Source organism: Triticum urartu, chromosome 3A (genome assembly GCF_056163025.1).
Source record: "Triticum urartu cultivar PI428250 chromosome 3A, HENAU_Tu73, whole genome shotgun sequence".
Taxonomy (NCBI): Eukaryota; Viridiplantae; Streptophyta; class Magnoliopsida; order Poales; family Poaceae; genus Triticum; species Triticum urartu.
The window spans coordinates 157207126-157279214 of NC_141875.1; positions in this window are offsets into that span (position 1 = coordinate 157207126).

The following is a 72089-nucleotide window of genomic DNA, read 5'->3' on the forward strand; positions in this document are numbered from 1 at the left end:
CTTATACCTACAAAGTCATATAGTTTGTCCATGCTTCATTTTCGTCACACAAAATGCTCTCATCATGCACAACCCCGATGACAAGCAAAGCAATTGTTTCATACTTAGCCTTTTCAAACTCTTTCAACTTTTACGCAATATATGAGCGTGAGCCATGGACATAGCACTATGGCTGGAATAGAATATGATGATTGAGGTTGTGTGAGAAGACAAAAAGGGAGAAATTCTCACATTGACGTGGCTAATCAATGGGCTATGGAGATGCCCACCAATTGATGTCAATGCAAGGAGTAGGGATTGCCATGCAACGGATGCACTAGAGCTATAAATATATGAAAGCTCATCAAAGAAACTAAGTGGGTGTGCATCCAAGTCGCTTGCTCACGAAGACCTAGTGCATTTGAGGAAGCCCATATTTGGAATATAGAAGCCAAGTTCTATAACGAAAAATTCCCACTAGTATATGAAAGTGACAAAATAAGAGACTCTCTATCATGAAGATCATGGTGCTACTTTCAAGCACAAGTGTGGAAAAAGGATAGTAACATTGTCCGTTCTCTCTTTTTCTCTCATTTATTTTTTTCTCCTTTTTTTTATTTGGGCCTTCTTTGTCTTTCTTTCTTTTGGCCTCTTTTCTCTTTTTTTTGTCCGGAGTCTCGTCCCAACTTGTGGGGGAATCATAGTCTCCATCATCCTTTCCTCACTGGGACAATGCTCTAATAATGATGATCATCACACTTTTATTCTCTTACAACTCAAGAATTACAACTCGATACTTAGAACAAAATATGAATCTATGTGAATGCCCCCGGCGGTGTACCGGGATTGCGATGAATCAAGAGTGACATGTATGAAAAATTATGAACGGTAGCTTTGCCACAAATACGATGTCAACTACATGATCATGCAAAGCAGTATGACAATGATGATGCGTGTCATAATAAATGGAACGGTGGAAAGTTGCATGGCAATATATCTCAGAATGGCTATGGAAATGCCATAATATGTAGGTATGTTGGCTGTTTTGAGGAAGATATAAGGAGGCTTATGTGTGATAGAGCGTATCATATCACGGGGGTTGGATGCACTGGCGAAGTTTGCACCAACTATCAAGGTGAGAAAGGGCAATGCACGGTACCGAAGAGGCTAGCAATGATGGAAGGGTGAGAGTGCGTATAATCCATGGACTCAACATTAGTCATAAAGAACTCACATAATTATTGCAAAAATCTACAAGTCATCAAAACCAAGCACTACGCGCATGCTCCTAGGGGGGTAGATTGGTAGGAAAAGACCATCGCTCGTCCCCGATCGCCACTCATAAGGAAAGCAATCAAAGAACACCCCATGCTTAAAATTTGTCACATAACGTTTACCATACATGCATGCTACGGGACTTGCCAACTTCAACACAAGTATTCATCAATTTCACAATTACTCAACTAGCGCACCTCTAATATTACCACCTTTATATCTCAAAACAATCTATCAAGAATCCAACTTCTCTTAGCATTTAAAATTCATAACCAAAGTGAATCACCATGCTGTTCTAAAGGACTCTCAAAAGTATATAAGTGAAGCATGAGAGATCAATTATTTCTATAAAATAGAACCACCGCCGTGCTCTAAAAGATATAAGCGAAGCACTAGAGCAAAAATTATCCAACTCAAAAGATATAAGTGAAGCACATAGAGTATTCTAATAAATTCCAATTCATGTGTGTGTCTCCCAAAAGGTGTGTACAGCAAGGATGATTGTGGTAAACTAAAAATCAAAGACTCAAATTATACAAGATGCTCCAAGCAAAACACATATCATGTGGCGAATAAAAATATAACTCTAAGTAAAGTTACCGATGGACAAAGACGAAAGAGGGGATGCCTTCCGGGGCATCCCCAAGCTTAGGCTTTTGGTTTTCTATGAATTTTACCTTGGGGTGCCTTGGGCATCCCCAAGCTTAGGCTCTTGCCACTCCTTGTTCCATAATCCATCAAATCTTTACCCAAAACTTGAAAACTTCACAACACAAAACTTAAAAGAAAATCTTCGTGAGCTCCGTTAGTAAAAGAAAACAAACCACCACTTCAAGGTACTGTAATGAACTCATTCTTTATTTATATTGGTGTTAAACCTACTGTATTCCAACTTTTCTATGGTTCATAATCTCTATTACTAGCCATAGATTCATCAAAATAAGCAAACAACACACGAAAAACAGAATCTGTTGAAAACAGAATAGTCTGTAGTAATCTGTAGGTTTCATATACTTCTGGAATCCCAAAAATTCTAAAATAAATTTATGTACGTGAGGAATTTATCTATTAATCATCTTCAAAAAAAATTAACTAAATATCACTCTCCAATAAAAAATGGCAGCAATTCTCGTGAGCGCTAAAGTTTCTGTTTTTTTTACAGCAAGCTCAAAAAGACTTTTCCCAAGTCTTCCCAACGGTTCTACTTGGCACAAACACTACTTAAGCACAAAAAACACAACCAAAACAGAGGCTAGATAAATTATTTATTACTAAACAGTAACAAAAAGCAAGGAATAAAAATAAAATTGGGTTGCCTCCCAACAACCGCTATCGTTTAACGCCCCTAGCTAGGCATAAAAGCGAAGATAGATCTATGTATTGCCATATTTGGTGGGCAATCCATAGGTGGATCTCATAATAGATTCATATGGTAATTTAATTTTCTTTCTAGGGAAGTGTTCCATGCCTTTCCTTAACGGAAATTGGAATCTAATATTCCCTTCTTTCATATCAATAATTGCACCAATCGTTCTAAGGAAAGGTCTACCAAGAATAAGAGGACATGAAGGATTGCAATCTATATAAAGAACAATGAAATCTACGGGCACATAATTCCTATTTGCAACAATAAGAAAATCATTAATCTTTCCCATTGGTTTCTTAATAGTGGAATCCGCAAGGTGCAAGTTTAAAGAACAATCATCGAATTCACGGAAACCTAGCAAATCACACAAAGTTTTTGGGATCGTGGAAACACTAGCACCCAAATCACACAAAGCATAGAATTCATGATCTTTAATTTTTATTTTAATAGTAGGTTCCCACTCATCATAAATTTTTCTAGGGATAGAAACTTCCAACTCAAGTTTTTCTTCATAAGATTGCATCAAAGCATCAACGATATGTTTAGTAACAGTTTTATTTTGACTATAAGCATGAGGAGAATTTAGCACGGATTGCAACAAGGAAATACAGTCTATCAAAGAGAAATTATCATAATTAAATTCCTCAAAATTCAAGATAGTGGGTTCATTGCTATCTAAAGTTTTAACCTCTTCAATCCCACTTCTACCAATTTTTGCATCAAGATCTGAAAACTCTGAATTTTTGGGACGCCTTCTAACTAAAGTTGACTCATCTCCAGTCCCATCATTATCAAGATTCATATTGAAAAACAAGGATTTAATAGGGGACACATCAATTACTTTTAGTTCTTCATCTTTATTATCATCAAAACTAGCAGAACACGCCTTCACAAAGCAATATTTCTTAGCACGCATCCTAGCGGTTCTTTCTTCGCACTCATCAATGGAAATTCTCATGGCTTTGAGAGACTCATTGATATCATGCTTAGGTGGAATAGATCTAAGTTTCAAAGAATCAACATCAAGAGAAATTCTATCCACGTTCCTAGCCAACTCAGCAATCTTAAGCAATCTTTCTTTAATCAAAGCATTGAAACTCTTTTGCGAACTAATAAATTCTTTAATACTAGATTCAAAATCAGAGGGCATCTTATTATAATTTCCATCAGAATTGTTGTAGGAATTACCATAATTATTAGAGGAATTACTAGGAAACGGCCTAGAATTAAAATTACCTCCATACGCGTTGTTACCAAAATTGTTCCTACCAACAAAATTCACATCCATAGTTTCATTATTATTATCAATCAAAGTAGACAAAGGCATATAATTAGGATCAGTAGGAGCACTCTTATTAGCAAACAATTTCATAAGTTCATCCATCTTTCCACTCAAAACATTAATCTCTTCAATTGCATGCAACTTTTTACTAGTAGATCTTTCAGTGTGCCATTGAGAATAATTAACCATAATATTATCTAGGATTTTGGTAGCTTCTCCTAAAGTGATTTCCATAAAACTGCCTCCCGCGGCTAAATCTAAAAGATTTCTAGAAGCAAAATTCAATCTGGCATAAAAATTGTATAATCATCCATAAATTCAATCCATGTGTAGGGAAATTACGTATCATTAATTTCATCCTCTCCCAAGATTGTGCAACATGCTCATGGTCAAGTTGCTTAAAATTCATAATATCGTTTCTAAGAGAGATGATCTTAGCGGGCGGAAAATACTTAGAGATAAAAGCATCTTTGCACTTATTCCATGAATCAATACTATTTTTAGGCAAAGACGAAAACCAAGCTTTAGCACGATCTCTAAGAGAAAACGGAAATAGCTTAAGTTTAACAATATCATTATCCACATCTTTCTTCTTTTGCATATCACACAAATCAACAAAGTTGTTTAGATGGGTAGCGGCATCTTCACTAGGAAGGCCAGAAAAGGATCTTTCATGACAAGATTCAGCAAATCAGTATTAATTTCACAAGATTCAGCATCGGTAAGAGGAGCAATCAGAGTGCTAATAAAATCATTATTGTTGCTATTGGCAAAGTCACACAATTTAGTATTATCTTGAGCAATCGTGACAAGCAAGCAATCCAACACACAAGCAAACAAGCGAAGAAAAAGTGAATGGATAGAGAAGGCGAAAGGAAAAGTGGGCAAATAAAAAGGCAAGGGTGAAGTGGAGGAGAGGAAAATGAGAGGCAAATGGCAAATAATGTAATGCGAAGGATAAGAGTTGTGATGGGTACTTGGTATGTCTTGACTTGGCGTAGATCTCCCCGAAAATGGTGCCAGAAATCCTTCTTGCTACCTCTTGAGCACTGCGTTGGTGTTCCCTTGAAGAGGAAAGGGTGATGCAGCAAAGTAGCGTAAGTATTTCCCTTAGTTTTGAGAACCAAGGTATCAATCTAGTAGGAGACCACGCGCGAGTCACCTCGTACCTACACAAACAAATAAGAACCTCGCAACCAACACGATAAAGGGGTTGTCAATCCCTTCATGGCCACTTGCAAGAGTGAGATCTGATAGAGATAATGATAATAAGATAAATATTTTTGGTATTTTTATGATATAGATTGAAAGAAAAGATTGCAAAATAAAATAGATTGGAAACTTGTATGATGGAAAATAGACCCGGGGGCCATAGGTTTCACTAGTGGCTTCTCTCAAGATAGCGTAAGTAATACGGTGTGTGAACAAATTACTGTCGAGCAATTGATAGAAAAGCGGATAATTATGAGAATATCTAGGCATGATCATGTATATAGGCATCACGTCTGTGACAAGTAAACCGACTCCTGCCTGCATCTACTACTATTACTCCATACATCGACCGCTATCCAGCATGCATCTAGAGTATTAAGTTCATAAGAACAGAGTAATGCCTTAAGCAAGATGACATGATGTAGAGGGATAAACTCATGCAATATGATATAAACCCCATATTTTTATCCTTGATGGCAACAATACAATACGTGTCATTTCCCTTTCTGTCACTGGTATCGAGCACCGCAAGATTGAATCCAAAGCTAAGCACTTCTCCTGTTGCAAGAAAGATCAATCTAATAGGCCAAACCAAACTGATAATTCAAAGAGACTTGCAAAGATAACCAATCATACATAAAAGAATTCAGAGAAGATTCAAATATTGTTCATAGATAGACTTGATCATAAACCCACAATTCATCGAATCTCGACAAACACACCACAAAAGAAGATTACATCGAATAGATCTCTAAGAGAATCGAGCAGAAGTTTGTATTGAGATCCAGAAAGAGAGAAGAAGCCATCTAGCTACTAGCTATGGAACCGAAGGTATGAGGTAAACTACTCACACATCATCGGAGGGGCCATGGAGTTGATGTAGAGGCCCTCCGTGATCAGTGCCCCCTCCGACGGAGCTCCGGAAAAGGCCCCAAGATGCGATCTCTTGGGTACAGAAGGTTGTGGCGGTGGAAATAGGGTTTCGTCGTGCTCCTGGATGTTTTCGGGGTATGTGAACATATATAGGAGGAAGAAGTAGGTCGGTTGAGCCACGAGGGGGGATGGCGCGCCCAGGGGGTAGGCGTGCCCCCTGCCTCGTGGCTGCCTCGTTGATTGCTTGACATCTACTCCAAGTCCTCAGGATCACGTTTGTTCCAAAAATCACGCTCCCGAAGATTTCATTCCTTTGGACTCCGTTTGATATTCCTTTTTTGCGAAACACTGATATAGGCAAAAAACAACAATTTGGGCTGGGCCTCTGGTTAATAGGTTAGTCCCAAAAATAATATAAAAGTGTATAAATAATCCCATTAACATCCAAAACAGATAATATAATAGCATGGAACAATCAAAAATTATAGATACGTTGGAGACGTATCACCATTCCACACCCCGCGAAAAATCCTCAGAGCTTGCTAAGAAAAAACCACCCCGACATGGCTAGCGCTCCCAGCTCTTCCTCTTGTCCCCATGGCTCCAAAAGGGTGATTGGGAGAGATGTTCTGTATCCCACAGTCAGCTGGCGAAGCTGCAAACACAGGGCTTTCTTCCCCCTGCGGACTTGGTCCCTGTACGAGTAGGGATGACGTCCTTCAAAGGTGGGGCTCAAATGGAGAACTTCTCCAATCCGTCTAGGGGAGAACGAGTATGCTTCGTCCCCTTATTGTTAAGAGGTATCGGATTTCCGATCCATCCCTTCCTCCGAGGTCTGCTGGAGTATTATGGCCTCCAACTGCACAGTCTCACTCCCGCATCTATCCTTCATATTGCGGGTTATGTCGCTCTATGCGACCTATTCCTGGGCTGCGAGGCCCATTTAGATTATGGAGAAGACTGTTCTGCCTCGTCCCTCGTAATCAAGGTGGGTCAATTTTTGAAGTGGGAGGAGCCGAAGTGTGGCGCATCGCCGGGACCGGATACCTGTCTAGCACGCCGAAGAAAGCTTTTGAAGAGTGGCCTTCCAAATGGTTCTACATCGACGACGTCGCTCTACCCGACCCCATCCGTATGGGCCTCCCCGAGTTTTCAAGTGCTCCATTGAAGAAACGCCATAGCTGGCATCCTCGGAGCCTCGAGGAAGAGGATAGTGAAGAGATCAGCCTGCTGCTGGGCAAGATTAAGATGCTTGCCCGGTCCGGTTTGTCCATAGTCGAGGTAATGGCGATCTCCATAACACGGGGGGTCCAGCCACTCCAATACAGAGGGCTGCCCATGTGGCATTATAACGGGGAAGACGACGCCTCACGCTATGGTCGGAAGGGCCCAAAGACCCCCGCTGCCCTGGCCAAAATACTAGTTGACCTGTATAAAGGGGAGAATGAGGAGTTCACCTGTCTCCAATATCGAGATGGATTTTCCATGTATAATCCTCCCAGCTGGGTAAGATTCAACTCCACTATTTTACTCCCGTCCCTAAATCATTCTTGACAGGCAGTATCTTATCCGCTTATAACAAGAATGGCGAAAGGCTGTCGAGGGGATCTATGACCCTGCTCCTCAGCCGGAGAATCGCAACCGGGATCTTAACCCCGGATATGAAGAAGAGCCAGACATATTTGTGGAGCTCGAGGATGGAATATTCTATCAAATGAGCTATGACGGTACAGATGTACCCATCATTGTCGATTACCCCGGTCTCCTTCCTACTTCACATGTAAGTAATCCGGAGATACCTTGTCCAAGAGAGTTTTCTCATTCCTCCTCACCCACCACACTGTCCTGTGCTCAAAAGGGGAGGCGTTCGACGCGCCATGCTGCCCCGGGGCATCTCCGAAGAGCGTGTCCCCCACACCAAGCAAGCCTTCAAAGGGGAAGGCAAATGAAGATACGATCGAGGCTTCATCAAAGAGGTATGAATTTTGCAAATATGCACCTTGGCAGTCACATCCAACTGTGACCTTTCCGTTTACCCTGTATCAGGAAAAAGGTGTGTCGGACTATATCCGGGGGTCCAGCCGGTCATACTTCCCACAGCCAGGATCCAGATCCTGCCGTGAAGACGGGGGCTGATGCGGGGGTGACACCGGACTGTCCTCCAGCCAAGGATTCAGACGATGTATCCATCACCAACTCGGAAGTGGAGAGCGCCATGAATCATCGGTGCCGCAGGCCGTTTTACAAGACCCTGGTTTTTCAAAAGAGGCATTTAATGCCTTCAGCTCGGCTGATGCATATATCCGAGCTGCTCGAGATGGGCTTAACAGAGCCACAAAGCAGCATTTAAAAGATGTGCAGGTAAGTTTACTTTGTCTGACTATGATAACCATATGCCAGTAGCCCCCGAGACTTGAAGCATTTGGTACAAATGATTTAAGGATCGTTGTGTAACCAGGTTCTTACAGAGAAGAACGACCTACTAGCCCAAGAGCTGGAAAAGTGTCAGACACAGCTATCCGCTGCTACTGCCGAACTGGAACAACTCAAGAAGGCGTCCTCTAGTAATATTTCCCTCCATCGAGAAACAAAAAATGATATGCCAGCTGTGTTGAAACTGCTGCTTTGTCTCATAACAAGGTCGTCAGACCAACTGGAAGAGAAACTGAAGGCCGCTCAAACGAGCGAAGAAGAGGCAAAGAGACAAAATGCTACAGGCGAGCGCGTTCTGACTCGAGTTAGAGAGGGGAAGAACAAACTCCAGCATTCAAACACCAAACTGTGCGAAGAACTGAAAGATGTGCGAGCCCAGCTAGCCGACTCCGTGAAGGAGAACAAAAAGCTGCGAGGCGGCATATTCAGTACATGGTCGAATTTACCTTATAATAGTTTGGAGGTAAAAGTAGCTGATATAGCTATGATTGCAGGTATGTTGACGGGCCGTCCCGAAGAGGAGGTGTCCGGATCATCAAGTGATCTTCTGCAAGGGTTGTCACAATTACACGAGCAAGCTCGGCAGGCAATGCGGAGTGTAGCCAAGGCCCTATGGCCATCCGCCTCCCCTCGAGGGAATATGGAGGAGCTTGTAGAGCTATTCAAGGGAGCGCGGCTGCGTATCCGACTATGGAAGATATTGACCTGCCAAGAGGGTGCGCGAGAGGACTGGGCCATGGTGAAAACACGGTATATGAAGCTGAATCCAAATCACATGGCCCGGGTCGGACCGCTAGGGTCAAATGGGGAAGAAATTCCCGTTAGTTTAGTATATGACCAAGTAGAGGTGGCCGTCAGATATTCCCAGTAGGATTGTAAGTTAGATAGCCTGCTGGAGGGTATAGAGGAGGAAATTTTTGAGTCGAAATGACTGTGTATTTTTCCGTCTAGCTGAATTGTAAAATTATTGTCATGGCAGACCTTTTCGCTTTGCCCTCTGGACCCGAAGGCCCGGAGTGTTTCCGAATACCCGTGCGTCCGAATAGACCAGGGTATGCGTGGAAACCAGGCGTAGGGGTCATAGTTGCTTGAACAGACAAGTTGTATCCGGCTAGTTATGTTATATTACATTATGTAAGAAACATCTTCCAGAGAGAATAGTTCCGTTAAGGGTTCCTTTCCCTGGGTGTGCATGCGTTAGAGCGCATGTCTGAACTGTGATTGAAAAAATCACAGTATATATATATATATATATATCTTCTGGGGGTTCGCAAATGGAGCGAATGCAAAAACATATTTAATTCACCGACCGAATATTCCCTTAAGAACGCTAGCTTTCGGCTTCACCCGGTCTGAGGTACACATCCAGATGACCCGGCAGTAACAATCACAGAGGTGCTCCCTTTATGCCCTAGCTGAACTAACGGGAACATGGGAATAAGCACAAGAGCCAGGCAACCCGGCTTGGCCAAAACTTAAGTCATATCGATGCATATAATGGCGAAGAAAAGGTACATATGGGGGAAAACACATATGCGATGAGCTTGATGCCCGGAGAATAATAGCAAGCTTCTATACAAGAAGCCCCCAAGTATGATAGACGTTCATACTTGAAGATGTATGCGTCGGGTTTGCGCGGTCTAACCGCACGAAAGCCTTTAAGGCTAAAGAGAAAAAACGAAAATAGAGAAAAAATGATTGAAACAATAGGGGGGAGGATACGGACAAAGAGTTCGGCGCTAGGCATAGAATCTTCGGAGTCTGGCCGCGTTCCAGGGGTTCGGCTCTAATCGATTGTCTGACGCATTATGCAAGCGGTACGCCCCTCCGGTGAGAACTTCGTCGATGATGAAGGGACCCTCCCACTTGGGCTTGAGTTTGTCCTTTTTCTTCTCCGGCAGGCGTAGAACGAGTTCGCCGATGTTATAAGTTTTGGCCCGCACTTCTCTGCTTTGATACCTGCGAGCCTTCTATTGATAAAATGCGGAACGAGCTTTTGCTATGTTGCGCTCCTCCTCCAGGGCATCTAAGTTGTCCTGTCGATTGAGCTCGGCCTCTCTCTCTTCGTACATGCGCACTCAACGTGAGTCATGAATAATGTCGCAGGGTTGCACTGCCTCTGTGCCGTAAACCATGAAGAAAGGTGTGTATCCGGTAGTGCGATTGGGCGTGGTCCGCAGACCCCACAGTACAGAGTCGAGCTCCTCAACCCAGTGCTTGTCTGATTCTTTCAAAGACCACACTAGTCTAGGCTTAATGCCGCTCATAATAAGACCATTGGCTCTTTCGACTTGACCATTTGTCTGTGGATGATAGACAGAGGCATAATCGAGCTTGATGCCCAGATTAGCGCACCAGGTTTTCACTTCGCCAATTGTGAAGTTGGAGTCATTATCGGTGATGATGCTGTGTGGGACACCATAACGGTGTACGACGTCGGATATAAAGTCTATTACTGGCCCGGACTCGGCTATTTTAACTAGTCTGGCCTCTATCCACTTAGTGAATTTATCCACCATGACCAGCAGATATTTTGTCTTATGGCTTCCTCCTTTAAGGGGTGCAACCGTATCCAGTCCCCAGACCGCAAAAGTCCAAGTGATGGGGATTGTTTGTAGGATAGTGGGGGCATATGGCTTTGGTTGGCGAAGAGTTGGCATCCGACGCAATCTTGGACAAGTTCATGTGCATCTGCTTGGGCCGGTGGCCAATAGAACCCTGTACGGAAGGCCTTGCTAACAAGGGCCCGAGCTGCGGCGTGGTGCCCGCCGAGACCGACATGAATCTCAGCCAGGAGCTGCCGCCCCTCCTCCTCGGAGATACATCTTTGGAGGACTCCGGTAGCGCTTTTCTTATAGAGCTCTCCATCGTGAACCTTGTAGGCCTTCGAACGCCGAACAATGCGGCGGGCCTCATTCTGATCCTCGGGAAGTTCCTTCCTGTTAAGGTAGGCCAAGAAGGATTCGGTCCATGGGGCAATGACTGCCATAGTGAGATGCGCCAATGGTGTTATTTTGGTGGTTGAGCCTCCGATGATATTGGTGTCTTCGGAATCTGGGGTTGTGTTTGGATCCGGACTAGTGTTGTCGTTTTCCCCCTGCCACACCACGGCTGGCTTAAAAAGCCTTTCCAGAAAGATATTAGGTGGGACGGGGTCGCACTTGGCGTCGATACGAGCAAGAATCTCCGCCACTTGATTACTTTCTCGAGCCACATGATGGAACTCGAGCCCCTCAAACCAAGCCGACATTTTTAGGACGGCATTACGATAAGCTTCCATCTTTGGATCTTTGGCATTGAAGTCTCCATTTATTTGAGATATTGCAAGGTTTGAGTCCCCGCACACTTCCAGGCGCTGTATGCCCATGGAGATAGCCATCCGGAGACTATGCAATAAGGCCTCGTATTCGGCTGCATTATTGGAGTCTGTGTATAGTATTTGGAGTACGCACTGAATGACGTCTCCCGTGGAGGACGTCAAAACGACGCCCGCTCCCAGCCCTGCCAACATTTTGGAGCCATCGAAGTACATAACCCAGTTGGAATATGTGCCGTACTCTTTAGGGAGTTCAACCTCTGTCCATTCGGCGACGAAGTCAGCCAGTACTTGGGATTTAATATCTCGACATGGTTTGTATGTAATATCAAATGGAAGGAGCTCAATGGCCCATTTGGCAATCTGGCCTGTGGCATCGTAGTTGTTTATTATGTCATTGAGTGGTACTTCGGAAGCCACCATGATCGAACACTCCTGGAAGTAGTGTCGTAGCTTTCGGGATGCCATGAAGACCGCATATGCTATCTTTTGATAATGGGGGTACCGGGATTTTCATGGTATAAGGACAGTGGTTACGTAGTATACTGGCTTCTGAAGCGGGAATTTATGTCTGTCATGTTCTCGTTCAACGACGAGCACAGCGCTCACCACTTCATGTGTTGCCGATATGTATAGCAGCATGGGTTCACCGATGTTTGGCGCGGCCAGGATTGGGTTGCTCGCTAGGAGTGTTTTTATTTCTTCTAGTCCAGCTGTTACCGCGTCCGTCCACTCGAAGTGATCGGTTCACCGTAGAAGGCGATAGAGTGGTAGTGCCTTTTCTCCCAATTTGGAGATAAAGCGGCTTAGAGCTGCCACACAACCCGTGAGTTTTTGGACTTGTTTAAGGTCTGTGGGCATAGCCAACTATGACAGAGCTCAGATTTTGGCTTGATTTGCTTCAGTTCCTCTATTGGAGACGATGAAGCCCAGTAGCTTTCTTGCGGGGACACCAAAAACAAATTTTTTTGGATTGAGCTTAATGTCATATGCGCGGAGGTTATCAAATGTGAGGCGTAGGTCATCTATTAGTGTTTTGACGTGCCTTGTCTTGATTACGACATAGTCCACATAGGCTTGAACTGTCCTTCCGATTTGTTTCTCCAGACATGTTTGAATCATGCGTTGGTAGGTGGCGTCGGGGTTCTTGAGCCCGAAGGGCATGGTGTTGAAGCAGAATGGGCCATATGGGGTGATGAATGCTGTTGCAGCTTGGTCGGACTCCTTCATTTTGATTTAATGGTATCCGGAATATGCATCGAGGAAACACAGTGAGTCGTGTCCTGCGGTAGCATCAATGATTTGATCAATGCGGGGGAGGGGGAAGGGATCCTTAGGGCAAGCCTTATTGAGGTCTTTAAAATCGACGCACAGGCACTAGGATTTATCCTTCTTTGGTACCATCACCAGGTTTGCCAGCCAGTCCGGATGTTTTATTTCTCTAATGAATCCGGCCTCGATTAGCTTGGCTAGCTCCTCTCCCATTTCTTGACGTTTGGGTTCAGAAAAGCACCGCAGTGTTTGTTTGACCAGTTTGTATCCCTTTAATGTTGAGGTTGTGCTCGGCCAGTTTGAGTGGGATACCTGGCATGTCAGAAGGGTGCCAGGCGAATATATCCCAGTTTTCACGAAGAAAATCCCTTAGCGTGGCATCGACCGTTGGGTCTAGTTGTGCCCCAATAGATGTTGTCTTTTTGGGGTCCGTTGGATGGACCTAGAATTTGACTATTTATTCCGCTGGCTTGAAGGAAGTGGACTTGGGGCGTTTGTCTAAGATCACATCGTCCCTGTCCACCGTGGAGTGCAGTGCAGTTAATTCTTCGGCCGCGAGGGCTTCAGATAATGCCTCAAGGGCCAGGGATGTGGTTTTATTTTCAGCGCGGAGTGCTATGTCCGGATCACTGGCGAGAGAGATTATGCCTTTGGGCTCGGGCATCTTAAGCTTCATGTACCCATAATGAGGTACAACTTGGAAGCGTGTAAATGCCTCCCGCCCCAAAAGGGCGTGATATCCGTTGTTGAAAGGGGCTAATAACCCACAAATATAGGGGGTCAATTGTAGCCTCTTTCGATAAGTAAGAGTGTCGAACCAAACGAGGAGCTAAAGGTAGAACAAATATTCCCTCAAGTTCTATCGACCGCCGATACAACTCTACGCATGCTTAACGTTCGCTTTACCTAGAACAAGTATGAAACTAGAAGTACTTTGTAGGTGTTTTTGGATAGGTTTGCAAGATAATAAAGAGTGCGTAAATAAAAAGTAGGGGCTTTTTAGATAAAGAAACGATAAAGGTAATATAGCGAGTGTGGAAAAGTGGTGGTAGGAGTTGCAAAATTGTCCCTAAGCAATTGACTACTTTACTAGACCGATGGAAAGTTTTATGTGGGAGAGGCCACTGCTAGCATGCCATCGCTGACTTGGAATTCTATGCACTTATGATTGGAACTACTAGCAAGCATCCGCAACTACTAACGTTCATTAAGGTAAAACCCAACCATAGCATTAAGATATATTGGTCCCCCTTCAATCCCGTATGCATCAATTTCTATGTTAGGTTGAAGCTTTTATCACTCTTGCCCTCCAATACATAGTCCTATCAACATACAACTAACCCTATGGTGTGATCCACGCGCGCGCTCATATGATGGGCACCAAAGGACAGCAACATAACCACAAGCAAATTAAATCAATCATAGTAATTCACCAATCACTGATAGGACAACGAAAGTATACTCAGACATCATAGGATGGCAACACATCATTGGATAATAATATGAATCATAAAGCATCATGTTCAAGTAGAGGGTACAGCGGGTTGAGGGAGAGTGGACTGCTGTAGATAGATGGGGGAAGGTGATGAAGATGTTGGTGAAGATGACGGAGGTGTTGGTGTAGATCGCGGTGATGATGATGGCCTCGATGGCGTTCCAGCATCGTGCATAAAATAAAAATGAAAACTAAATGCAAAAGACGCTCCAAGATTTGCACATATCGCATGAATGAAACGAATCTGAAAACATGCCGATACTTGTTGAAGAAAGATGGGATGCCTTCCGGGGCATCCCCAAGCTTGGACGCTTGAGTCTCCTTGAATATTTACTTGGGGTTCCTTGGGCATCCCCAAGCTTGAGTTCTTGCCTCTCCTTCTTCTCCTCACATCGAGACGTCCTCGATCTTTGAACACTTCATCCACACAAAACTCAACAGAAAACTCGGTAAGATCCATTAGTATAATAAAGCTAATCACTAATATAAGTACTGTTGAAAACCAATTCATATTTTGTTTTTTCATTGTAGCTACTGTAATATAACTTTTCCATGGCTTAATCCACTGATATAAATCGATAGTTTCATCAAAACAAGCAAACTATGCATCAAAAACAGAATCTGTCTAAAACAGAACAGTCTGTAATAATATGAACATTCACCATACCTCTGGTACTCCAAAAATTCTACCAAAATTAGGAAAAATAAAAAAATTGTATAGAAAGACAGTGCAAAAAGTTTCAGAACTTTTTGACATTCCAGTAAAAAACGTAAAATCACGCACTACAGCCAAAGTTTCTGTCCTGCACCGCACAAACCAACAAGCAATGTAAACATCCTAAAGGCAAACCATGGCACATTATTTTTATTATAAACTTTATAAAAGCACACAACAGAAATAAATGACTCTCTAAAAATTTCGAGTTGTCTCCCTGGCAGCGCTTTCTTTAAAGCCATTAAGCTAGGCATATAGTGCTCAAGTAATGGATCCACCCGGATCCCAAGGTATATCAAAGCCAATTTTAATTAACAATGATTTGTAATTTAGTAGTGAGCACAAAGTAACATATATCATGTAATAACGAAGTCTAACTCTCTTCCTATGCATCGGCATGTCATAAAAGAACAATTCATGCACACAAAGTAAAGGCCAATGCATAGTATAAACAATTTCTTGCAATTTTTTCGTGTTGGAAACATAAAGAGGCGAAGATGTAGTTCCTCTCTCATAATAATTGCAAGTAGGAGCAGCAAGCACATGCATATTATATCTATCAAAATCATCATGTCTAATAGTAAAACGTAACCCATCAATATAATCCTTAATAAGGGTAAACTTCTCCGATATAGTGTAGTTGGGAGAATTCAAAAAGATAATAGGACTATCATGCGTGGGTGCAATAGCAACAATTTCATGTTTAACATAAGGAACTATAGCAAGTTCATCTCCATAAGCATAATTCATATTGGCATCTTGGCCACAAGCACAGCAAGCATCATCAAAAAGCGATATTTCAAGAGAATCGACGGGATCATAACAATCATCATAGCATTCATCCTTCGGTAAGCATGAAGGGAAATTAAACACTGTATGAGTTGAAGAGTAACTCTCATTAGAAGGTGGGCACGGGTGATCAATCCGCTCTTCCTCCTTTTGTTCTTCGCTCTCCTCCTCATCTTTTTCATCCAATGGGCTCACAATGTCATTAATTTCTTCTTCCATAGACTCCTGCAAAATATTAGTCTCTTCTTGGACAGCGGAGACTCTCTCAATAAAATCATCAATGTCGGAATTGAATTCATAATTCTCATAGCAATATTTAAGGATAGCTAAATTTTCAGGTCTATAAACTGAATCATCAAAATGTTCACACTCTTTAAACAAAGATTCAATTTCATAAGCACCCATAAAAGCAACAAATTCTTGTATTTGTTCCACATCATAGTAATCATATATACCATTAGCATAAGAAGCCAAGGTTTTATCATCATTAAATTTGCATGAAAAGGGAAGATGTGGAGCGTTCATCCGAGAGCAACAAGTATAATCATATCTCAAGCATAGTTCCCGAGCATACCAATGCAACATATGAATTTGATCCGATAATAGTTTCCCTTTTTGAGTCAAGCGATAATCCCTAAAGTATTCATGTTGATCCAACATGTCTCCCATTACATAATTGAATGGGGTTTTCTCAGGATTATCAAAGTAGTACATAATATCTTTCACATAATGAGCATCGAGGGTTTTAGGAGGTTCCCCATCTCCATGAGTAGCAAGTAAACCTAATTTTTTTGGTATTTCGTGTTCCATATCCATAACTAAAGATAGAGAACAACAAAGAACAGAAAATAAAAATTACTTAGTGATAAAGCAAACAAGCACATCCGAGAATATTCACCCCACGCTATTGCTCCCCGGCAACGGCGCCCGAAAAAGGTCTTGATAACCCACAAGTATAGGGGATCAATTGTAGCCTCTTTCGATAAGTAAGAGTGTCGAACCCAATGAGGAGCTAAAGGTAGAACAAATATTCCCTCAAGTTCTATCAACCGCCGATACAACTCTACGCACGCTTAACGTTCGCTTTACCTAGAACAAGTATGAAACTAGAAGTACTTTGTAGGTGTTTTTGGATAGGTTTGCAAGATAATAAAGAGCGCGTAAATAAAAAGTAGGGGCTGTTTAGATAAAGAAACGATAAAGGTAATATAACGAGTGTGGAAAAGTGGTGGTAGGAGTTGCGAAATTGTCCCTAAGCAATTGACTACTTTACTAGACCGATAGCAAGTTTTATGTGGGAGAGGCCAGTGCTAGCATGTCATCCCTGACTTGGAATTATATGCACTTATGATTGGAACTACTAGCAAGCATCCGCAACTACTAATGTTCATTAAGGTAAAACCCAACCATAGCATTAAGATATATTGGTCCCCCTTCAATCCCGTATGCATCAATTTCTATGCTAGGTTGAAGCTTCTGTCACTCTTGCCCTCCAATACATAGTGACCCTATGGTATGATCCACGCGCGCGCTCATATGATGGGCACCAAAGGACAGCAACATAAACACAAGCAAATTAAATCAATCATAGTAATTCACCAGTCACCGATAGGACAACGAAAATCTACTTAGACATCATAGGATGGCAACACATCATTGGATAATAATATGAAGCATAAAGCACCATGTTCAAGTAGAGGGTACAGCGGGTTGCGGGAGAGTGGACCATTGTAGATAGATGGGGGAAGGTGATGAAGATGTTGGTGAAGATGACGGAGGTGTTGGTGTAGATCGCGGTGATGATGATGGCCCCAGCAGCATTCCGGTGCCACCGGAAGAGAGGGGGAGAGGGCCCCCCTTCTTCTTCTTCTTCCTTGACCTTCTCCCTAGATGGGAGAAGGGTTTTCCCCATGGTCCTTGGCTTCCATGGCATGGGAGGGGCGAGAGCCCCTCCGAGATTAGATTTGTCGCTTTGTCTCTCTCTATTTCTGCGTTCTGGGATTCTGCCCTTTCACCATTTCTTATATATTCGGAGATCCGATTGAAACCTTCGCCCAGATTTTTCTCCGAAAATTAGCTTTCTTACGGCCAAAGAAGAGCAGCAACCGCCTTACGGGGGGCCCACGAGGGTCAAGGGCGCGCCTAGGGGGCAGGCGTGCCCTCTGCCTCGTGGCCCCCTCGGGCACCTTCTCGCGTTGATTCGTCTTCCCATATTTCACAAATATTCCAAAAATATTCTCCGTCCGTTATTATTCTGTTTGGACTCCGTTCGGTATGGGATTTCTGCGAAACATAAAACATGCAACAAACAGGAACTGGCACTCGGCACTGGATCAATATGTTAGTCCAAAAAATAATATAAAAAGTTGCCAAAACTATATGAAAGTTGTATAATATTGGCATGGAACAATAAAAAAATATAGATACGACGGAGACGTATCAGGGGCCACTCGGAAGGTTATTTCTTCGGACCGATAATTCTCCGGCGTACCGAATACCACGTCGAATGTTATTTTTCCCGCACATCGCGCCTCCCGACTGGGAATAATTCCTCGGAAGGTCGTGCTGCTTTGCTCAATGCGGCTCCTGTCTATTTCCATTTTGTGGAGTGTATCTTCATAGATGAGGTTTAGTCTGCTGCCGCCGTCCATGAGGACCTTGGTGAGACCAAAGCCGTCCACGATTGGACTGAGGATCAAGGCGGCTGGTGCTCGGACTGTCCTGTATTTTGGTTCGTCATCGGCATTAAAAGTTATAGCCGCGTCGTTCCAAGGATTTATTGCTGCTATTTGACAGACTTCGGCGAGTCCGAGTAGTGCTCTTTTGCGCCTATTGTTTGAGGCAAGTGTCTCAAAGACCGTTAGTACTTTGGGGTCGTTGTCCTCTGGAGGGTGTTGTTCTGGGTTATTCTTGGTGAGGATATCCTCACCGCTCATGGCCACTTGCCGGAGTATCCAACATGCTCTAAGCCTATGTGTTGGTATGTTATCCGCTATTGCGTGTATTTTGCATGGCCCATCGAGCCATCCTTCCAGAACGGTTCCGCGCCCCGCACTGGACTTATATTTCTTTACTATTGAACCGGGAGTGTTGCAAGGGTGCGCCCTTTTCGCCTGAATGAGGGGTTGAGTAGGGACTGATGATTCCCAACGGGCTTCTTGAGTTTTCCAGGCGCTTTCCATTGCGCTGTACTTATGTACGATAGTTGCCAAGTCAGCGAAGTGTAGAATGCGACGGCGGTTGATGGCGTTGAGGATTACTTCGTCACTGCAATTGTTGTGAAACACTGAGATTGCTTCCTCATCGCGGCAATCTTTAATCTTGTTTTTGACAAGAAGGAATCTGGCCCAGAAGTGATGGACCGTTTCCCGAGACTGCTGTTGTATGCTCATGAGAGCGGTTGTATTGGGGTGGGTGGGTGGATTTAAATCTGAACCCTGACCCAGTTTTGGATCCGGAGTCTGAAGGTCTTCCTATAAGGATCGAGAATAGGTGTCTAGAGGGGGGTGAATAGACTTTAACTAAGAAAAGTTGCAGTTTTTAACTTCTTTAGGTTTAAGTAGAGTTTTAGCACAAGTTTAATACATATCAAGCAAGCATGACAAGAGTATATGAGCAGCGGAAAGTAAAGCATGCAAGTTGCAAGAATGTAAAAGGATGGGATTGGAGTGTGCAAACAAAATTGGAGACATGGAGATTTTTGGCGTGGTTCCGATAGGTGGTGCTATCGTACATCCACGTTGATGGAGACTTCAACCCACGAAGGGTAATGGTTGCGCGAGTCCACGGAGGGTCCACCCACGGAGGGTCCACGAAGAAGCAACCTTGTCTATCCCACCATGGTCGTCGCCCACGAAGGACTAGCCTCACTCGGGTAGATCTTCACAAAGTAGGCGATCTCCTTTCCCTTACAAACTCCTTGGTTCAACTCTACAATCTTGACGGAGGCTCCCAAGTGACACCTAACCAATCTAGGAGACACCACTCTCCAAGAGGTAACAAATGGTGTGTTGATGATGAACTCCTTGCTCTTGTGCTTCAAATGATAGTCTCCCCAACACTCAACTCTCTCTCACAGGATTTGGATTTGGTAGAAATAAGATTTGAGTGGAAAGAAACTTGGGGAAGGCTAGAGATCAAGATTTATGTGGTTGGAGTGGAATATCTTGACCTCAACACAAGTGTAGGTGGTTCTCTCTCAGTAAATGTATGTTGGAAGTGTAGGCATGTTCTGATGACTCTCTCCACGAATGAAGAGTGGGTGGAGGGGTATAAATAGCCTACCCACAAAATCTAACCATTACACACAAATCACCAAACTCGGTGGGACCGAATCATACAACTCGGTCAGACCGATTTAGTTCAAAATGTGACCGTTAGGGTTTCGGTGGGACCGATATAATCGACTCGGTGGGACCGATGTGCTAGGGTTAGGGTAAAGCCTCATCTCGGTTTGACCGATTACAAAAACTCGGTGGGACCGATTTGGGTAATAAGCAAAACAGAGAGTTTGCCAAGCAAACTCGGTGGGACCGAAATTATTGCAATGGGCAACAGAGAGTTTGCAAGCCCATCTCGGTGAGACCGAGATCCCATCGGTGGGACCGAATTGATCAGGGTTTCTGGCAGTGGCTATGTCAAGAGAACTCGGTGGCTCCGGATGGAAAGTTTCGGTGGGGCTGAGTTTGACTTTTGGGTTGGGACATATGTGGATGTGAGAAAGTAGTTGAGGGTTTTGGAGCATATCACTAAGCACTTTGAGCAAGCAAGCCATTAAGCAACACCTCTACCCCTCTCAATAGTATTGGCTTTCCTATGGACTCAATGTGATCTTGGATCACTAAAATAAAATGTAGAGTCCTGAGCTTTGAGCTTGAGCCAATCCTTTGTCCTTAGCATCTTGAAGGGGTTCCACATCCTCTAGTCCATGCCACTCCACAGTTGAACTTATCTGAAACATACTAGGTAAAAGCATTAGTCCAACAAGAGATATGTTGACATTAATTACCAAAATCACCCAGGGAGCACTTGTGCTTTCAATATCCCCCTTTTTGGTAATTGATGACAACATACATCAAAGCTTTAGATAAAGATATAGGGAATAACAAGTAAAGCTTTGGAAAGACATGTAACATGCATAGGCTCCCCCTACATGTATGCAGTCATGTAAATATGGAATATAGGAGCATGTGAATGCATAAGCATGACAGAGTAAGCAATGTGTTACATGTATCTTGGTTATATGCATCAGAGAAAATTATGTGAATATACGAAATGTACCTTCTTGCTCATGAATCCTTCTTGCAAACAATATGTACAACAGCAAGAAATCCTCATACACCTGACTGTGATGCATATACTTACCTTGTGGTCTTGAGTTGGCTTAGGAAGAAATGAACCTGAGTAAACAAGGTTAGATAACACAGATACACCTACTAGCCAGAGCAAACAAAAGAAACCACAAGAGTACCAAGACTAGGATGACATGTAGAGAGTGAGTACTGAGTACTCTATTGGATATAGACATGTCCCCAAAGGTAAAGATGTGCAAAGAATTCAAGGATTTCCTTCCCTTAGATGTCTTGCTCCCCCTAAATCTTGCATGGGGTATTGGGAGAAGATAAGGAACAGAAAATTAGAGCAAAGAAAAGAAACAGAGCTAATGCAAACAATCAACTATGAACATGTCTTTCCCCTCTCGAAGACATGTGACTTCTCTCCTCTGGAATACCAAGCATCTGGGGTTTCTTACACACTCCTTGAGTATGCTCTCCCCCTTTAGAAATGATTAAGCTTAAGCTTTGATGTGATCTCTCTCTCCCCCTTTTTATCTTTCTCCCCCTTTGAAGAGAATAAGCTTTGATGTGATCTCTCTCTCCCCCTTTGACATCAATTTCCAAGAAGGGCTCTCCTGGATTGTTATTACAAATGGGTTTGGTCCTTGAGTCACAAAGCAAGGCAGCAAGTCGAATGTGATGCTGGTAGAGGACAAGAAACATTGAGTGGAGCTGGAGCAAAAAGAATGCAGGGATCAAGTGGCAAGCTTTTTTCCTGTAGTGAAATCAGTGGCACCGAGTTGTGTACTTCGGTGGCCCCGAAAGAATTCGGTTGGACCGAAGGAAACAAATCGGTGTGACCTAGTCCATCACAGAGAAAACACTTGTCACCTCAGCTCACTAGGCAATTTAGATCTCACAAGGATTTGCAATGAATTGGATGCAGGGAATGCATAACACAAATAAACAGAAAGGAAATCTAGATGAAGTTTTTTTGAAAGGGGAAACAAATATGCAAGAGCACAGAGAAACACAAGAGAACTTCATCTAGAATTGGTCGGTGACAAAGTCACCTATGTTAGAGTATATTGACTTAGGAGTCAAGTGAGGACACTTGATCATAGGTCATACTCATCGTTTAAGCTCAAAAATGGGGTTACCATTTTTTGTTTAAGCATCTTGATGTATTCACACCTTGTTGAGTTGCTTTGATCCATGTCTTGGATTAAAGCTTCTCTAAGATGGAATAACATACCTTGGGTGGTGGTGTTGATCTTGATCTCATAGTTGAACTTGTGTGGGTTGCTCAAGGTTTATGTAGCTCATCAGGAGTTGGGAGCACCACTTGGAGTTTGAGTTCATCTTCCTACATGGGTTAGCTTTGCAAGGAAGAGCACTTGTATATCCAAGATGACAATCATAAACTTAATGTAGAATTTGTCAAATGATATGTTTGAAGGGTTTTGTGCTTCCTTGACTTCAACCTCCATTGTGTAGAGACTTGGTGATGTAGAAATTGCTCATGATGTGAGTGGGTTGCAATCTCATAGGTTTAGGTTCATCCAAGTACCTACAAGGGTTAGATAGCATGCAAGGGTGCAAGTATATCCAAGACATAGCATCATGAAAGAAATATCAACGATTAGTCAAAGGCTCATGCCTTGCATGTATCCAAATGGAGTTTCTACTCCAAGTTTGAAGCATCGATGATGTTCAATTCTCCTCTCAAATGGAAAAAGACTTTCTCATCAAGTGGTTTGGTGAATATATCCGCTAATTGCTTATCGGTGCGAACATGCTTAAGATCAATGTCCCCTTTGGCAACGTGATGTCGAATGAAATGATGACGAACTTCAATATGCTTAGTTCGATAATGTTGCACGGGATTGTGAGCAATCTTGATGGAACTTTCATTGTCACAAAGCAATGGAACATGTTTCACATATATCCCATAATCTTTAAGAGTTTGGGTCATCCAAAGTAACTGAGCGCAACATGAACCAGCGGCAATGTATTCCGCTTCGGCGGTGGATAAGGATACTGAGTTTTGTTTCTTGGAAGACCAAGACACAAGAGATCTACCAAGAAATTGACAAGTACCCTAAGTGGACTTTCTATCAACCTTGTCTCCAGCATAGTCCGAGTCGGAGTAGCCAAGAAGATCAAAGGAGGACCTCTTAGGATACCAAATGCCAAAATTTGGTGTATGTATTAAGTATCTCACTATCCTTTTCATGGCCTTAAGATGATATTCTTTGGGGGCCGCTTGATATCGTGCACACATGCACACACTTAACATAATATCAGGACGAGAGGCACATAGATATAACAATGGATCGATCATAGAGCGGTAAACTTTTTGATCAACCGGTTCACCGTCCTTAGTCAAGTCAAGATGTCCACTAGTAGGCATGGGTGTAGTCATACCTTTGCATTCTTGCATGTTGAACTTCTTGAATAAGTCCTTGGTGTACTTCATTTGAGAAACAAAGGTACCTTCCTTAGTTTTCTTGATTTGCAAACCAAGAAAGAATTTGAGTTCACTCATTATAGACATCTCAAACTTCTTCGACATTAGCTTCCCAAACTTTTCACTAAAATGAGGGTTAGTCGAACCAAATATGATATCATCAACATAAATTTGGCACACAAATAATTCTCCATTAACCCTTTTAGTAAAAAGAGTAGAATCTATTTTTCCAATTTCAAAGCCTTTTTCAATAAGGAACTTGGTCAAGCATTTATACCATGCTCTAGGAGCTTGTTTAAGACCATAAAGAGCTTTGTGAAGTTTGTAAACATGATCGGGTTTCTTAGGATTGATGAAGACGGGAGGTTGTTTACCATAAACTTCCTCCTCGATTTCACCATTTAGAAAAGCACTTTTAATGTCCATTTGGTATAAAGTAATATCATGGTGATTAGCATAGGCAAGCAAGATGCGGATGGACTCAAGTCTAGCAACGGGGGCATATGTCTCACTGTAGTCCATACCTTCGACTCGAGTGTAGCCTTGGGCGACGAGACGAGCTTTGTTGCAGACGACTTGACCATCTTCGTCTTGCTTGTTGCAAAACACCCATTTGGTACTGATGATGTTGTGGTTGTTGTCGGGCTTCTCGACCAATGTCCACACTTAGTTTCTCTCAAAGTTGTGTAGCTCTTCATGCATGGCGTTTATCCAATCCGGATCTTCCAATGCTTCTTCAGCCTTCATAGGTTTAATGCTAGAGATGAATGAGTAATGTTCACAAAAATTAGCCCAACGAGTTTTAGAGCGAGTGATTCTCCCGGTTTGGATATCATTGTAGATTTTCTCAACGGGATGGTCTTTGGCAACTCTTGCTCGAACTCGTGGGAGCTTTTGCTTGGCTCGGGGTGGAACATCCTCTTCATCTTGTTCTTCTTCATGGCTTTCTTCATTGTTGACGTTGTCGTTCTCTTGTTGTGGTGGAGAAGGAGGTTGTTGATGTTCATCTTGGTGTACTTCCTTGTTTTCTTCGTCTTGGTGTGTCCCACTTGTGGATGCTTCCGCATCAACTCTTGGTTCACCTTGTCGTGAGGTGGAAGCTTCCACTTGGACGGAATGAGGTACTCTCCTTCACCTCCGTTGGACGAATCATGCCAATAGGCAAGTCTTGGATTGCTTCCGAAGGGTCTTTATCTCCTACATCAATTGGCAATTGCTCTACTTGCGAGCCGTTAGATTCATCAAACTTCACATCTACCGTCTCTTCAACCTTTTGGGTGAAATTGTTGTAGACACAGTAAGTGTGAGAGTTTGAGCCATAACCAAGTAGGAAACCTTCATGAGATTTAGGAGCAAATTTAGAACGGCGATGCTTATCAAGAATGTAGCACTTTGAGCCGAATACTCGAAAGTATGTTGGGGTTTGTTACCGGTGAGGAGATCGTATGCCGTCTTGCCGAGTAGCTTGTGAAGATACAAGTGATTTGTTGCATCACAAGCTATCTCAACCGCTTCCGCCCAAAAGTGTTTTGGGGTCTTGTACTCATCAAGCATCGTTCTTGCCATCTCAATAAGAGTTCGGTTCTTCCTCTCAACAACTCCTTTTTTTTGAGGTGTGTACGTAGCTGAGAACTCGTGTGAAATCCCCTCTTCGTCAAGAAAGGTGTCCACATTTGCGTTCTTGAACTCCGTTCCGTTGTCGCTCCGAACCTTCTTGATCTTCACGTCAAATTGATTTTTGGCCTTCCTAGCGAAGTTTTTGAAGATCTTTTGGACCTGCGATTTATCATCAAGAAAGAACACCCATGTAAATCTTGAAAATCATCAACTATGACTAGACCGAATGAGTTACCACCGATACTCTTGTAGGCATTGGGACCAAAGAGATCCATGTGAAGTAGCTCGAGCGGTCTTCTCGTGGTCATGATGTTCTTCACGGGGTGGCTTCCTCCAACTTGTTTTCCTGCTTGACAAGCACTACAAAGTCTATCCTTGTCAAATATAACATCTTTTACTCCAAGGATATGATCACCTTTAATAAGCTTATCAAGATTCCGCATGCCCACATGACCTAGCCTTCTATGCCACAACCAGCCTTTAAAGGATTTAGCAATTAAGCAAGTTCTAGGTTGAGCCTTTTTAGTGAAATCAACAATGTAAAGATCACCTCTACGTATACCGGTAAAGACCATTTTATGATTGTCTCTTCGAAACACTTGGTAGTCTACTTCAGTAAATAGGACATTGAAACCGAAATCAGCAAGTCTAGATACTGAAAGTAAATTGTACCCAAGAGATTCAACTAGCATGACATTTTGTATGGAGCTATCATGTGAGATCGCCACCTTACCGAGGCCAACCACCTTACCTTTGAGTTATCACCAAAAGTGATATACTTTCGAGGGTTGTCGTTTTCAGCAAGCTCACGAAACATATCTTTGTCTCCGGTCATATGATCAATACATCCACTATCAAGAACCCATTCCTTTCCTCCAGCCATGTAGCCGCGAAGATTAGCCATAAGACCAAAGTGTCTCATTGCATCATCAAGATCATGGTCACTACATCATCGTCATCATAGTATCCATGTTCAACATCATCACGTGATGGATCAACTCCTAGAGAGGGTACTTCATTAGAAGTATGATCGTAACAATATTCATCTCTATGGATTCTAATGACTTCGGAAATGATATTGCTAATAATTCCAACATCTCCTTTGGCACTCGTAAGATTAGTAAGCTCCAGTAAGCAATCACCAAATTTGGGATCATTGGAACACATCTTAATCAAGGCAATGGATTTATGAAGAATCTCATCTAAGTTCTTCAAGGAATAGTTTGGAAAACGTTCCTCAAGGAATCTCCATATGGTGTAGGCACAATCAAGACCAGTCAAGCTATTAAGCAAGTTTCTAGGAAAACCTCTAGTGATTAAATTGACCGCTCTAAGATTATGGATCATGTCAATAGACTCATCAAGGGTAGGATGCAAATGATCAACAATGTGAGCACAAGGAGTAGTAATGTACTTGGTCAAATGATATTCATTAAAAATCTCAAGCATCTCATTTTTTCACTCATGAAAGAACTCTCCATCAAGAATAGGCACTCTACGTCTAAGACTCCCCAAAGTAGACTCATCCATCTTCCTCCAATGGTGATTAAACCAAAGAAATGGAAAACAATGCTCTGATACCAATTGTAAGGATCAAGAAGAGGTGTCTAGAGGGGGGTGAATAGACTTTAACTAAGAAAAATTGCAGTTTTTAACTTCTTTAGGTTTAAGTAGAGTTTTAGCACAAGTTTAATACATATCAAGCAAGCATGACAAGAGTATATGAGCAGCGGAAAGTAAAGCATGCAAGTTGCAAGAATGTAAAGGCATGGGATTGGAGTGTGCAAACGAAATTGGAGACACGGAGATTTTTGGCGTGGTTCCGATAGGTGGTGCTATCGTACATCCACGTTGATGGAGACTTCAACCCACGAAGGGTAACGGTTGCGCGAGTCCACGGAGGGTCCACGAAGAAGCAACCTTGTCTATCCCACCATGGCCGTCGCCCACGAAGGACTTGCCTCACTCGGGTAGATCTTCACAAAGTAGGCGATCTCCTTTCCCTTACAAACTCCTTGGTTCAACTCCACAATCTTGACGGAGGCTCCCAAGTGACACCTAACCAATCTAGGAGACACCACTCTCCAAGAGGTAACAAATGGTGTGTTGATGATGAACTCCTTGCTCTTGTGCTTCAAATGATAGTCTCCCCAACACTCAACTCTCTCTCACAGGATTTGGATTTGGTAGAAAGAAGATTTGAGTGGAAAGAAACTTGGGGAAGGCTAGAGATCAAGATTTATGTGGTTGGAGTGGAATATCTTGACCTCAACACAAGTGTAGGTGGTTCTCTCTCAGAAAATGTATGTTGGAAGTGTAGGCATGTTCTGATGGCTCTCTCCATGAATGAAGAGTGGGTGGAGGGGTATAAATAGCCTCCACACAAAATCTAACCATTACACACAAATCACCAAACTCGATGGGACCGAATCATACAACTCGGTCACTCCGATTTAGTTCAAAATGTGTCCGTTAGGGTTTTCGGTGGGACTGATGTGCTAGGGTTAGTGTAAAGCCTCATCTCGGTTTGACCGACTACACAAACTCGGTGGGACTGATTTGGCTAATAAGCAAAACAGAGAGTTGGTCAAGCAAACTCGGTGGGATCAATTGCATGTCTCGGTGGGACCGAAATTATTGCAATGGGCAACAGAGAGTTTGCAAGCCCATCTCAGTGGGACCGAGATCCCACTGGTGAGACCGAATTGATTAGGGTTTCTGGCAGTGGCTATGCCAAGAGAACTCGGTGGCGCCGGGTGGAAAGTTTCGGTGGGGCTGAGTTTGACTTTTGGGTTGGAACATATGTGGATGTGAGAAAGTAGTTGAGGGTTTGGAGCATATCACTAAGCACTTTAAGCAAGCAAGCCATTAAGCAACACATCATCCCCTCTCAATAGTATTGGCTTTCCTATGGACTCAATGTGATCTTGGATCACTAAAATAAAATGTAGAGTCCTGAGCTTTGAGCTTGAGCCAATCCTTTGTCCTCGGCATCTTGAAGGGGTTCCACATCCTCTAGTCCATGCCACTCCACATTTGAACTTATCTGAAACATACTAGGTAGAAGCATTAGTCCAACAAGAGATATGTTGACATTAATTACCAAAATAACCCAGGGATCACTTGTGCTTTCACTTCTGAACTTAACAGATCGGGCTCCGGGATATCCACTGATTTCTTAGGCCCGTCGTCCGATTCTATGTTCGAAGGGCAGGATGCATCTCCTTGCAGGTAGGTGTCCAGCTCTTCTAGACCGGAGATCTGGACATAGTCCGTCCTTAGTATGGAGGAAGAGTTGTCGACTCGCTCCTCGACTACCGCTATCTGGTGGGTGACCGGTGGAGATTTGATTTCTCTCTGATCGGGTTTATGCCCAATTCGATCATAGTCTGTAGCGACCCCCAGGGCGGCGATGCGATCTAGGAGCTCGTTTAAGGATGAAAGATCCGCTGGATCCATCTGCTTGGAGTGTTCAGAGTCGATACGAAGGGGGTCTTCGATGACCCGAGAGGTCATCGTCGGCTTAACGACCGAACGGGCGGTCATGGTAAAGCCGCCCAGCCCGAGGGTTTGGCCTGGAGCCAGTGTTCATCCGGTGGTGATATTATCCTTGAGAACAAGGCGAGACATCGATCCTGTCGTCAACGTCACAGTGGAACTCTCAATGAAAGCACCAATGTCGGTGTCAAAACTGGCGGATCTCAAGTAGGGGGTCCCGAACTGTGCGTCTAAGGTCGATGGTAACAGGAGACAGGGGACACGATGTTTACCCAGGTTTGGGCCCTCTCTATGAAGGTAATACCCTACGTCCTTCTTGATTGATATTGATGAATATGAGTATTAAAAGAGTTGATCTACCACGAGATCGTAATGATTAAACCCTAAAAGTCTAGTCTGGCTATGATTATGAGGATTCGGCCTATCTACGGACCTAGCCCTCCAGTTTATATAGACACGGGAGGGATCTAGGGTTACACAAGGTCGGTTACAGAGAAAGGAATCTACATAGTTAGCCTCCAATCTTGCCTTCCACGCCAAGGAAAGTCCCATCCGGACACGGGTGTACTCTTCGGTCTTCGTATCTTCACAGCACACCAGTCCGGCCCATGGCTAACAGGACGGACGCCCGAGGACCCCTTAGTCTAGGACTCCCTCAGTATGGTTCGCAAGCATCAAGTGATTCATAATCAAGTGATTCCAAAAGCCCATTAGCATGGAGTTTCTTCATGCGCTTTACACCAATATGACCTAAACGACAGTGTCAGAAATATGTTGCACTATCATTATCAACTTTGCATTGTTTGGCATCAATATTATGAATATGTGTATCACTGCGATCAAGATTCAATAAACCATTCACATTGGGTGTATGACCATAGAAGGTTTTATTCATATAAACAGAACAACAATTATTCTCTAACTTAAAGGAATAACCGTATTGCAATAAACATGATCTGATCATATTAATGCTCAACGCAAACACCAAATAACATTTATTTAGGTTCAATTCTAATACCGGAGGTAGAGGGAGTGTGTGATGGTGATTGTATCAACATTGGAATTACTTCCAACACACATCGTCACCTCATCCTTAACTAGTCTTTGTTTATCTTGCAACTCCTATTTCAAGTTACTACTCTTAGCAACTGAACCAGTATCAAATGCTGAGGGGTTGCTATAAACACTAGCAAAGTACACATCAATAATATGTATATCAAATATACCTTTGTTCACTTTGCCATCCTTCTTATCCACCAATTATCTAGGGAACTTCCACTTCTAGTGACCATTTCTTTTGCAGTAGAAGCACTCAGTTTCAGACTTGGGTCTGGCTTTGGGCTTCTTCATGGGAGTGACAACTTTCTTGCCATTCTTTTGAAGTTTTCCCTTTCTTTCCCTTTCCCTTTTTCTTTAAACTAGTGGTCTTTTTAACCATCAACACTTGATGCTTTTTCTTGATTTCTACCTTCGCTGATTTCAGCATTGCGAAAAGCTTGGGAATCGTTTTCATCATCCTTGCATATTATAGTTCATCACGAAGTTCTAGTAACTCGGTGATAGTGACTAGAGAACTCTGTCAATCAATATCTTATCTGGAACATTAACTCCCACTTGATTAAAGCGATTGTAGTACCCAGTGTGAGAACCCGGAATTAAACCCTCCTGTGTATATTCGTCAGTCCAGGATCAAGCTGACGACACAGTGAAATGGCATCATTGCACAATACGTAAATGTATTACAACTTTAATAAATCTTGCCACAAGGCAAACATAGATAAATGTCGCATGCCATTTATTACAATCAGAAAACAGCGGAAAGTACAATGCATGGCGACTTCATCTCAACCATAGGCAGTCAATGTAGTCCACGTGACCTCACTCCTACGGATCACCATAGTAGTCGTAGTCATCACCTTCATCTTCATAGATCTCTGTTGTTCAACAAAATTATTGCCATGAGTACATTACGTACTCAACATGCCTCCCACGAGGAAGGACCTAATAGCTACATGTGGCTTCAAAGGAAGGTTGTATGGCTCATTTACATAAAGCTAATTTTGTTTGACAAATATAGTTGTTGGATAAAAGCAGCTTTAGATGAAAACATGTTTTATCTCCAGAATAACTTTCATCAAGTGAGGATCCTCGGTTAACTCACGTCCTTCACAGGTTTCAAGAATAGGGCAAAGAGGGAATAAGCAAGACAGGTCCTGTACGTCAAGAAAGATTCATGTGTTGTCCATGATTGTGGACACGACTATTCGAATAGTTTTACACTCTGCAGAGGTCGTACACTTTACCCACACGACACAATCCCATCTTGATGCCACCAGTGGCTGCTGGTATAGTACACCATTTGGTATACCGGCAGGGAGATTGTGACGAGGTCTTTGGACTAGATCCCCCAAAGATGTGACATACCCACCGGGTCTAGCGCACGGAACTGAGAGTACGTCCTCAAACCGGTCCCCCCATCTGTGCCGAGGATACTCCCCGAAGGGCAGCTATCCCATCTGCGGTACGACGACATCGACACCTAAGGCTGACTAGCTTACTTGACCAAGCCAGTGCCCATATAGCATGTGCCTGTAATGTTATCACAATCTTCAAATCCAAGACGTATTAGGCCTTATGCGGCACGGACGACTGATTGCCCCCTTCAACTCGTGAAGGGCAGCTAATCGCTCCTTCAATCCTTGATTCAGCTTTCGCCCATGCCAGCATTCAGATGGTAAGTTTCACCCAGAGTAGAAGAGGATAGAGAAGGTCAACAAGGCCAACTGGCCTAGATCAGCGATAAGTATCAACCGTAAATGACTCAGAGGTCATTCAACAAAGCACCTATACGGTGATAAGCATGGCTAAGCATTTCTACTCTACCGGAATACTATAATTCTACTCAGGTGTCAAATGAATAGGCGACAAGCGGATCAAGGTAATGTGTCAATCGACATGCTAGCTACGAGAATTAAAATAGCATGCATATAGTAACCATAAAACACAATGCAATTTTGTAAACATAGGATAAGTATGATCAAAGAAGGAGGCATGCCTTCGTTGTCGAGTCCTTCTTCAGAAACCTGTTATCTCCATGTCCAACATCGTCACTCCCTACTCGTCGTAATGATAGTAAAAGACAAACAATAAATACCAAAGCAATAGTAAATCCAAATAACATCCAAAAAAAATTTAGGGGGGATAGATAGCAAGATATTGATCAGATGGAGATTCCAAAAGGAGAAAGATTGATTGGAAGGTAACTAGAGGACTCAATGAATTGGCAGGGTTTAGGTTGATGATGGATAATCAAGGCTTCCCAACAAGTCTAACGTTCTAATACAAACTATGCTATTGACCACGAGTAGTGCCCGCTACACAACATGACTACCTATAAAAGAAATTACTATATAACAAACGCACACGCATCAACGCACATGAAATTGAACCAACCTATGCATTATAACTACACAATCACAACATGGTATGATAAAGGAAAAGAAACTTAACCACAAATAAATATTTAGATAGAATCTAAATATTTATAATGGATAACAACATTCAAACATATACATCAACTATATAATAATTGAAAAGCAAGTGTTGCATAAGACAACCAAACCAACATTATAAAACCGTACTAGTTAAGAAATTAAACACCATTAAACAAGATGAATTGAATAATCTAGCTTTGAACCTAAAATGAAAATAGAATAGGATCAAATCTACTATAACAAACCAATTCATTTGTCAAGCAATTAACAAGGAACTATAGAACAGATGGAACAAATGGATGAACAACTATCTAGACATGATATGATTTAAGATTAATAATCAACCATAAGTAAATATTTGGATGAATCAAAATATTTATAATGGTTAACAACATGCAAAGACTAAACACTAATCATAACAGCTACTAGCAAGCATTTCTATAACGAAAGACAAACCACTGCTATCACAAAACTAATTGGACAATTAAATAATCAGACACATCATACAAGGCATGTGAGTATAGAATGATGAAGATGTCTTATCTAATAACTCAAGCATTAAACATACATGCAATCATTATAAGATGATAAACTAGCACATGCGTTTTATAATAAGAAACAACAAATATCCAATAACCACTAGCGAAAATAATACCACCACATGCTTGAAATAACAAAGCAAGTTATTCACACTAAGCATATGATCGAAGCACAACACTACTATCAGGAAGGACGAATTGACAATAGCATGCGATGAACTATTGTAAAATGTTTCCAACACTTCTAATGCTAACATTAGACAAGGGCAATCATCTATAAGATTCACATGGGACTAAGTACTCAACTATAGCACATGGAACATAATAAAACATGAAAGATCACTAGCACGACATGATGTCTAGGGTTAGGTACCACAAATGAAATAGTAAGATAAACAAATATAATGCTAAGCATATGGATGATCATGACACGATCAACGCACTATGGTACCAATACAGTTCAACTAATAACTACAACATGAGTTGATTGATAACAACTAACCTAAATATCTAACAAGGAATTATCACATCATAGTATCATGATATGTGACATAACAACACAAAGGAGAAAGCATACTACATATGTAAGCAAGTAAACATCTATGCCATGGCATCAACAACATCAAGTAATGAGATATCATAATAGGAATAACAAAGATGACTTGCATTACCTATCTAGTACCACTTACACTTGCAACGACATAGGATACATAACTACGCATGATATCATCAAACTACTATCATGTATATCTACCAAGTAAGGTATAACCAAAAGCATGAATATAAGATAAAAACTAGCATATGTATAACACATGGTAGGAATATAACCAAAAATATGCATTCTACTTTGAGAAAGTGCTAACATGGCATCTCAATCAACTAAGTATGCACAACTATCATTCTAGGTAATTAAACACCTAGGATAATTAACAACCAATGGTAAAGTAAATCATAAACTTGACAATATCAACATAACACCAATTTAAGAAATGCAACCTTTAACTATATTGGATGCCAAACATCTATAAAATAAGAGGAACACTATGCAATAATGTGTCACTCTCATATCATACATAATAATAATTCCATGCCAAGCAATTCACCACAAGCATGGCAATGTTCTAAGTTAATATACCAATTTATGACTACTAGTATAAATGACTAGATACCACACACAATTCAAATAAACATCATATCCTACAACATGGCATGACATCACAACTATACAACACACATGCAAAAATATTTAAACATCTATCTTAGAAAAGGCATGATTTAAAACCAACATGTGACATGGATGAAAATGAATATGTAAACCATATATATGATAACGCCATGCTAAACAAAATTAAATAGTCAAGACATTAAGTATTTCACAATTAAAGAAATCAGGCAAAGACAATAATTCTACAAGGTTCTACGCATGGAGATATCGCCAAAAATTTGTACTCATTCTCAATATAGAACAATAAACAGCACCAAATACTACTAAAATAATAAATAAAAGATTTCACTAATATTGATCTAAATCTAATTAAAATAATAACACCCGCCAAGCACGTACAAACAATGATAATCAAATACACCAATCAACTTCTACATGTGGTAAACATTCACAAAAACTTGTATACTCGCATAACGCATGACTACAAAATTATATGATATTTAGTAACTCAAAATCAATCTATATTAAAAACACAAAATACTACACATGACTATAATTCATAAATATTAGTACGCATGCATAAAAGGGAAATACGTGCTACCACAAATATCGAGCTGAAACGATGTACAACTATTTTAGCAATTTAAAAAAGAGTAAACTAAATCTAGTAAATCATATGACACACACAAATTATGAGATAGCTAGCACACACTCCTACCCATATCAAGAACACAAGAAAATAACATATTAATAAATAGTCCGATCAACAACCAAAAATCTATAATAAAACTCGATTAACAAAACAAGTAATCTAACTCCACTACGGGATTGCTACAACCATATAAAACATGTCTTCTACTGTGGTCAAGATCAAACGATGAACAAAATCGATGGAAATATGACCATGACCTACGGTTTATGCGACGGATAGCATCAACGCGACCAACGTAGAAATAGGAGGAACCATGATGTCTAGGAGATAACTTGAGTGATATTTTGAAGGCGCACAAAAGGAATTGGATAGAAGCTCACCGAGCGCGAAGAACCGATCCGACGAACTCGATGAACAGTGTAGAAGAACATGCGGAATTCTTCGCATGTGATCGACGGGACATGTTCCTTCTTTCCTGAATGGGACCATCGTGTGCAGGGGAACCTTCTGGCGCAAAGGCATGGATGGAGATGGTCCGAGTCACCGGGATCGAAACCTTGCATCCATGGAGCTTCAAAAGTTCAGTGAGGGTTCTTGGGCACATGAGGATGGGAGTGGGCGTGAGGACTCATGGGAATGAGAAAGGAGATCGTGGTGGATGTTTAGGTATCTTCAAAACTGAAAACGATTGAGATTTATGGGAGTTGAGGGGAGGGCATGAGAGTGGATGTAAGTTTCTTCTTCTCTGTAATGTGTGCGCGAAGTGATTGGGTGGAAGAGGAGGTGGAGGCGCATAATTGGGTGGAAGAGGGAGTGTTATTTTCGCGGCATACATGTTCTTATTTAACTGTAATGATGCATTGGAGGCCGAGATTCACGCTTTGTTGCAAGAAATGGCACTAGCGAAACAACACTCTGAAGGCCCGGTCATTATGCAGTCTGATTCGTCGACAGCATTGGCTTCTTTCAAAGGCGATAATCCGAATCGCTCTATGTATGGTCATCTAGTTGTTGAGATAAAGTTTTTTATGATTGATAGGGAGTTTATTCCTTAGAAAATTTCCCGTGAACAAAATAGGGTAGCAGATCGTTTGGCTAGTTATAGTCGATATGAATGTACTACTGTTGTATGGCTACATAGTATTCCCCCATGTATTGAGGCATTACTGTAACCCTATCATTATGGAATAAAACTCCTATTTGCCTCGGGAAAAAAGGTGTGTTTAGTTTTTGGAAACTGATGGAATTATGGGAGTAAGAGGAGGAGGAGAATCGTTGGCTGCACGTTTCTTTTCTGTAGGTTTTTTTTAGACAATCTTTTCTGTAGGTTTGTGAGTGTACAGAGAGGGAGGAGAAGAGAGGTCGCTTTGCTGGGCGGGATGGGCCAGATCGGCCAGGCCCATGAGGAAGGAGGGGACTAGAAAAAAATAGAAACAGGGAGTTGTTGGGCTGGGACCTCCTATTGAGCGCCTTCAGCGCCGCACAAGGGTGGCGCCCGTAGCAGCGGCTTCATGGGCCGGCCCACGATTGCAGAAGGCGCGACGCGCAAAGAGACAGTAAAAAATAGTACGCAATTGGGAATCGATGTTGCGCCATCAAACTCGCACACAGACAACCTAACCACTGTACCAACTAACCACTAGTGAATATTAACGGCGCGAAATATTTTAAGAATAGAAATTTATATGCGCTTTTTATTGGGTATTACAATGTAGCATTTGTATTTTCTAGTTATTTTAAAACATGTTCACATATTACAGTTGACGTTCATGAGCATGCAAAAAAAGTTCGCATATTCGAGAAATAGTTCACCAAATCAAAAAAGTTCATGAATTCAAAAGAAGTTTATCGATTTTTGAAAAAATTTCATTGAATTTGAAAAAAAAAGTTCATTGAATTTGGAAAATATTCATCTAAACTGAACAAAGTTCATCGATTTTGAAACGGATTCATCAATTTTGGAAAAAAGTTCATCGATTTCATAAAAAGTTCATCGAGTTTCACAAAAAGTTCAAAGTTTTTAAGAAAAAGTTCAAAAATTTGTAAAAAGCTCATCAAATTTGAGAAGTAAGTTCCTTGATTTTGAAAAAGGTTCATCGGTTTGAAAAAAAGTTCATGAGTTTCGAAAAAATTAGTTCATCTATTTGAATAAAAAAGTTCACCGAAATTGAAAAAAGTTCACCGAATTTGAAAAAAGCTCGTCGAATTTCAAAAACATTCGTTGGATTTCAAAAAAAGTTTGTTGATTCAGGAAAAATTTCATTGGTTTTCAAAAAGAGTTCAAGAATTTAAAGAAAAAGTTCACGGATTTTAAAAAAGCGTGCAATAAAAAAACAAAAAAGATGAGAAAAAATGAAAACGGAATAAACGGAAGTGTAGGACGAATAAAAAGGATAAAACGAACAAGCCTTACACCAGTGAGTGGATGGCCTGGTGGCTACCGCCGAGCGCTCACAATAAGAGTGTTGCGAGTTCGAATCCCCCGTGCAACACTCTTTTTTGACCTTTCCAAAACAGGAAGGAGAAATGTAGAATGGGCCGGCCCATCTTGGACTGCTGCAGGCGCCCGTTTGCAAATTGCAATGTAACGGTCGTCTGCAGCGCCAAATAAGAAATGCCTGTTGGGCTATGGTCCAAGAGAGTTGGAGAAAGAAAAAAATAAAAGAGATGGACTGGGTCCAATTCGGTTGAGAGGAATAAGAATCATAGGGAAAATAGAGAACGCAGATTGTGCATTGGGTATTGCCATAGTTTGGAAAAAGAGATTAAATAGATTTTCCTTCTTAGGAAAATCTAGAAAAGGAATAGAAGCTAACAACTTCAAAAGAAGTTTCAAAATACATATGCGCATAATTAAAAATGTTGAAGGAAGAAAAACAAAACCCAACTAAAAGAGAAGAAGAAATGTAGAATGGGCCGGCCCATCTTGGACTGATGCAGACGCCCGTTTGCAAATTGCAATGTAACGATCGTCTGCAGCGCCAAATAGGAAATGCCTGTTGGGCTGGGCTATGGTCCAAGAGAGTTGGAGAAAGAAAAAAAATAAAAGAGATGGACTAGGTCCAATTCGGTTGAGAGGAATAAGAATCATAGGGAAAATAGAGAACGCAGATTGTGCATTGGGTATTGCCATAGTTTGGAAAAGGAGATTAAATAGATTTTCCTTCTTAGGAAAATCTAGAAAAGGAATAGAAGCTAACAACTTCAAAAGTAGTTCCAAAATACATATGCGCATAATTAAAAATGTTAAAGGGAGAAAAACAAAACCCAACTAAAAGAGAAGAAGAAATGTAGAATGGGCCGGCCCATCTTGGACTGCTGCAGGCGCCCGTTTGCAAATTGCAATGTAACGATCGTCTGCAGCGCCAAATAGGAAATGCCTGTTGGGCTATGGTCCAAGAGAGTTGGAGAAAGAAAAAAATAAAAGAGATGGACTGGGTCCAATTCGGTTGAGAGGAATAAGAATCATAGGGAAAATAGAGAACGCAGATTGTGCATTGGGTATTGCCATAGTTTGGAAAAAGAGATTAAATAGATTTTCCTTCTTAGGAAAATCTAGAAAAGGAATAGAAGCTAACAACTTCAAAAGAAGTTCCAAAATACATATGCGCATAATTAAAAATGTTGAAGGAAGAAAAACAAAACCCAACTAAAAGAGAAGAAGAAATGTAGAATGGGCCGGCCCATCTTGGACTGATGCAGACGCCCGTTTGCAAATTGCAATGTAACGATCGTCTGCAGCGCCAAATAGGAAATGCCTGTTGGGCTGGGCTATGGTCCAAGAGAGTTGGAGAAAGAAAAAAAATAAAAGAGATGGAAAATAGAGAACGCAGATTGTGCATTGGGTATTGCCATAGTTTGGAAAAAGAGATTAAATAGATTTTCCTTCTTAGGAAAATCTAGAAAAGGAATAGAAGCTAACAACTTCAAAAGAAGTTCCAAAATACATATGCGCATAATTAAAAATGTTGAAGGGAGAAAAACAAAACCCAACTAAAAGAGAAGAAGAAATAGAGAATGGGCCGGCCCATCTTGGACTGCTGCAGATGCCCGTTTGCAAATTGCAATGTAACGATCGTCTGCAGCGCCAAATAGGAAATGCCTGTTGGGCTGGGCTATGGTCCAAGAGAGTTGGAGAAAGAAAAAAAATAAAAGAGATGGACTAGGTCCAATTCGGTTGAGAGGAATAAGAATCATAGGGAAAATAGAGAACGCAGATTGTGCATTGGGTATTGCCATAGTTTGGAAAAGGAGATTAAATAGATTTTCCTTCTTAGGAAAATCTAGAAAAGGAATAGAAGCTAACAACTTCAAAAGTAGTTCCAAAATACATATGCGCATAATTAAAAATGTTAAAGGGAGAAAAACAAAACCCAACTAAAAGAGAAGAAGAAATGTAGAATGGGCCGGCCCATCTTGGACTGCTGCAGACGCCCGTTTGCAAATTGCAATGTAACGATCGTCTGCAGCGCCAAATAGGAAATGCCTGTTGGGCTATGGTCCAAGAGAGCTGGAGAAAGAAAAAAATAAAAGAGATGGACTGGGTCCAATTCGGTTGAGAGGAATAAGAAACACAGGGAAAATAGAAAACGTAGATTGTGCATTGGGTATTGCCACAGTTTGGAAAAAGAGATTAAATAGATTTTCCTTCTTAGGAAAATCTTGAAAAGGAATAGAAGCTAACAACTTCAAAAGAAGTTCCAAAATACATATGCGCATAATTAAAAATGTTGAAGGGAGAAAAACAAAACCCAACTAAAAGAGAAGAACAAAACTCAAATTTAAATTTAGGTACGCATTAGTTCAAATTAAATCATGCGAATTTAAAAACTCAATTTAGGCTTTTGTTAACATACAAAGCAACAAAACCCAACTAAAAGAGAAGAACAAAACTCAAATTTAAATTTAGGTACGCATTAGTTCAAATTAAATCATGTGAATTTAAAAACTCAATTTAGGCTTTTGTTAACATACAAAGCAAACAAAATTTTCTCGCCGTGATTTTTGGAAAACTTTTTCTTAAACATTCCATGAATTGAGATATTACACCCAGACATTCTGAGCATATGCTCACTAGCTGAGCTATTTTCCTTCATCTTGTAGGCGAAGTACTTTGTCAGAGGTCTCATACCTCTTAACACGGGCATGAGTCTGAAATACCAATTTCAATTCTTGGAACATCTTATATGCTCCATGTCGTTCAAAACATTTTTGAAGTCCCGGTTATAAGCTGTAAAGCATGGTGCACTAAACTATCAAGTAGTCATCATACCGAGCTTGTCAAACGTTCATAACGTTTGCATCTGCTCCTGCAATAGTTTTGTCACCTAGCGGTGCATCAAGAACATAATTTTTCTGTGCAGCAATGAGGATAATCCTCAGATCACGGACCTAGTCCGCATCATTGCTACTATCATCTTTCAACTTAGTTTTCTTCTTGAACATATCATATATTAAACGGGGAAGCTATACGCGAGCTATTGATCTACAACATAGATATGCAAATACTATCATGACTAAGTTCATGATAAATTTAAGTTCAGTTAATCATATTACTTAAGAACTCCCACTTAGATAGACATCCCTCGAGTCATCTAAATGATCACGTGATCCATATCAACTAAGACATGTCCGATCATCGCGTGAGATGGAGTAGCTTTCAATGGTGAACATCTCTATGTTGATCATATCTACTATATGATTCACGTTTGACCTTTCGGTCTCAGTGTTCCGAGGCCATATCTGCATATGCTAGGCTCGCCAAGTCTAACCCAGGTATTTTGCATGTGCAAAAATGGCTTGCACCCATTGTGTGTGAACGTAGAGCTTATCACACCCGATCATCACGTGGTGTCTTGGCATGACAAACTGTAGCAACGGTGCATACTCAGGGAGAACACTTGCACCTTGAAATTTAGTGAGGGATCATCTTATAATGCTACTGCTGTACTAAGAAAAATAAGATGCATAAAAGATAAACATCACATGCAATCAAAATATGTGACATGATATGGCTATCATCATCTTGTGCCTTTGATCTCCATCTCCAAAGCACCGTCATGATCTTTATCATCACCGGCTTGACACCTTGATCTCCATCGTAGCATCGTTGTCGTCTCGCCAACTATTGCTTCTATGACTATCGTTACCGCTTAGTGATAAAGTAAAGCAATTACATGGCGATTGCATTTCATACAATAAAGAGACAACCATAAGGCTCCTGCCAGTTGCCAAAAACTATTACAAAACAAGATCATCTCATACAAAAATTTATATCTCATCACGTCTTGACCATATCACATCACAACATTGAAGGAAATATGCCCTAGAGGCAATAATAAAGTTATTATTTATTTCCTTATATCATGATAAATGTTTATTATTCATGCTAGAATTGTATTAACCGGAAACATGATACATGTGTGAATACATAGACAAACAGAGTGTCACTAGTATGCCTCTACTTGACTAGCTCGTTGATCAAAGATGGTTATGTTTCCTAGCCATAGACATGAGTTGTCATTTGATTAATGGGATCACATCATTAGGAGAATGATGTGATTGACTTAACCCATTCCGTTAGCTTAACACTTGATCGTTTAGTATGTTGCTATTGCTTTCTTCATGACTTATACATGTTCCTATGACTATGAGATTATGCAACTCCCGTTTATCGGAGGAACACTTTGTGTGCTACCAGACGTCACAACATAACTGGGTGATTATAAGGTGCTCTACAGGTGTCTCCGAAGGTACTTGTTGAGTTGGCGTATTTCGAGATTAGGATTTGTCACTCCGATTGTCGGAGAGGTATCTCTGGGCCCACTCGGTAATGCACATCACTATAATCCTTGCAAGCATTGTAACTAATGAGTTAGTTGCAGGATGATGTATTACGGAACGAGTAAAGAGACTTGCTGGTAATGAGATTGAACTAGGTATTGAGATACCGACGATCGAATCTCAGGCAAGTAACATACCGATGACAAAGGGAACAACATATTGTTGTTATGCAGTTTGACCGATAAAGATCTTCGTAGAATATGTGGGAGCCAATATGAGCATCCAAGTTCTGCTGTTGGTTATTGACCGGAGACGTGTCTCAGTCATGTCTACATAGTTCTCGAACCCATAGGGTCTGCACGCTTAAAGTTCGGTGACGATCGGTATTATTAGTTTTTGTGTTTTGATGTACCAAAGGTAGTTCGGAGTTCCGGATATGATCACGGACATGACGAGGAATCTCGAAATGGTCAAGACGTAAAGATCCATATATTGGACGAATATGTTCGGACAACGGAAAGGTTTCGGACATATACCGGAGTACCGGGGGTTACCGGAACCCCCCCCCCCCCGGGGGGGGGGGGGGCTTAATGGGCCTACATGGGCCTTAGTGGAAATAGAGGGCAGCAAGGGGAGTGTGGGGCGCGCCCTCCCCCCCAAGGCTCAAACCGAATTGGATTAGGGCAAAGGGGGCCGGCCCCCTGTTTTCTTCTCCTCCTCTCCCTTTCCTTCCCCTCCTACTCCTATTAGGAATAGGAGGAGTCCTACTCCTAGTGGGAGTAGGACTCCCCCTTGGCGTGCCTCTCCCTGGCCGGCCGCCTCCTCCCCCTTGCTCCTTTATATACGGGGGCAGGGGGCACCCCAGAGACACAACAATTGATCATTGCTCTCTTAGTCGTGTGCGGTGCCCCCCTCCACCATAATCCACCTCGATCATATCGTAGCGGTGCTTAGGCGAAGCCCTGCGTCGGTAGCATCATCATCACTGTCACCATGCCGTCGTGCTGACGAAACTCTCCTGTGAAGCTTTGTTGGATCGGAGCTCGCGGGACGTCATCGAGTTGAACGAGTGCAGAACTTGGAGGTGCCGTGTGTTCGGTACTTGGATCGGTCGGATCGTGAAGACGTACGACTGCATCGACCGCGTTGTGCTAGCACTTCCGCATTCGGTCTATGAGGGTACGTAGACACACTCTCCCCTCTCGTTGCTATGCATCACCATGATCCTGTGTGTGCGTGGGAAAGTTTTTGAAATTACTACATTATCCAACAAACATGCCCGGCAAAAACAAGTTAGACGTCCTCTACTTTGTTGTTGTGAGTTTTACGTGGCTGCTACAGGCTTCTAGCAAGAACCGTTCTTACCTACGCATCAAAAACCACAACGATTTTTCGTCAAGTGTGCTGTTTTAACCTTCAACAAGGACCTACCGTAGTCAAAATTGATTTAAGTAAACTTGGAGAAACAGACACCCGCCAGCCACTTGTGTGCAAAGCACGTCGGTAGAACCAGTCTCATGAACGCGGTCATGTAATGTCGGTCCGGGCCGCTTCATCCAACAATACCGCCGAATCAAAAAGTAAGACATTGGTGGTAAGCAGTATGACTATTATTGCCCACAACTCTTTGTGTTTTACTGGTGCATATCATCTATGCATAGACCTGGCTCTGATACCACTGTTGGGGAACGTAGCATGCAATTTCAAAAAAATCCTATGATCACGCAACATCTGTCTAGGAGATGCATAGCAACAAGATGGGGAGAGTGTGTCCACGTACCCTCATACACCGAAAGCAGAAGCGTTAGGTCAATGCGGTTGATGTAGTCGAATGTATTCATGATCCAACCGATCCAAGTAACGAACATACATCACCTCCGTTTTCAGCACACGTTCAGCTCGATGACATCCCTCAAGCTCTTGATCTAGTAGATGGTCGAGGGAGAGTTTTGACAGCACGACGGTGTGGTGACGGTGATGGTGATGTGATCCGCGTAGAGCTTCGCCTAAGAACCACGACGCTATGACCGAAGGAGTAAACTGTGGAGGGGGGCACCGCACACGGCTAAGAGAAATCTTGGTGTGCTTTGGGGTGCCCTCCGCCCCCGTATATAAAAAAGGGGGGAGGAGGTGGCTGGCCAGGGGTGGTGCGCCATGAGGGGGAGTCCTACTAGGACTCCGCTCCTAGTAGGATTTGCCCCCCCTTTCCTTCCAATGGAGAGGGATAAAGGGGAAAGGAGGGGGCCCGCGCCCCTCCCCTTATCCAATTCGGATTGGTTAAGGGGGTGTGCGCCTCCTCCCATGGCCTGCCTCCTCTCCTCCACTATGGCCCATTAACTTTCCCGGGGGGTTCCGGTAGCCTCCCGGTACTCCGAAAAATCCCCGAACCTTATTGAAACCATTCCGATTTCCGTATATACCTTCAAATATATCAATATTTACCTCTCAATCATTTATAGACTCCTCGTCATGTCCGTGATCTCATCCGATACTCTGAACAAACTTCGGTCACCAAAACACATAACTCATAATACAAATCGTCATCGAACGTTAAGCGTGCGGACCCTACGGGTTCGAGAACTATGTAGACATGACCGAGACACATCTCCGGTCAATAACCAATAGCGGAACCTAGATGTTCATATTGGTTCCTACATATTCTACGAAGATCTTTATCGGTCAAATTGCATAACAACATACGCCATTCCCTTTGTCATCGGTATGTTACTTGCCCGATATTCGATCATTGGTGTCCTCATACCTAGTTCAATATCGTTACCGGCAAGTCTCTTTACTCGTTCCGTAGTACATCATCCCACAACTAACTCATTATTCACATTCCTTGCAAGGCTTATAGTGATGTGCATTACCGAGAGGGCCCAGAGATACCTCTCCGATACTCAGAGTGACAAATCCTAATCTTGATCTATGCCAACCCAACAAACACCTTTGGAGACACCTGTAGAGCATTTTTATAATCACCCAGTTACGTTGTGACGTTTGATAGCACACAAGGTGTTTCTGCAGTATTCGGGAGTTGCATAATCTCATAGTCAAGGGAATATGTAGAAATCATGAAGAAAGCAATAGCAATAAAACTTAACGATCATTATGCTAAGCTAACGGATGAGTCTTGTCCATCACATCATTCTCCTAATGATGTGATCCCGATCATCAAATGACAACACATGTCTATGGTTAGGAAACTTAACCATCTTTGATTAACGAGCTAGTCTAGTAGAGGCTTACTAGGGACACTGTATTTTGTCTATGTATCCACACATGTATCAAGTTTCCGGTTAATAAAATTCTAGCGTGAATAATAAAAATTTATCATGATATAAGGAAATATAAATAACAACTTTATTATTGCATCTAGGGCATATTTCCTTCATGCCGTGCGTGACACCATGGAGGATGTCGTGGCTAGACCTGATGTAAGCGCAATTCATGAGAATGCCAAGGCATCGAGGACGGCCGTGGCGGCAGATGGGTCGTCGGATGCCATGTACATGTGTTCGTGGACGGGGTCCATATTATATTTCTTATGTGTCATACATAGAGCCAAACAAGCTACATTCTCAAAATCAAATGTGTCCATTTAGAAGTCAAGAAATTCAAAAAGAAATGTGTCCTACAATACTAGGTAGACCTTATAGCAATGAACCCACTACAAAATCGTCTTTACCACCAAGGCTCAATCGAACAATAGAAGAGGCACGTCAAATGTGTAATATCTCTATTATCAAAGGGAATATTTACGTAGACATCGTTCATAGCAGCCAACAATGCAAAAATAAATTGGAAATCAAATTGAATCAATTTGAAATCAAACCATTAATGCAATCAATTAACTTGACAGTTAATTACATATGCAATTAATTAGGTCCATTTAAATAGGAATATTTTCGCACCGAATCAATTCTTAATATACTAAACCTGGCCAGGTTTAATTTACCTAGTTTTTTGACTTTTTCCAATCAATAAAAACCTGGCCAATGGGGTGATGAGACATTAATTAGTGGGGGTTCTGGGCATGTAGGCGTTGGGGGTGGATCTAGCGATTCAGTAGGAGATATACAACATTCTCTTTGCTGTGTCAGTTTGGACATGTTTGATTTGACCACGTCTGTTGGTTGAAAAAAATCTGCATGCGCTGGGCCCGGCTCATATGATTTGCGTGGCTTTTGTTCGCATGCGGTTATTCTCCTACGTACGTGTCCATCTTCTAATTTTGATAGCGTAATTTGTCTGGAGGTTTCCTAATATTATGTAGTGTGTGCGTGTCGCTACTCCCCATCGCTTTTCTATCCAACTCTCAATTCCCAATGCGGCGCCGCCTTGCCGCCCTCGATGGAGCCCTCTCGAAGGCCCTGGGAGGAAGGTTCCGCCCAAATCTTCCACCACCTTTATACACGTATAAAAAGCCCCTGCCTTCGATCAAGGGCATTTGGCGTGCCTCCATTGACGAAGTTGCATCTCTATCTTCTCAATTCTCCATCAGTTCAACCAGCAACAATTTGCCGAGAGCGACAGCAGGATGGGCAGGGTGGAGGCCAAGCAGCCAGAGTTCGGCGGTGGCATGTGCTGGTCGCGCACCGAAACATGGCGACGATGGCACGATGGTGCTTGGCGGTGTTGAGGGCGAGGTAGCACGCAAGAAGCTCCTCGAGGCCCCGTGACGACGTCCGGACGTTGTCCTTGTCGTCCTTCGCAGCGATTATCTCTGCCATGCTTTCCAAGAATGTCCTCCTCTCGGTCCGCCGATCGACTCCATCACCACCAGGAGGCTCTCCCGCAGCCAGCGACGCCGTCTCTGTGGCATGGTGGTCGCCATCGGAGGCTGCTCCTACGCTGGCCTTCTTCCCTTCAGCCAGCTGCTCGGCTTCACCTGTAGCAGTACAGTAGTCGTCGCCGTCACGTCCTGGCCGTCGGCCACGCACTCCGCTGCTTGACGCCTCCTCCTCCTCGTCGACCGTCTTTGCAGCGCCAGTCGTGGCCTGGTATGGATCGGCCGCGGCCCTAGGCTTCGATGGCGGGGTGGATTCCCAGCGCGGGCCACAGTGGTGGCTGGCTTCGTGCTCGTGGAAGCTACGCCCTCTACCTTGAGCCGGTGACGGAAGATGCAAGCACATGCGCCCTAGTGTGTGAGGCAGCCTACCATGGTGCGTAGCTCAAGGGACCGCATCAACAACTTGTCGTGGACGGCGTCCTCCTTTGTCCTCGTCTCCTCGGTAAGTTAATCGGCCAAGTGTTGGGAAGTGTAGTAATTTCAAAAAAATTTCTACACACACGCAAGATCATGGTGATGCATAGCAACGAGAGGGGAGAGTGTATCCAAGTATCCTCGTAGACCGAAAGCGGAAGCGTTAGCACAACGCGGTTGATGTAGTCGTACGTCTTCACGATCCGACCGATCAAGTACCGAACGCACGGCACCTCCGAGTTCTACACACGTTCAACTCGATGACGTCCCTCGAACTCCGATCCATCCGAGCTTTGAGGGAGAGTTCCATCAGCACGACGGCGTGGTGACGATGATGATGTTCTACCGACGCAGGGCTTCGCCTAAGCACCGCTACGATATGATCGAGGTGGATTATGGTGGAGGGGGGCACCGCACACGGCTAAGAGATCCAAGGGATCAATTGTTGTGTCTATGGGGTTCCCCTGGCCACGTATATAAAGGAGTGGAGGAGGGGGAGAGGGCCGGCCCCTATGGCGCGCCCTGGAGGAGTCCTACTCCCATCGGGAGTAGGATTCCTCCCCTTCCAAGTAGTAGGAGTAGGAGACAAGGAAGGGGAAGAGGGAAGAGAAGGAAGGAGGGGGCGCCGCCCCTCCCCCTAATCCAATTCAGACTAGTCATTGCGGGGGGCACGGCCTGCCTCTCTCTCCTCCCCTAAAGCCCAATAAGGCCCATATACTTCTTCCCATATATTCTCATAACTCCCCGGTACTCCGAAAAATACCCGAACCACTCGGAACCTTTTCGATGTCCGAATATAGTCGTCCAATATATCAATATTTACATCTCGACCATTTCGGGACTCCTCGTAATGTTCCCGATCTCATCCGGGACTCCGAACTACCTTCGGTACATCAAAACACATAAACTCATAATATAACCATCATTGAACTTTAAGCGTGCGGACCCTACGGGTTCGAGAACTATGTAGACATGACCGAGACACGTCTCCGGCCAATAACCAATAGCCGAACCTGGATGCTCATATTGGCTCCTACATATTCTATGAAGATCTTTATCGGTCAAGCCGCATAACAACATACGTTGTTCCCTTTGTCATTGGTATGTTACTTGCCCGAGATTCAATCGTCAGTATCTCAATCCCTAGTTCAATCTCGTTACCGGCAAGTCTCTTTACTCGTTCCGTAATACATCATCCCGCAATTAACTCATTAGTTGCAATGATTGCAAGACTTAAGTGATGTGTATTACCGAGTGGGCCCAGAGATACCTCTCCAACAATCGGAGTGACAAATTCTAATCTCGAAATACGCCAACCCAACAAGTACCTTCGGAGACACCTGTAGAGCACCTTTATAATCACCCAGTTACGTTGTGACGTTTGGTAGCACACAAAGTGTTCCTCCGGTAAACGGGAGTTGCATAATCTCATAGTCATAGGAACATGTGTAAGTCATGAAGAAAGCAATAGCAACAAACTAAACAATCAAGTGCTAAGCTAACGGAATGGGTCAAGTCAATCACATCATTCTCCTAATGATGTGATCCCATTAATCTAATGACAACTCTTTGTCTATGGCTAGGAAACATAACCATCTTTGATCAACGAGCTACTCAAGTAGAGGCATACTAGTGACACTCTGTTTGTCTATGTACTCACACATGTATCATGATTCCGGTTAATACAATTCTAGCATGAATAATAAACATTTATCATGATATAAGGAAATAAATAATAACTTTATTATTGCCTCTAGGGCATATTTCCTTCGGTCTCCCACTTGCACTAGAGTCAATAATCTAGTTCACATCTTTATGTGATTAGTTCACATCTCCATGTGACTAATACCCAAAGGGTTTACTAGAGTCTATAATCTAGTTCACATCACTATGTGATTAACACCCAGAGAGTGATCCTGTTTTGCTTGTGAGAGAAGTTTAGTCTATGGGTCTGCAACATTCAGATCCGTATGTATTTCACAAATTTCTATGTCTACAATGCTCTGCTTGGAGCTACTCTAGCTAATTGCTCCCACTTTCAATATGTATCCTGATTGAGACTTAGAGTCATCTAGATCGATGTAAAAAGCTTGCATCGACATAACTCTTTATGACGAACACTTTTATCACCTCCATAACCAAGAAATATTTCCTTAGTCCTCTAAGGATAATTTTGACCGCTGTCCAGTGATCTACTCCTAGATCACTATTGTACTCCCATGCCAGAACGATGCTAAGGTATACAATAGGACTGGTAAACAACATAGCATACTTTATAGAACCTATGACTGAGGCATAGGGAATGACTTACCATTCTCTTTCTATTTTCTGCTGTGGTCGGGTTTTGAGTCTTTACTCAACTTCACACTTTGCAACACAGGCAAGAACTCCTTCTTTGACTGTTCCATTTTGAACTATTTCAAAATCTTGTCAAGGCATGTACTCATTGAAATAACTTATCAAGCGTCTTGATATATCTCTATAGATCTTGATGCTCAATGTGTAAGCAGCTTCATCGAGGTCTTTCTTTGAAAAACTCCTTTATGCTTTCCAGAAAATTCTACATTCTTTCCGATCAACAATATGTCATTCACATATACTTGTCAGAAATGTTGTAGTGCTCCCACTCACTTTCTTGTAAATACAGGCTTCACCGCAAGTCTGTATAAAACCATATACTTTGATCACTTTATCAAAGCATATATTCCAACTCCTAGATGCTTGCACCAGTCCATAGATGGATCACTGGAGCTTGCTCACTTTGTTAGCACCTTTAGGGTTGACAAAACCTTCTGGTTCCATCATATACAACTCTTCTTTTTAAGAAATCCATGAAGGAATACACTTTTGACATCCATTTGCCAGATTTCATAAAATGCGGCAACTGCTGACATGATTTGAACAGACTTTTAAGCATCGATACGAGTGAGAAAATCTCATCGTAGTCAACACCTTGAACTTGTCGAAAACACTTTGCAACAATTCGAGCTTTATAGATAGTAACACTACTATCAGCGTCCGTCTTCCTCTTGAAGATCCATTTATTCTTAATGACTCACCGATCATTGGGCAAGTCAATCAAAGTCCATACTTTGTTCTCATACATGGATCCAATCTCATATTTCATGGCCTCAAGCCATTTCGGGGAATCTGGGCTCATCATCGCTTCCTCAAAGTTCGTAGGTTCATCATGGTCAATTAACATGACCTCCAGAACAGGATTACCGTACCACTCTGGTGTGAATCTCACTCTGGTTGACCTACGAGGTTCGGTAGTAACTTGATCTGAAGTTACATGATCATCATCATTAGCTTCCTCGCTAATTGGTGTAGGAGTCACTTAAGCAGATTTTTGTGATGATCTACTTTCCAATAAGGGAGCAGGTACAGTTACCTCATCAAGTTCTACTTTCCTCCCACTCACTTCTTTCAAGAGAAACTTCTTCTCTAGAAAGGATCCATTCTCAGCAATGAATGTCTTGCCTTTGGATCTGTGATAGAAGGTGTACCCAACTGTCTCCTTTGGTTATCCTATGAAGACACATTTCTCCGATTTGGGTTTGAACTTATCAGGATGAAATTTTTTCTTATAAGCATCGCAGCCCCAAACTTTAAGAAATGACAACTTTGGTTTCTTGCCAAACCACAGTTCATACGGTGTCATCTCAATGGATTTAGATGGTGCCCTTTTAATGTGAATGCATCCGTCTCTAATGCATAACCCCAAAACTATAGTGGTTAATCGGTAAGAAACATCATAGATTGCACTATATCCAATAATAGTACGGTTATGACGTTCGGACACACCATTATGTTGTGGTGTTCCAGGTGGCACGATTTTGTGAAACTATTCCACATTGTTTTAATTGAAGACCAAACTCGTAACTCAAATATTTGTCTCTGCGATCAGATCGTAGAAACTTTATTTTCTTGTCACGATGATTTTCCACTTCACTCTGAAGTTCTTTGAACTTTTCAAATGTTTCAGACTTATGTTTCATCAAGTAGATATACCCATATCTGCTCAAATCATATGTGAAGGTCAGAAAATAATGATACCCGCCGCGAGCCTCAACACTCATCGGACTGCATACATCAGTATGTATTATTTCCAATAAGTCAGTTGCTCGCTCCATTGTTCCGGAGAACGGAGTCTTAGTCATCTTGCCCATGAGGCATGGTTCGCAAGCATCAAAATGATTCATAATCAAGTGATTCCAAAAACCCATCAGCATGGAGTTTCTTCATGCGCTTTACACCAATATGACCTAAACGGTAGTGCCACAAATAAGTTGCACTATCATTATTAACTTTGCATCTTTTGGCTTCAATATTATGAATATGTGTATCACTACGATCGAGATCCAATGAACCATTTTCATTGGGTGTATGATTGATATGTCTCCAACGTATCTATAATTTTTTATTGCTCCATGCTATATTATCTACAGTTTTAGACATTATTGGGCTTTATTATCCACTTTTATATTATTTTTGGGACTAACCTATTAACCGGAGGCCCAGCCCAGAATTGCTATTTTTTGCCTGTTTTAGGGTTTCGAAGAAAAGGAATATCAAATGGAGTCCAAACGGAATGAAACCTTCGGAAACGTGATTTTCTCATCATATAAGATCCAGGAGACTTGGACCCTCCATCAAGAAAGCCACAAGGTGGTCACGAGGGTAGGGGCGCCCCCCCAGGGCGCGCCCCCTGCCACGTGGGCCCCTCGAAGCTCCACAGACGTACTTCTTCCTCCTATATATATCCACGTACCCCCAAACGATCGGGGATGGAGCCAAAAACCTAATTCCAACGCCGCAACTTTCTGTATCCATGAGATCCCATCTTGCGGCCTGTTCCGGAGCTCCGCCGGAGGGGGCATCGATCACGGAGGGCTTCTACATCATCATCCAAGCCCCTCCGATGAAGTGTGAGTAGTTTACTTCAGACCTACGGGTCCAAAGCTAGTAGCTAGATGACTTCTTCTCTCTTTTTGTATCTCAATACAAGGTTCTCCCCCTCTCTCGTGGAGATCTATTTGATGTAATCTTCTTTTTGCGGTGTGTTTGTTGAGACCGATGAATTGTGGGTTTATGATCAAGTCTACCTATGAGTAATATTAGAATCTTCTCTGAATTCTTTTATGTATGATTGGTTATCTTTGCAAGTCTCTTCGAATTATCAGTTTGGTTTGGCCTACTAGATTGGTTGTTCTTGCCATGGGAGAAGTGCTTAGCTTTGGGTTCGATCTTGCGGTGTCCTTTCCCAGTGACAGAAGGGGCAGCAAGGCACGTATTGTATCGTTGCCATCGAGGATAACAAGATGGGGGTTTTATCATATTGCATGAAACTATCCCTCTACATCATGTCATCTTGCTTAAGGCGTTACTCTGTTTTTAACTTAATACTCTAGATGCATGCTGGATAGCGGTTGATGAGTGGAGTAATAGTAGTAGATGCAGAATCATTTCGGTCTACTTGTCTCGGACGTGATGCCTATATACATGATCATACCTATATATTCTCATAACTATGCTAAATTCTATCAATTGCTCAACAGTAATTTGTTCACCCACCGTAGAACACTTATGCTCTTGAGAGAAGCCACTAGTGAAACCTATGGCCCCCGGATCTCTTTCTCATCATATCAATCTCCATCACTTTATTATTGCTTTGCTTTTACTTTATTTACTTTGCATCTCTATACCAAAATACCAAAAATATTATTTATCATCTCTATCAGATCTCACTTTCGTAAGTGACCGTGAAGGGATGGACAACCCCTAAGCGTGTTGGTTGCGTTGAGCTATTGTTTTTGTGTAGGTATGAGGGACTCGAGCGTAGCCTCCTACTGGATTGATACCTTGGTTCTCAAAAACTGAGGGAAATACTTACGCTACTTTGTTGCATCATCCGTTCCTCTTCGGGGAAATCCAACGCAGTGCTCAAGAGGTAGCAAGAAGAATTTCTGGCGCCGTTGCATGGGAGTCTGCGCAAAAGTCAACATACCAAGTACCCATCACAATCCCTATCTCCCGCATTGCATTATTTGCCATTTGCCTCTCATTTTCCTCTCCCCCACTTCACCCTTGCCGTTTTATTCGCCCTCTCTCTCTCTATCCTCCCTATCTTTCCCGTTTGCCTCTTTTCGCCCGTTTCTTGTTTGCTCGTATGGTTGGAATAGTTGTTTATTTATTACTGAACAAAGAACCTAAGATCTATGGATCCTCATCCGCTTGCTAATTTTTTAAGAGATCCAATTATGATGAACCAATTGCTAGTGAGTTTTGTGCACTAGATTATCTTTATGAAGTTTTGCTTGAAATTCGTGAATCTAAAAATTGCGATGAAGTATTTTATGAAGTGATTCACGATAGATCTTTGAATAAAAAGCATGATTGCAATGATGCTATTATAAAATCTATTAATGTCAATTGTGCTAATAATATGCAAAACCCTAAGCTTGGGGATGCTAGTTTTGCTATGTCCTCTACTTGTTGCAATGATCATGATTGGGGCGATTCTTCTTTTGATCTTGAAAATTTATTTAAACCCCATGATGAATATGAGATTGATTATAATGTTTTCAATAATATTGAAAGTGGGTTTGGAAGAATGTCAACTATAGATCCCACATATTTTGAGAATGTTCAATCTCATGAAGTTTTTGATAAAAGTGGGTTTGGAAAGGTCATGACTTTAGTTAATGTTGATCCCACTATTTCGGAAGAGTGTCAACTTTGCATGCATGTGGATCATGTTGAGAATATTTTATGTGATAGCTATATTGTTGAATTCGCTTATGATACTACATGTAATTATTATGAGAGAGGAAAATATGGTGGTAGAAATTTTCATGTTACTAAATTACATCTCGTTATGTTGAGATTGCTATTGTTTCTTTCCGCTTCCTTGCATATGCTAGTTTTTGCTTGCCTTGATAATTTGTTTGCCTATAATATGCCTACACATAGGAAGTATGTTAGACTTATATGTGTTTGTCACATGCTTTATGATGCTCCTTTTGTGCTTCAATTCTTGTCTTTCATGTGAGCATCATTAAAATTATCAATGCCTAGCTATAATGCTTTAAAGAAAAGCGCTTGTTGGGAGACAAACCAATTTTATTCCCTGCTGTTATGTACTAAATAAATTATTTAGCCTCTGTTTTGGTTGTGTTTTTTGTGTTTAATTAGTGTTTGTGCCAAGTAGAACCGTTGGGAAGACTTGGGGAAAGTCTTGTTGAACTTGCTGTAAAAAACAGAAACTTTAGCGCTCACGAGAACTGCTGTCATTTTTATTTGGAGAGCTCTATTTAGTTAATTATTTTTGCAGATGATTAATATATAAATTCCTCACGTCCAGAAATTTATTTTAGAATTTTTGGGGTTCCAGATCTTGGGCTAGCTACAGATTACTACAGACTGTTCTGTTTTTGACAGATTCTGTTTTTCGTGTGTTGTTTGCTTATTTTGATGAATCTATGGCTAGTAAAATAGTTTATAATCCATAGAGAAGTTGGAATACAGTAGGTTTAACACCCATATAAATAAAGAATGAGTTCATTAAAGTACCTTGAAGTGGTCTTTTGTTTTCTTTCGCTAACGGAGCTCACGAGTTTTCTACTTTAAGTTTTGTGTTGTGAAGTTTTCAAGTTTTGGGTAAAGATTTGATGGATTATGGAACAAGGAGTGGCAAGAGCCTAAGCTTGGGGATGCCCATGGAACCCCCAAGATAATCTAAGGACACCTAAAAGCCAAAGCTTGGGGATGCCCCGGAAGGCATCCCCTCTTTCGTCTACTTCTATCGGTAACTTTACTTGGAGCTATATTTTTATTCACCACATGATATGTGTTTTGCTTGGAGCGTCTTTTATGATTTGAGTCTTTGATTATTAGTTTACCACAATCATCCTTTCTGTACACACCTTTTGAGAGAGCCATACATGATTTGGAATTTGATAGAATACTCTATGTGCTTCAATTATATCTTTTGAGCTTTATAGTTTTGCTCTAGTGCTTCACTTATATCTTTTAGAGTACGGTGGTGGATTTGTTTTATAGAAACAATTGATCTCTCATGCTTCACCTAGATTATTTTGAGAGTCTTAATAGCATGGTAATTTGCTTAAAATCCTAATATGCTTGGTATGCAAGATTAATAATAAAACTTTCATATGAGTGTGTTGAATACTAAGAAGAAATTGATGCTTGATAATTGTTTTGAGATATGAGGATGGTGATATTAGAGTCATGCTAGTTGAGTAGTTGTGAATTTGATAAATTCTTGTGTTAAAGTTTGTGATTCCCGTAGCATGCACGTATGGTGAACCGTTATGTGATGAAGTCAGAGCATGATTTATTTATTGATTGTCTTCCTTATGAGTGGCGGTCGGGGACGAGCGATGGTCTTTTCCTACCAATCTATCCCCCTAGGAGCATGTGTGTAATACTTTGCTTTGATAACTTCTAGATTTTTGCAATAAGTATATGAGTTCTTTACGACTAATGTTGAGTCCATGGATTATATGCACTTTCCTTCCTTCCACCATTGCTAGCCTCTCTAATACCGCACACTTTTCGCCGGTATCATACACCCACCAAATACCTTCCTCAAAACAGCCACCATACCTACCTATCATGGCATTTCCATAGCCATTCTGAGATATATTGCCATGCAACTTTCCACCGTTCTGTTCATTATGACACGCTCCATCATTGTCATATTGCTATGCATGATCATGTAGTTGACATTGTATTTGTGGCAATGCCACCGTTCATAATTCTTTCATACATGTCACTCATGAGTCATTGCACATCCCAGTACACCATCGGAGGCATTCATATAGAGTCATATTTTGTTCTAAGAATCGAGTTGTAATTCATGAGTTGTAACTAAATAAAAGTGTGATGATCATCATTATTAGAGCATTGTCCCAGTGAGGAAAGGATGATGGAGACTATGATTCCCTCATAAGTCGGGATGAGACTCCGGACAAAAAATAAATAAATAAATAAAAGAGGCCATAAAAAAAGAGAAAGGCCCAAATAAAAAAAATATGAGAGAAAAAGAGAGAAGGGACAATGTTACTATCCTTTTACCACACTTGTGCTTCAAAGTAGCACCATGATCTTCATGATAGAGAGTCTCTCATTATGTCACTTTCATATACTAGTGGGAATTTTTCATGATAGAACTTGGCTTGTATATTCCAATGATGGGCTTCCTCAAAATGCCCTAGGTCTTCGTGAGCAAGCGAGTTGGATGCACACCCACTTAGTTTCTTTTGAGCTTTCATACACTTATATCTCTAGTGCATCCGTTGCATGGCAATCCCTACTCACTCACATTGATATATATTGATGGGCATCTCCATAGCCCGTTAATACGCCTAGTTGATGTGAGACTATCTTCTCCCTTTTTGTCTTCTCCACAACCACCATTCTATTCCACCTATAGTGCTATATCCATGGCTCACGCTCATGTATTGCGTGAAGATCGATTTTTTTTTGAAAAATGTCAAAAGTATGAAACAATTGCTTGGCTTGTCATTGGGGTTGTGCATGATTTAAATACTTTGTGTGGTGAAGATAGAGCATAGCCAGACTATATGATTTTGTAGGGATAGCTTTCTTTGGCCATGATATTTTGAGAAGACATAATTGCTTTGTTAGTATGCTTGAAGTATTATTATTTTTATATCAATATGAACTTTTGTCTTGAATCTTTCGAATCTGAATATTCATACCACAATTAAGAAGATTTAAATTGAAATTATGCCAAGTAGTACTCCGCATCAAAAATTCTATTTTTATCATTTACCTACTCGAGGACGAGCAGGAATTAAGCTTGGGGATGCTTGATACGTCTCCAACGTATCTATAATTTTTGATTGCTCCATGCTATATTATCTACTTTTTTTAGACTTTATTGGGCTTTATTATACACTTTTATATTATTTTTGGGACTAACCTATTAACCGGAGGCCCAGCCCAGAATTGCTGTTTTTTTGCCTGTTTTAGGGTTTCGAAGAAAAGGAATATCAAACGGAGTCCAAACGGAATGAAACCTTCAGAAACGTGATTTTCTCATCAGATAAGATCCAGGAGACTTGGACCCTCCGTCAAGAAAGCCACGAGGTGGTCACGAGGGTAGGGGCGCCCCCCTAGGGTGCGCCCCCTGCCTCGTGGGCCCCTTGAAGCTCCACCGACGTACTTCTTCCTCCTATATATATCCACGTACCCCAAACGACCGGGGACAGAGCCAAAAACCTAATTCCACCACTGCAACTTTCTGTATCCACGAGATCCCATCTTGGGGCCTGTTCCAGAGCTCCGCCGGAGGGGGCATCGATCACGGAGGGCTTCTACATCATCATGCAAGCCCCTCCGATGAAGTGTGAGTAGTTTACTTCAGACCTACGGGTCCATAGCTAGTAGCTAGATGGCTTCTTCTCTCTTTTTGGATCTCAATACAATGTTCTCCCCCTCTCTCTTGGAGATCTATTCAATTTAATCTTCTTTTTGCGGTGTGTTTGTTGAGACTGATGAATTGTGGGTTTATGATCAAGTCTATCTATGAATAATATTTGAATCTTCTCTGAATTCTTTTATGTATGATTGGTTATCTTTGCAAGTCTCTTTGAATTATCAGTTTGGTTTGGCCTACTAGATTGGTTGTTCTAGCCATGGGAGAAGTGCTTAGCTTTGGGTTTGATCTTGCGGTGTCCTTTCCCAGTGACAGAAGGGGCAGCAAGGCATGTATTGTATCGTTGCCATCAAGGATAACAAGATGGGTTTTTTTATCATATTGCATGAAACTATCCCTCTACATCATGTCATCTTGCTTAAGGCGTTACTCTGTTTTTAACTTAATACTCTAGATGCATGCTGGATAGCGGTTGATGAGTGGAGTAATAGTAGTAGATGCAGAATCATTTCGGTCTACTTGTCTCGGACGTGATGCCTATATACATGATCATACCTATATATTCTCATAACTATGCTAAATTCTATCAATTGCTCAATAGTAATTTGTTCACCCACCGTAGAACACTTATGCTCTTGAGAGAAGCCACTAGTGAAACCTATGGCCCCCGGATCTCTTTCTCATCATATCAATCTCCATCACTTTATTATTGCTTTGCTTTTACTTTATTTACTTTGCATCTCTATACGAAAATACCAAAAAAATATTATTTATCATCTCTATCAGATCTCACTTTCGTAAGTGACCGCGAAGGGATTGACAACCCCTAAGCGCGTTGGTTGCGTTGAGCTATTGTTTTTGTGTAGGTACGAGGGACTCGAGCGTAGCCTCCTACTGGATTGATACCTTGGTTCTCAAAAACTAAGGGAAATACTTACGCTACTTTGCTACATCATCCCTTCCTCTTTGGGGAAATCCAATGCAGTGCTCAAGAGGTAGCAATGATCATAGAAAGTTTTATTCATGTAAATAGAACAACAATTATTCTCTAACTTAAATGCATAACCATTTTGCAATAAACATGATCAAATCATATTCATGCTCAACGCAAACACCAAATAACACTAATCCCGAAAGTATAGGGAGTGTGCGATGATGATCATATCAATCTTGGAACCACTTCCAACACACATCGTCACTTCACCCTTAACTAGTCTTTGTTCATTCTGCAACTCCTGTTTTGAGTTACTACTCTTAGCAACTGAACCTGTTGGGAATATAGCTACCAGGTAAGCCCGCCCAGGAGGGGCTAGGTCAGCCCCAATGGCGGGTTACAAAAGAAGCCCGGTAACATTCACGGTGATAGTTTATTAAGACTTATAGAAGGCCTAAGCCCAGAGGCGGCTTAAGGCCCAATTTTGTAAGCCGCAGTATGTAAGGAAAGGCTTGTAAAGAAAGGCATGTAAAAGAGGTCACCGAGCCAGACACGTTTTATGAGCTGGCCGGGACTCTGTAGGCCGCCAGGCGTCAACCCGTGTATATAAGGGGACGACCCGGCGGCAGCTTAGGGGAGAAAGAAGAGAGATCGATAACCAAGCCGGAAGATTAGCCTCTTGGTGATTGAAACCCCAACAATTCCAATACAACTAGACGTAGGCTTTTACCTTCATCATAAGGGGCCGAACTAGTATAAAAATCTCTCGTGTCCTTTGTCCCGATTAACCCCTTTAAGCTTCCTAGTGGCGATGGCCCTACGACTAAGTCCTTTTGCTAGGACATCTGCCGTGAAAATTCCACGACAGTTGGCACCCACCATGGGGCCAGCGCACAGTGGATTTGAGTTCTTGAAGGGCAACTTCGAAGGGCTCAAGGGATACGCTGTGGGCCGGATGACCAAGAGTCGTCGCGGCAAGCTCTACATCAACGATGAAGGCTGGGGCCCCGAGGCCGGCTCAATTGAGTACGGGTACCGGGTCCCCTTCGGCGGAATTCATGTCTTCATCGGCCAGATCGGCGAATCAGGCCCTGAGCCGGACGTCTGCACCAACATCATCGAGACGGCTCAGCACGCGAGACCCGCCCGGGCCCGACCCGCCGTAACGCATGCCTTTGTGGGTTGCATCCATGGAAGTGAATACTCGGAAGGATCAGTGGATGGCGGTGAGATGGTCATCTATTCTGACGCCACGTCATCAACAGGTGAGGCAGATTCTTTGTATCAGCTGCAGGATGGCATGCTTGGGGGCTGTTCCGATGGCAGCAATATTCCGGACCCCTTTGAGCCGCCGAATCGAGTAGGAGTCTTCATGGCCGGCACTCAGCCCGGGCAGAACTCCACGGCAGCAGCAGCAACCACCACCGAGTCGGCAACGGTCGGGTCAGGGGACCCCGCGCGCCCTTCGGCTCAGATGCTAATAGACCTCATGGATAAACTGACGGCTCTATTGACTGCCGTGGTGGAGCCGGCGGATAAAGCTCAGCATGACGCGGAGGTGGCATGGGTATGCGAAGAGATGGCACATGCCAAGGAAAATTTAGCAGCATAAGAGGTCAGGATGGCCGCGGAATGGCCGGCTTTGGACGCTCCTGCTCAACAACTTCAAGCAGAGACTTTCCGGCTCTCGGTGGATCTGAACGCGTCAAACGAGGTCATGAGGAGAAGGCATCAGAAAACTCAGTCGCGTCTACCTCTGACGCTCGATCCTAGGAACCTTTTCCACACACCCGGGGCCGGTCCAAGTAACCCGCCGGAGGCAAATCGGATCACGACACCCGGAGCGCCGGTTCAGCCGCGGGCCATGGAGCCGCCTCGTATGAATACCGCTCCACCTCATTATACACCAATACCACCGGGACATTTTTCCAATCCTTTGGAGAATCTCATTGCTGCATCGGTTCGTTTGGCGGCTCTCCCGATGGAAGGCGACTCTCCGACAACAATCGAAACACGAAGGGTGCGAGAACTTCTTCAGACGGCTTTGGCATAGCAGGATGCGTACTCTTACAGTCGAGACAGAATCCACTCAACCCCTCGCCCAAGTTGGAGCCCAAGCTACAGTAGGCATATGAACTTAGCCGAAATGTCGAGCAACGCTCAACGCCGTAACCAACCGCGCAGGCACGAGCCGACACAGGGTGGAGCCCTTAACTTGGCGGATCAGGAGAGGATCCGTCAAGAGGATGAACGGGCGGTTCAAATGGCAGCTGAGCAGGTGGCTCATCAGGCTTTTCTAGCTTATCCGGCAACCTCTGTTGAGGCAGGAGTAGCCACAAGAACAGGAGGTGTCCCTTGCCTGGTGTCGGCTATACATAATGAGCGCTTGCCAAAAGACTTCAAGGGGCCTCTAAGGTGCCTAATTACATGGCCGACTTGCAGCCTGGGGCCTGGATTGAGAGTTATGAGATGGCGATGGAGCTGTTGGAAGTCAGCGATGCAGCAATGGCTAAGTATTTCACTATGATGTTGGATGGAACGGCTCGCACTTGGTTGAAAGCATTGCCCCCTAATTCCATCGGCTCATGGACAGAATTAAAAGCCTGGTTCATTCAGAACTTCAAGGACACATGCAAACAACCTATGTCAATCGTGGACCTGACTAATTGTAAGAAAGAGGAAGGTGGGTCCACAACCCATTGGGTGCGCCGGGTCAAGGAGATAATACATTCATCTGATAAGATGGATGCCGGCTCGGCAGTCTTAATGTTGGAGAAAAATTGTCGTTTTGAACGTCTGAAGCAGAAGCTGGGGCGGCTCAAGCGTGACTGCAATGACATGGGCCAGTTGATGGCGGCTCAGGTCAAGTATGTTGATTCTGATAGTACCAAGGATCCCGTGTCTGATGAAGAAAAAACAGGGAAGGGAAAGAAGAACGGCAACGGCAAGGGTCACCAGCATAACCCAGCAAATCAAGGAGGTAATAAACATAAGGCTGACGAATTTGTGGCTAACACCAATTCATGGGGCAACAATCAATGGCGCAAGGGCAGGCAACCCCCTCGGTCAGGCGGGTCAGGTCCCACCCCCGAGCAACTATTGAATGAACCTTGTCCAAGACACGGCACCGGGAGAAGCCAGCCACCCATCTGTGGAAGGACTGTACAATCATGAAGGCATTTAAAAATTCAAACACATTTTATGGAAGTCACGGGCCTGGCGGCGGTTCAGGCGGAGGCGGCTTTCATGGCCCGGGTGCCGGTTCAGGTGGAAGCGGCTTTCACGGTCATGGCCATATGGGCAACCAGGGAGGTGATAATCCACAACCCGGCCAAGGTAATCAGCAGCAACAGTCCGAATATCAGAGCAACCCAAAACAGTTGAATAGTGGGCAGTACCATGTATTTGCCACTAGTTTATGCAAGAGGGACCAGAAGCTTCATAAGAGGGTTGTCAATGCCGTTGAGCCTGCAATTCCACATTATTTGAGATGGTCGGAACAACCTATTGTGTGGAGCAGAGAAGATCATCCTCCCCAGGTTGATAATCCGGGTCATTTAGCCTTGGTAGTAGCACCTCAGGTTGGTGGATATAAAATTCACTAAAGTGCTCATGGATGGAGGCAGTAGCATCAACATCCTCTACTATGAGACATTCCGTCGGATGGGTTTGACTGATAAGAGTCTTAAGCAATCCAACACTGTTTTTCACGGTGTTGTGCCTGGCAACACTACAAAAAAAGACACATCCGTGACATTTTGGGCCGAACGAAATTTTTTCTGTCATACATATGACACTTCTATGACGATAATTGTGACAAAACCCGGTATCATCATAGATGTGGTGGGCTCCTACTTCTATGACAAAAAATCATGACAGAAAAATGGGCTTTTCGTCCTGGGCGGGCCGGAGACGCAGCTGCATGACATTCTTTGGGCCTTCCATGACGGAAAAACCGTGGTAGAAGCGAAGGCGAGGAAAATTTCGGGGAGTTCCCGGTTACAGTGGGAGGTCGAGGGCCGAGTGATACGCGCTTCTCTCGTACACGTACGCGCGTGTGTGTGAGGCGTTGGCTCTAACTGAACCCAAGCAAGGCGTTGGGCTCTAACTGAACCCGAGCGATTGCACTGCAGGCTACACGTTATTGAACCTGAGCGATCGATCGATGGCTGTTAACTGAACCCGATCGAGCGATTCCTTCGCTGCTGCTGCTAACTGAAGCCGATTGATTGGATGAATAGTGAGCGTTGCGGGGGGGGGGGGGGTTGGATGAACAGTGAGCGGTGACGTTGCCTCTGGATGAACAGGACCCCGTGGTGTGGTGGAGGGCTGGATGAACAGTAGACGGTGGAGGGGTGCCCGTGGAGGGGTGGATGAAGAGGACCCCGTGGTGTGGAGGGCTGGATGAACAGTAGACAGTGGAGGGGTGCCCGTGGAGGGGTGGTTGAACAGGACCCCGTGGTGTGGAGGGCTGGATGAACAGTAGACGGTGGAGGGGTGCCCGTGGAGGGGTGGTTGAACATGAACCCGTGGTGTGGAGGGCTGGATGAACAGTAGACGGTGGAGGGGTGGTTGAAAAGTAGCCGGTGGAGTAGCGCGCGGTGGAGGCTAGATGAATAGGAGCCCGTGGATGAACAGTCGTAGGTGGAGGCTGGAGGAGGTCGACGGTGGATGAACAGTAGCTCGTGGAGGCTGGAGGGGGTCGACGATGGATATGAACAGTATCCCGTGGAGTCCCGTTTTGCGGTACGCACACCCCTCCCGATGAAGAGGACCCCCGTTTCGACCGTAGCGCTCCAACACAAGTCTGTTTCATCTGTTTTGCGGTACGCCACACCCCTCCCGATCAACAGGACCCCCGTTTCGATCGTAGGAGGTCCGTTTCCTCCGTTTTGTGGTACGCCAGACCCCTCCCAATGAACAGGATCCCGTTTCGAACCTGACCGATCGAACACAAGGCTGTTTCCTCCGTTCTGCCGTACGCCAGGCCTCGTTTCCATCGCTTGTTCCGTCCAAGCCCTCCCGATGAACACAACGTATTCCATTGCCTCCCGATGAACACGACGCATTCCGTTGCCTCCCCATGAACATGACGCATCCCGTTGCCTCCCCATGAACACGACGCATTCCGTTGCCTCCCCATGAACACGACGACGACGCTGTTTCTCCGTTCCGACCCAGCCATGTACATGAGCCCTCGCCATACGTATGTGCGAGTAGGCGTTCGAGACCCCGCCCGTATGTCCACATACGTGGCCGTATTTTCTTTCTTGCACCCTGGCCGCCTCTACTACGACACGTGCGCGCCTCTACATCGACCAGTATATATGTACGTACACATTCGCGACCAGAATGACAATGCTACGTACGCTTCGACCAGGTGGGTCCCGACTGTCAGGCACTTCCTTGCGTGTGAAGATGTAGCTGGTGGGTCCCAGCAGTCAGGGGGGCGAAATACGGTGGCCCGTCCGATGGGTCCCCGCTGTCAGGTGGAGGACTAATTATTTTGCATGTAATAAGGAGGCACTTCCTTGCTGCGGCCGTGGACCTAGCTGTCAGCCTCTCCACGAACAGTCCACGTCCGATGGAAGCCGTTCCTTGACCATGTTGACCACGCCGCATCGAGAGCACCAGGGCGGTGGACGACGGCGAGGCCTAGGAAGGGGACGGCGCGGAGCCGGGGAAGACGTGGCAGTGGATGCCCACACGTAGAGGAGTACGAGGGTTCACTGGTTCACTGCGGTGTGAGGCTTTCGTCGCCGCAGAATAACAGGGGGTGTGGGTGAGTAGAGGGATGGCCTGGCCAGCGGTAGGAGTAGTAGGGGGGGGGGTGAGGCCTCCACCGCATCATAGCCGGCCACGGGAGGCAGGAGCACGAGGCACAACCGGCGCTGGTTTGGGCGGCTGGAGCAAGAAGACCAGAGGTTGAAGAAGCACTACGGCCGTTGGATGGACATCGTACGGTCACTGGAGCTAGAATCGTGCATATTGACTAAGTTGACAAAGCCCTCCGTCCCCGTCAACTTAGTAGGCCCACAAGTCAGCCTGCCACTATACTGGGTCCCAGCTAATAGGGGGAGTATTCATTTTTTTGTGAGTAATAAGGAGGCACTTCCTTGTGTGCGAAGATATAGCTGGTGGGTCCGAGCTGTCAGCGGCAGTAACATTTTTTCGCGAAATACAGAGGCCCTTTCAGTGGGTCCCTGATGTTAGGTGGAGGAATCATTATTTTGCACGTAATAAGGAGGCATTTCCTTGCGTGCGGCCATGGACCCAGCTGTCGGCCTCTCCACGTAAAGTCCACTTCAGATGCATGTCGGTCGTTGACCACGTTAACCAGGCCGCGCCGAGAGCACTAGGGCGGTGGACGACGGCGTGGCCTAGGAAGGGAACAACACGGAGGCAGGGAAGACTCGGCAGTTGTTTCCCACGCGGAGGGGAGTACGACTGTACGAGGGTTTACTGGTTCGTCTGCCGTCGCCGGAGAATAACAACAGGTGTGGGTGAGTAGAGGGATGGCTAGGCCATTGATGGGAGTACGGTGGGGCGGTGAGGCCTGCGCGCCAGCAGAGCCGGCCGCGAGGAGGAGGGAGTAGGTAGTCCCGCCGGTGCCTATTTAAGCGGCTGGAGCAGGAAGAGCAGAGATTAAAGAAGCACGACGGCCGTTGGATGGCCATCCAACAGTCACTGCTTGTGCGTCAACCATTTTTTAGGAAAGCCTCAAATCTGTAGAAAACAGCATACAGCCCATCTGCCATTATTTCTAATAATTTACAGCCCATTTGCTAATTATTAAGGTTTTTTTGGAGCCCATATTCTTTTTTGTCAGCATTACAGCCCATATTGTGGCCACAGTTAAAAAATTATACGAAATTTTTTGCATATTTCGGTGTGGTCCGAACTGTTTTTAATCCCGAAATTTCGATTCACATTCAAACTGATTTTAAAAATAAATGTATATCAATATAAAATCCAACAAATTCTCCACGCATAAAAATTAATGTAATTTCAAATCTGGAAATGAAAAAAATATATTTAAAACTAATTGCCGGTTTGATGTGTTTTAAAAACGTACAACCCATTTCTCATTACTGATGGGCCATTTTCTCGGCCAGCCGAATGAAAGCTCTCCTCGTCTTGAAAGATTTGCAGCCCAACAGGACTGACAAAGTGACTTACTTGGCAAATCACAAAAAAACTGGGATGTGGCCGTGGACCCAACTGTCAGCCTCTCCACGTAGAGTACTCTTCCGATGGAATGTCATTGACCACGTTGACCACGCCATGCCGAGAGCACCAAGGCGGTGGACGACGGCGAGGCCTAGGAAGGGGACGACGCGGAGCCGGGGAAGACGCGGAAGTGGATGCCCACGCGGAGAGGAGTACGAGGGTTCACTGGTTTGGCTGCGGTGTGAGGCTGTCGTCGCCGTAGGGCCTGGCTAGCGGTGGGAGTAGTAGGGGCGACGAGGCCTCATCGGTAGCACAGCCGGCCACTAGAGGCAGGAGCAGGCGGTCTCCCCGGCGTTGGTTTGGGCGGCTGGTGCAAGAAGAGCAGTGATTGAAGAAGCAGCAGGACCGTTTGATTCAAATCCAACGGTTACTGCTGCTAGAATAGTTTGTTGACTAAGTTGACAAGCCCTGCGTACGCATCAACTTAGTAGGCCCACAGGTCAGCGTCCCAACTGGTGTGCCCCAGATGTCAGTGGAAGGAATCATTTTTTCGCGTAATAAGGAGGCAGTTGATTGTGTGCGGCCAGGCTAGCGGAGGGAGTAGGGTGGGCCGGGGAAGCCTGCGCGACATCATAGCGGGCCACAAGAGGAGGGAGCAGGCAGTCCCGCCGGCGCTAGTTTAGCCGGCTGGAGCAGGAAGATCAGAGATTGAAGAAGCACGTCGGCCATTGGATGGACATCCAACACTAACTGCTGCTAAAATCGTGTGTTCACTAACAAAGCCTTGCGTAAACAAGTCAGCCTCGAAATCTGTGGCGTGTACAGCCCATTTGCTATTATTTTTATAATTTTTACTCATTTTCTAATTCATATGGAATTTATTGCAGCCCGTTTTCCATTTTTAGAATTGCTGGCCATTTTCTGGCCAGTACGAGGGTCAAAAAATTAACTAAGTATGTGGGAATTTTTGAAAATTTGCAAATTTTTGCTGGGGAACGAAATATTCTTAATCCAAAAATTAATAGCCATACTAAAACAAATTTAAAAATAAATTAGTACTATGTCATGTTAAATCCAATGAAATACGTATAAGATATCAGTGAAGAACAAAAACAAAAAAAAAACTTATATCCCATTTGCTATAAATTTTTTGGAATTTTCAACCCCTTTTGATATTACTTTTAACAGACATTGACCATACTCTTAAGCCAGGCCGGAATGCATCCCTCCTCTTCTTGAAAGATTTACAGCCCAGTAATTTGGAGAAAACAAATAGGCCTAGCTTGGGTATTCTTCAAAAAGAAATGCTGGGCTACCTATTTTCTCAAAGAACTGGTGCATGAGCATTTAGCTTTATTTATTTATTTATTTATTTACTTATTTATGTTTAGGGGACCATGAGCATGTACCTGGGTCGGATTCATGTGAGAGCCTCCCTTCCAGTTAATTATGGGCTTCTCTATTGGGCCTTCATCAGTGGGCTGCATGTTATCAACAAGTGGAAAATGTGTTCCGAGTTTCAAAAAAAATGTGTTTCGTACAATAAATAGTATGCGCTACGTACGGTACGGGGCACTAAAGGATCAAACCGTGCAACGACTTACAAAACATTGTGTTTGTCATTCTAACAACACATTTATTCAACCAACAGACGAAATATACTACTGACTGTACATTGAAAACAGCAGCAGCAGCAGCAACCAGGGCTGGGGTGCAACAGAAGCAGTAAGCAGGCCAGAAGAGTGAAGACGCAGCTCTCTCTTCCAAACCAAACATCAACCATCATTAAAAAAGGGCTACCAAAAAAGAACAAGTGTATGCATCAAACTAAATAAAGATCCTACTACACCAAGTGTACACATCTAACTAACTGGCTCAGTTAGACGTTACTATTTATTTTTTTCGAAACGGAGGCAAAAGAATTGCCTCGTCGATTAATTAAGAAGTAGAGAATTGCCTGGTTAATCTACGAAAAACCGGGCTAAAACCAAAGACGTCACTATTTATTAAGCTGTAGTGGAGTCGCTGATGGAGAGGAGTGGGAAACTTTACTGGTTCGGGTGCGCGGCAGCACAGCCGCGGTGCCGCCCACGGGAGACAGGAGCAAGAATAGAGGTTGAAGAAGGAGCACAGTTGTTGGATTAACATCCAACGGTCCAGCTGCTAGAATCATTTGTTGATTAAGTTGACAAAGCCGTGCGTACACGTCCGCTTAGTAGGCCCACAAGTCAGTCACCAAATATGAAGGGTCCCAGCTGTCAACAGGATGAATAATTTTTTTTTGCAAAACAAGGAGGCACTTCCTTCCATGCGAAGATACAGCCGGTGGGTCCCAGCTGTCAGGTGGAGGAAACATTTTTCAGCTTAATAAGGAGGAACTTTCCTTGCATGCGACCATGGACCTCGTGGGTCCCAGTTGTCAGGCTCTCCACGTAAAGTCCTCTTCCGACGACTCTCATTTGTTGACCACGCTGCACCGAACGCAGCGAGGCGGTGGACGACGGCGAGGCCCCGGACGGGAACGACTCAGAGATGGGAAAGCGCGGCAGTGGAGTCGCAGATTGAGAGGAGGAGAAGGGTTATAACTGGTTCTGTTGCGGTGTGGGGCTGTAGTCTGTGGAGAATAACAGGAGGTGTCGAGGGGTGGAGGGATAGCCTGGCCGGCGGTGGGGTAGCGGTTCGCAGCGATGCGTGCTAAGCAGAGCCGCTAGCCGCCGGAGGCCGGACCAGGCGGTCCCGACGAGGTTGGAGGAAGAAGACGAGAGATTTAAGGTGCATGCCGGCCGTTGGATATAAATCCAATGGCTGTGGATGACACAATCATTTGTTGACCAAGTTGACAACGCCCTACGTAGGCTTCGACCTATTGGCCCACATGTCAACCTGCAAAAATGTGGCATATATTTAACCCATGTTTTCTAGAATGTACAGTCCATTTGCTGGGATGGGTGAACAAATAATTTCACGTCAATCAGCCCATTTATATTTTCTAAGAAATCCCAACCCATTTGCACTTCCTTGAAATACACGTATTAGGTGGGCTCGTTATATATACTCCCTTCGTCCGGAAATACTTGTCATCAAAATGGATAAATGGGATGTATCTAGATGTATTTTAGTTTTAGATACATCCCTTTTTGTCCATTTTGATGACAAGTATTTTCGGCCGGAGGGAGTATAATGTTATGTTAGAAGGAGCAATTAATATCAAAGAACAAACCGGAGAGGCACATTATATATATATATAATTAAGAAATTAGCGAGTTATTGCTCAAAATAAAAATGAGCGTGTTATTATTAAATTGGTCCTTAAAATCTTCGCAAGCTTTTGTATGCAATCACCAGGATTTTCCTTGCCTGTGAGTCAAAAACAACCAAGATTTTCCTTGCCAACTTCCGTTAAACATTTACTTTTATAAGTTGGGATGTTTTTATAATGTATATATAAGTCTCTATAAAATATACGATAATAGTAATAATATAAATATATATAATGTGGTTAGAAGGGAAAACATAAATTGGACACAACATTACTTTTATAAGAGACCAGCGTTTTATACCCCACAGTAGGCATATTAACAAGTTCACACACAAATACAACAGAAAAGGTAAACATTCATATCAAACTCAGGTTCACAGGACACGTTCATATCCATAGCCAACATTCACAATCAACAACTCAAAAGATTCATATATACACAAGCTCAACATATCTATGCATCCAAATGATTGATAGATCACACGACAATATTCATACATAATTTACAAAAAGATTCAAATATACACATGTTCAGTATGTTTGTGCATCCAAATGATTGAGATCACAGCCAATATGATCCATGGACGAACTTTAATTACCTAGGGTATAGACTGGTAAATGGTGTTCAATCGGAGGTACTTCTTGCTAAAATTAGTTCTTGTACGAGTAAACTTTCGAGTACATAAGAGGCAGCACAGACAATCTGAACTTTGCTTGTAGGTTTATCCTCAAATAGTGGCCTCGTGCCAAGGGAGGTTTGAGCAACTTGGCCACTACTTTCATCCAACCAGTTTACTGGGTCATCTTGGTCTTGTATCTCGCCAAAATTCTACATTAAAGACGAGAAAGGAGGCGGTTGAGAAAATGAACCACCCAAATTTTTTGTTCGGTTCAACTGAAATGGAGCATCCTTGGCGTGCAGACTGATTAAGTGCCAGATGAATATACGCGTCAATCAACTTGTCTGGAATCTTTAGACTCCATGTTGGGGATATGACTATTTGTGTAAGCCATCCAGGAGGGGCCGGGTTACACAAATAGAGGTTCATCAAAAGCCCAAGACCAAGGCATGAAGATGGCGGTTCACTAAAAGGCTTAAAGGCCCACAAGCGACTCTGAGGCTCGTAAAGATAAACCGCCATGATGGTATAACTTGTACTGTAAGGTAGAAGTAACTAGTCACCGAGCCGGACTCTGTTTATGAGCCGGCCGGGACTCTGTAGGCCGCAGGGCGTCAACCCGTGTATATAAGGGGACGACCCGCCAGCGGCTTAGGGCGAGAGACAACTGATCGAGAGCCAGGCATAGCGTATCCCGCTCCATGGTAATCGAAACCTCAAGCAATTCCAACCCAACTAGACGTAGGCCTTCCTTCACCGTAAGGGGCTGAACTAGTATAAACCTCGCGTGTCCTTGTCCCGATTAACCCCTTTAAGCTTCCTAGTTGCGATGGCTCCATGACTAAGTCCTTGCAAAAGGACATCTGCCGTGACAATTCCACGACAGTTGGCGCCCACCGTGGGGCCAGCGCACGGTGGATTTGAGTTCTTGAAGGGCAGCTTCGAAGGGCAGTCGGCCGGATGACCAAGAGTTGTTGCGGCAAGATCTACATCGACGATGAAGGCTGGGGCCCCAACGCCGGCTCAATTGAGTACGGGTACCGGGTCCCCTTTGGCGGAATTCACGTCTTCATCGGCCGGATTGGTGAGCCGGGCCCTGAGCCGGACAGCTGCACCAACCTCGTCGAGACGGCTCGGCGTGCGAAACCCGCCCGAGCTCAACCCGTCGTGAAGCGTGCCTTTGTGGGTTGCATCCACGGAGGTGAACTTTCTAAAGGATCTGAAGGTAATGGTGAGCCGGCCGTCCTCTCTGACGGTGATTCGTCCACCAGGTCAACAGATTCGCTGTATCAAGTTCAAGATGGTGTGCTTGGGGGCTGTTCCGATGGCAGCACTATTCCGGACCCCTCAGAGTCGCCAAACTGGGCAGGAGTCTTCATGGCTGGTACTCATCCCGGCCAAAATTCTACGGCCTCAGCAGCGATAACGTCCGGGTTAGGAGCAGCCGGGGCAGGAGGCCCTGTGCGCTCACCGGCTCAGGTGCTGATGGATCTCATGGATAAACTTATGGTGTGTATAGAATTGTCTCCACAATCAGATTGGGCGCAATGTTCATGCTTATGTGGATGACATAGTGGTGAAATCCAGAGAGGCGGAAACCTTGATATCTGATCTCAGAGAAACCTTTGACAATCTCTGGGTTTACAAAATGATGCTTAACCCGGAGAAGTGTGTATTTGGTGTGCCTGCAGGCAAGCTTTTGGGATTCTTGGTCTCAAACAGGGGCATCGAGGCTAATCCGGAGAAGATTAAGGCAATCACTTCTTTGGCTAAACCGGCATGTATCAATGATGTTCAGCGACTGGCAGGTCGTGTTGCCACTTTAAGCCGGTTCATAAGCTGGTTAGGTGAGAAGGCCCTACCGCTGTACCAACTGATGAAGAAGGCAGACACCTTTGTCTGGAGTAATGCTGCTAATGCTGCTTTTGAGGATTTGAAGAGGCAATTATCTGAGCCGCCAGTTCTTGTAGCTCCCATTGACAAAGAGCCTTTGCTATTATATGTGGCTGCTAATTCACGAGCCGTCAGTGTGGCAATTGTGGTAGAGCGCAAGGAGGCTGGTAAGGAACATCTGGTTCAACGGCCGGTTTATTATGTCGGTGAGGTACTCATCGAGTCAAAACAAAGATATCCTCATTGGCAGAAACTTGTTTACGGGATGTTCATGGCAAGCCGGAAGCTGAAGCAATACTTCCAAAGTCACCCTATCACTGTGGTAAGTTCTGCCCCCTTGGGAGACATTATTCAGAACAGAGAGGCTACAGGATGAGTCGCCAAGTGGGCCATCGAGCTCGGGCCTCATGGTCTGAAGTACGTACCACGCACTGCCATTAAGTCTCAAGCTTTGGTGGATTTCATCAATGAATGGACGGAGCTACAGGCACCTGAGGAGAAGCCCGATAACACTTATTGGACTATTCACTTTGATGGGTCCAGACAGTTAGAAGGCTCGGGGGCCGGAGTCATGTTAACTTCCCCTCGAGGTGACAAATTTTGTTATATGCTCCGGCTTATGTTTCCTTGTACTAACAATGCAGCTGAGTACGAGGCCCTACTCCATGGTCTCCGGATGGCCAAAGAGATGAACTTGAGCCGGGTAAGATGCTTGGGAGACTCAGACCTTGTGGCTCAACAGGTGTCAGGCAAGTGGGACTCTAAAGATCCCCTTATGGCGGCTTACCGTCGTGAAGTCGATGTTGTGGCTGGACATCTCAAGGGTTATGTGGTGGAACACATTGATCGGAGGAAGAATGAGGCGGCTGATGCCTTAAGCCGGCTGGGATCTCAGCGTAAGCCGGTGCCGCCTAACACCTTTCTTGATGTTTTGCATAATCCTTATGTTAAGTTACCTATAGAGGAAGATCTGGCAATACCAGACCCGGAGGCACAGCTGGTGGCGGTTCTCCACATTATCCCGGATTGGACAGTGCCTTATTTGGCTTACATGACCCGGGGAGAGTTGCCTGAAGA